General features: G+C 42.7%; 1 pseudogene across 1 annotated transcript; it reads left to right on the top strand.

Moving 5' to 3' along the window:
• Window positions 1–15553: 15553 nt before the first annotated feature.
• On the top strand, window positions 15554–71307 carry LOC311116276 (annotated as a pseudogene). Its single transcript has 20 exons — window positions 15554–15632; window positions 15781–15882; window positions 15955–16205; window positions 16325–16467; window positions 16605–16705; window positions 17109–17200; window positions 27364–27534; window positions 29800–29932; window positions 29974–30393; window positions 30843–30937; window positions 31213–31350; window positions 37535–37665; window positions 38606–38692; window positions 38850–38948; window positions 39058–39294; window positions 60785–61063; window positions 65127–65225; window positions 65312–65545; window positions 65666–65808; window positions 71250–71307. The product of its transcript is annotated as an uncharacterized misc_RNA (transcript).
• Window positions 71308–72089: the final 782 nt, after the last annotated feature.

The following is a 72089-nucleotide window of genomic DNA, read 5'->3' as shown; positions in this document are numbered from 1 at the left end:
CTGTATGATGAAGGGGCTGTCCTGGTAAACTGTTGGGAGGAGCTAGGATAACAAAAGGTGTTTTTGGTTCATAATTACTACTCCCTAATCTCTCTCTATCTCTCTCTCTCTCTTTCCTCCCTCCCTCCCTCCCTCCCTCCCAGGTTAATTGGCAACACCCAGTCGTCAGTGTTGTGTTTTGTCATCGACACCACAGGCAGTATGAGTGATGACATCACTGAGGCTAAGCGAGTCCTTCTCCATCATGGACAGTAAGAGAGGAACCCAGCAGGAACCTTCATCATACATCCTGGTCCCCTTCAACGACCCAGGTGGGTGTTAGCCTGGTCCCACATCTGTTAGTGCTGTCCCACTCCAACATTATTGTCACATCACATGCCAAGTGCCTGCCCTGAAACTGGGAGCAGAATGACTGTTTTAACACAAACTGATTTTATTTTTACTTGTGTGGAATAACAATTAATTTTCACGTTCGATCAAGTCTTACACAATTAGCTATTTGTGTGTGTGTGTGTGTGTGTGTGTGTGTGTGTGTGTGTGTGTGTGTGTGTGTGTGTGTGTGTGTGTGTGTGTGTGTGTGTGTGTTTGTTTGTGTGTGTGTGTTTGCAGGTTTTGGGCCTCTGATCATCACAATAAACACAGACATTTTCAAACAGAGCATCAACACCCTGACAGCATCAGGAGTAGGAGACGTACCAGAGCTGTGCCTGTCGGGACTACAGGTGTGTGTGTGTGTGTGTGTGTGTGTGTGTGCACGCGCGCGTGCATGCGCGTGTGCGTGCGTGCGTGTTTGTGTGTTTGTTTGTGTGTGTGTGTGTGTGCGCGTGTATGTACAGGTGATGTCATGAAAAGTTACTTTCACAGTGCCAATATGAAGGGTGTATTTGAACGGCTGCATTTGAAATGTGGTTGCCTGTTTTTGCAACTCTGCCAGAGCTGGTTAGTTAGCCAGTGGACTGAAAATGTTATTTCCCATAGAGTTCCAGTACTTGATCCCAGTGTGGTCTGACTCTCTGGTGTGTGTTTTGTAATTCCCAGATGGCCCTCATGGCGGCGCCACCCTCCTCTGAGATCTATGTGTTTAACGATGCTCCTGCTAAAGACACTGCACTAAAGAGCACATGCACATACAAACCAGTGGAGGCTGGTGGGAGGAGCAATAGGAGGACAGGCTTGTTGTAATGGATGGAATGGAATTAATGGAACGGTATCAAACACATCAAAAATATTGAAACCACGTTTCACTCCGTTCCATGAATTCCATTCCAGCCATTACAATGAACCAATCCTCCTATAGCTCATCCCACCAGCCTCCACTGACTGTAACCACCCTCATAGAGATCAGCAAGTCTGTGGTTACCAGGGCTTTCACTACTGTTTATATTTCTCTCTTTCATTTCTCTCTCTCTTCTCTTTCTATCTCTCTCTTTCTCTTTCTCTATTTGTCTCTTTCTATCTCTCTCTCTTTCTCTGTTTGTCTCTCTCTTTCTCTGTTTCTCTGTTTCTCTCTTTCTCTGTTTCTCTCTTTCTCTGACTCTCTCTCTCTCTTTCACTCTCATCTCTCTCTCTCTCTCTGACACTCTCCTCTCTCTCTATTCTGTCATCAACTTGTCTCTACCTTTCCTCTCCTCTCTCTACCTCTACTCTCCTCTCTCTACCTCTCCTCTCTCTACATCTCCTCTCCTCTCTCTACCTCTCCTCTCCTCTCTCTACCTCTCCTCCCTCCCCTCTCCTCTCCTTTCCTCATGTTGACTGATAACCTACGCTCCAGACGTCGTTGTCGTAGGCTTTCCCCTGTCAGGGCGGAGCCTCCAACCGGATGGCCAAATCAGACGCTCAGCTCTCGAGGTCCAAAGCCTCTGGAGGTCAACCATTCAATCAATGTTATTCATAAAGCAGTTGTCCCAAAGTGCTTAACAGCTTCTTGTAGAATTCCTAGAACATGCTGTGCTCCCTTCCTCCAGGTCAGGCCATTGAGGTCACCAAGGAGGATCTGCCCCGGGCCACCAGCATCATGGAGGACTTCTCCGCTGCAGCACAGGAATGGTACTGTCTTAACTTACATAGGCTATAGACCAATGTCCTCCAGCTCAGTGTTTAGCAAGTCACTCTTCCTCACTGGAAAAGCAATAGAACTGTACACCCTAACAATGACCTCAACGTTGTTGATAACTTATCTAATGTATTGTCTATTAACCCTCCTCCTCCTCCTCCTCCTCCTCCTCCTCCTTCTCCTCCAGGTGACTGTGTTGTTAACACCCTGCGCCAGGGCAATGGGACCCTAGACACTTCTATGGCGGTGGGCCTCAGGGCCGAGACCGTGACCCGGGTGTCCTACACCGCCACCTGTTGTTCAAAGAAGGCAGAGCTGGTGGTAGTGGACAGGGCAAGCAACGTGGGTGTGTGTCTGGGCTCAGTGAAGGGCTCTATGGGGGTGGTTGTGAGCTCTAGAGCACATGGCCCGGTTTCCCAAAAGCATGTTAAGGCTAAGTCCATCGTTACAACCATGGGATCCTATTGTTCTAAGATTAATTTAGCCTTAATATGCTTTCGGGAAACCGGGCCCAGGTCTCTGTCACCAACACTACAGCTGTACCTGTAGTTAGTACTACATCCACCCAGGTCTCTGTCACCAACACTAAAGCTGTACCTGTAGTTAGTACTACATCCACCCAGGTCTCTGTCACCAACACTACAGCTGTACCTGTAGTTAGTACTACATCCACCCAGGTCTCTGTCACCAACACTACATCTGTACCTGTAGTTAGTACTACATCCACCCAGGTCTCTGTCACCAACACTACATCTGTACCTGTAGTTAGTACTACATCCACCCAGGTCTCTGTCACCAACACTACAGCTGTACCTGTAGTTAGTACTACATCCACCCAGGTCTCTGTCACCAACACTACAGCTGTACCTGTAGTTAGTACTACATCCACCCAGGTCTCTGTCACCAACACCACAGCTGTACCTGTAGTTAGTACTACATCCACCCAGGTCTCTGTCACCAACACTACAGCTGTACCTGTAGTTAGTACTACATCCACCCAGGTCTCTGTCACCAACACTACAGCTGTACCTGTAGTTAGTACTACATCCACCCAGGTCTCTGTCACCAACACTACATCTGTACCTGTAGTTAGTACTACATCCACCCAGGTCTCTGTCACCAACACTACATCTGTACCTGTAGTTAGTACTACATCCACCCAGGTCTCTGTCACCAACACTACAGCTGTACCTGTAGTTAGTACTACATCCACCCAGGTCTCTGTCACCAACACTACATCTGTACCTGTAGTTAGTACTACGTCCACCCAGGTCTCTGTCACCAACACTACAGCTGTATCTGTAGTTAGTACTACATCCACCCAGGTCTCTGTCACCAACACTACAGCTGTACCTAGAGTTAGTATTACATCCACCCAGGTCTCTGTCACCAACACTACATCTGTACCTGTAGTTAGTACTATGTCCACCCAGGTCTTTGTCATCAACACTACATCTGTACCTGTAGTTAGTACTACATCCACCCAGGTCTCTGTCACCAACACTACAGATGTACCTGTAGTTAGTACTACATCCACCCAGGTCTCTGTCACCAACACTACAGCTGTACCTGTAGTTAGTACTACATCCACCCAGGTCTCTGTCACCAACACTACATCTGTACCTGTAGTTAGTACTACGTCCACCCAGGTCTCTGTCACCAACACTACATCTGTACCTGTAGTTAGTACTACGTCCACCCAGGTCTCTGTCACCAACACTACATCTGTACCTGTAGTTAGTACTACGTCCACCCACGACTCTGTCACCAACACTACATCTGTACCTGTAGTTAGTACTACATCCACCCAGGTCTCTGTCACCAACACTACAGCTGTACCTGTAGCTAGTATTACGTCCACCTTTGATTCTGTCCCTGAATCTAAGGTTTCTGTGTGATGCTTTCTCTCCTATGGAATAGAGTAGAGCTATAGAGTTGTATAATAGTTCATGTAGGTAGATGTCATGTGGAACAGTGGAATCATCCCCAGCCAGCTCTCTATGTCTCGCTGTGTCTCTCTCTCTGTGTCTCTCTCTCTGTGTCTCTGTCTCAGTCTCTCTCTCTCTGTGTCTCTCTCTCTCTCTCTCTCTCTCTCTCTCTCTCTCTCTCTCTCTCTCTCTCTGTCCCTCTTTCTGTCTCTCTCTCTGTCGCTCTCGCTCGCTCTCTCATTCTTTCTCTCTCTATTTAGTATTGGATGATTTTCAACTCTGATTCTCTGTGTGGTTTATAGGTATTGGATGGAAGGGGAGCCTAATAACTTGAATGTCAAGGTCGCTTGTGTTGAGATCTCACAGACAGCAACAGACTCATTGAAGAGTTAGAAGGATGCACCATGTGTTAAACATCACTGGGTCTGTGAGAAACCGATCACACACTAACTATTGGTTATCCCTGTGATAGGCTTAAGATGTTTTTTTCTCTCTCTCGCTCTCTCGCTCTCTCTCTCTCTCTCTCTCTCTCTCTCTCTCTCTCTCTCTCTCTCTCTCTCTCTCTCTCTCGTAGTTACTATGTTGATGGTTGGATACAGTGCTGAATGGTGAAGTGATGTTTCCACCTAGTGCAGGGTTCTTCAATTCCGGTCCTGGAGGGCCGAAACACTTCTGTTTTTTATTTCTACCTGGTTGTTAATTGCATTCACCTGGTGTACCAGGTCTGAATTAGCCCCTGATTAGAAGGAGAGGATGAAAAACAGAGGTGTTTCGGCCCTCCAGGACCGGAATTGAAGAACCCTGACCTAGTGGTTAAAGAGTCTCAGTGGTCTAAGGCACTCTATCGCAGTGCTAGCTGTGCCACTAGAGATCCTGGTTCGAATCCAGGCTCTGTCGTAGCCGGCCGCGACCGGGAGACCCATGGGGCGGCGTACAATTGGCCCAGCGTCGTCCAGGGTAGGGGAGGGAATCGCCGGCAGGGATGTAGTTCAGTTGGTAGAGCATGGCGTTTGCAACGCCAGGGTTGTGGGTTCAATTCCCACAGGGGGCCAGTGTAAAAAAAAAAAATAATAATAATGTATGTAAGCACTCACTAACTGTAAGTCGCTCTGGATAAGAGTGTCTGCTAAATGACTAAAATGTAAATGTAAGAGAGAGATTAACTCACCATCGAGGTGAAATAGTGGTATTACAGACTTGCCTATGGACTTTTTCTCAATTCATCCTTCCTCAATTCCTCCTCTCTCCTTGCTTCCTTCTCAAAACACATTGGATAATATGGTCCAAGAGGAGGGACCTTGGACATTCTCCTCTAATAGGGTTGAGAAGGAGGAGAGGAATCGATGAAAGACTAATTTAGATAGAGCCTTAGTGTCAGACAGAGCCATAGAGCAGGGTTTCCCAAACTCGGTCCTGGGACCCACCCTGTGTGCACGTTTAGTGTTTTGCCCTAGCACTACACAGCTGATTCAAATAATCAAACTGGATGATGAGTTGGTTATTTGAATCAGCAGTGTAGTGCTAGCGCAAAAACCAAAATGTGCATCCAATAGTGTATTTACCTCACTTTGTGCATTGGGAAGTTGTCATGCTGAAACAGGAAAGGGCCATCCCCAAACTGTTGCCACAAATTTGGACGTACAGAATCATTTACAATGTCATTGTATGTTGTAGCATTAAGATTTCCCTTCACTAGCCCGGACCAAAAAAAACTGCCCCAGACCCTTATTCCTCCTCCACCAAACTTTACAGTTGGCACTATGCATTGGGGCAGGTAGCATTCTCCTGGCATCCGCCAAACCCAGATTCATCCGTCGGACTGCCAGATGGTGAAGCATGATTCATCACTCCAGAGAATGTGTTTCCAATGATCCATAGTCCAATGGCGGCGAGCTTTCCACAACTCCAGCCTACGCTTAACATTGACCATAGAGATCTTAGGCTTGTGTGCGGCTGCTCGGCCATGGAAACCCATTTCATTAAGCTCCCGACAAACAGTTATTGTGCTGATGTTGCTTCTAGAGGCAGTTTGGAACTCGGTAGTGAGTGTTGCAACTGAGGACAGACGATTTTTACGCGCTATGCGATTCGGCACTCGGCGGTCCTGTGAGCTTGCATGGCCTACCACTTCACAACTGAGCCGTTGTTGCTCCTAGACGTTTCCACTTCACAATAACAGCACTTACAGTTGACCGGGGCAGCTCTAGCAGGGCAGAAATTTCACAAACTGACTTGTTGGAAAGGTGGCATCTTATGACGGTGCCACGTTAAAGGTCACTGAGCTCTTGAGTAAGGCCATTCGACTGTCAATGTTTGTCTATGGAGATTGCATGGCGGTGTGTTCGATTTTATACACCTGTCAGCAACGGGTGTGGCTGAAATATCAACATCCACTAATTTCAAATGGTGTCAACATACTTTTGTATATATAGTGTATGTTTAAAACAGATGTGCATGATGGGAAACAAACATGTTTCCATTTGAAGCTAAAGTGGGGGGAGTCACGTGGTGGCCAGTGATGTGTTGATTTGACAGTTTCTCATCTGTTAAAACGGTGTCACTTACGGTAAGGGACAGGAACAGACACAGGGCAGAGGTAACGATATCACAAGAACATGGGGAGACTTAACACAGACCTGTTAGACAGAAAACACAGTATGTTGTTGGAGATATCTGAGGCCATCGATGCTGAGCCAGATATGACCAAAAGGTTTGACAGAGGTGAGATGGAGGAGAGGATTGTGGATATCTACGTCAGTGCAGACACCCTGAGAGACGGTGAGACCAGCACCAAGAGAGAAGAGACAGCAGACACTGCTCCCAATAATGGACCAGGAGACCAGTCCTCAGGAAACAGCCACACAGTCTCTCTCACATGCACACACACACAGAAATGTCCATGCACACACACACATGCACGCACAAGACAAAACACGTGCTCGCGCACACATGCACACATTGTTGTTGCAGATTATAAGGCCTCAAAGAACTCAACTGCAGAGAGAGACCAGCTACAGACAAGATACATGTGGTTTAACATCACCATGACAACATAATGTAACACATAAAGCAGCCATCAGTGCACACAACTTCCTCCTTCATTCTCACACACGCCCCACTGTAGGTACTAGATTCAGTCTGCAGCGCAGAAGATCAGCGCTATAGTGGAATTGAAATTCAAAGGCAATGTTCCCACCTTTGCGGAGACTGCATTCACGGTAAACTCTGCATATGTCAGCTCTGTGACACTCTGGCTCTATGGACTTTGAATATTGAGCCAGGGTTGTTCATTTTCATGTGTTTGGGTGTATTTCATTTGGTGGTGTTGGGGATGGGTGAGTTTCATTTTGTTTGTGTTGTGGTGATTGGTCTATGACTCCCAATCGGAGGTAACGAGTGTCAGCTGTCGGCTCGTTATCTCTGATTGGGAGCCATATATATTCTGTGTGTTTTCTCCTTTGTTTTGTGGGTTATTGTTTCCGTGTTGCTGTTAGTCTGTATCAGTATTTGAACTTCACGTATCGTCATTTGTTGTTTTCTTCGTGGTTGCTTTAAATAATAAAGTCATCATGTTCACTCGCAACGCTGCGCATTGGTCCGCTCCTTTTGACGATCGTGACAGAATAACCCACCACAAAAGGACCAAGCAGCGTAACAAGCGTGTCCAGGAGCCGAGGGTCTGGACATGGGAAGAGTTATTGGACGGAAAGGACCCTTGGGCACAACTGGGAGAATATCGCCTCCCTCGTGAAGAGCTGGAGGCAGCCAAAGCCGAGAGGAGGTGGTACGAGGAGGCAGCGCGAAGGCAAGGCTGGAAGCCCGTGGAAGAGAGGCAACCCCAAGAAATGTTTGGGGGGGGGCACATGGCTTGGGCAGCTGGGCAGCAGGAGGCTGCCACAGGGAGAAAAGGAGAGAAGGCTAACGGAGTACGGGAGCCATTGGCGAGTGGAAGGAGGGAAGTTGTTGTGGCACGGCATGAGAGACTGAAGTGTGTTACCAGTCCGGTCCGGCCCGTTCCTGATCCGCAGTTAAGGCCATTGGTGTGTGTTCCCGGTATGGACCGGCCTGTTCCTACTCCACGCACCAGGTCCACGATGTGCGTCGCCAGCCGGCCAGAGTCTGCCGTCTGCCCTAGGGCGTCTGAACTGCCCGTCTGCCAAGCGCTGCATAAGCCGCCCGTCTGTACTGAGCCTGCAAAGCCGTCCGTCTGCCATGAGCCTTCAGAGCCGTCCGCCAGATCGGAGCCGCTAGAGCCTTCCGCCAGACAGGAGCCGCTAGAGCCTGCCGCCAGACAGAATCATACACCTGCTATGGAATCAGCAGGAGCCGACGCAGCCCATACTAGACTGGAAGCTCAGGTTCGGCACCAGAAAGAGCAGCTCCTGCAGATGGGAGCCGCCCTGCTGGAGGTGATGACTGCAATCCGAGGCTGGGGTCCGCCTCCACCGCCAGCCTCCCAGCCAGCACCATCAGCCAGCCATGAGCAGCCAGATCTGTCAACCAGCCATGAGCAGCCAGATCCGTCAGCCAGCCATGAGCAGCCAGATCCGTCAGCCAGCCATGAGCAGCCAGATCTGTCAACCAGCCATGAGCAGCCAGATCCGTCAGCCCGCCATGAGCAGCCAGATCCGTCAGCCAGCCATGAGCAGCCAGATCTGTCAACCAGCCATGAGCAGCCAGATCCGTCAGCCCGCCATGAGCAGCCAGATCCGTCAGCCAGCCAGGAGCAGCCAGATCCGTCAGCCAGCCATGAGCAGCCAGATCCGTCAGCCAGCCATGAGCAGCCAGATCCGTCAGCCAGCCATGAGCAGCCAGATCCGTCAGCCAGCCATGAGCAGCCAGATCCGTCAGCCAGCCATGAGCAGCCAGATCCGTCAGCCAGCCATGAGCAGCCAGATCCGTCAGCCAGCCATGAGCAGCCAGACCCGTCAGCCAGCCATGAGCAGCCAGACCCGTCAGCCAGCCATGAGCAGCCAGACCCGTCAGCCAGCCATGAGCAGCCAGATCCGTCAGCCAGCCATGAGCAGCCAGATCCGTCAGCCAGCCATGAGCAGCCAGATCCGTCAGCCCGCCATGAGCAGCTAGATCCGTCAGCCAGCCATGAGCAGCCAGATCCGTCAGCCAGCCATGAGCAGCCAGATCCGTCAGCCAGCCATGAGCAGCCAGATCCGTCAGCCAGCCATGAGCAGCCAGATCCGTCAGCCAGCCATGAGCAGCCAGATCCGTCAGCCAGCCATGAGCAGCCAGATCCGTCAGCCAGCCAGTATCCGCCAGAGCCGTCCAGCCAGGATCCGCCAGAGCCGTCCAGCCAGGATCCGCCAGAGCCGTCCCGCCAGGATCCGCCAGAGCCGTCCAGCCAGGATCCGCCAGAGCCGTCCAGCCAGGATCCGCCAGAGCCGTCCAGCCAGGATCCGCCAGAGCCGTCTAGCCAGGATCCGCCAGAGCCGTCCAGCCAGGATCCGCCAGAGCCGTTCAGCAAGGATCCGCCAGAGCCGTCCAGCCAGGATCCGCCAGAGCCGTCCAGCCAGGGTCCGCCAGAGCCGTCCAGCCAGGATCCGCCAGAGCCGTCCAGCCTGGATCCGCCAGAGCCGTCCCGCCAGGATCTGCCAGAGCCGTCCAGCCTGGATCCGCCAGAGCCATCCCGCCGGGATCCGCCAGAGCCGTCCAGCCGGGATCCGCCAGAGCCGTCCAGCCGGGATCCGCCAGAGCCGTCCAACCGGGATCCGCCAGAGCCGTCCAGCCGGGATCCGCCAGAGCCGTCCAGCCGGGATCCGCCAGAGCCGTCCAGCCGGGATCCGCCAGAGCCGTCCAGCCGGGATCCGACAGAGCCGACCAGCCGGGATCCGCCAGAGCCGTCCAGCCGGGATCCGCCAGAGCCGTCCAGCCGGGATCCGCCAGAGCCGTCCAGCCGGGATCCGCCAGAGCCGTCCAGCCGGGATCCGACAGAGCCGACCAGCCGGGATCCGCCATTCAGCCTGGTACTGCCCCTTAGTCCGGTGCTGCCCCTTAGTCAGGTACTGTCCCTTAGCCCGGTGCTGCCCCGTAGTCCGGTGCTGCCCCTTAGTCCGGTGCTGCCCCTTAGCCCGGTGCTGCCCCTTGTCCCGGTGCTGCCCCTTATCCCGGTGCTGCCCCTTATCCCGGTGCTGCCCCTTAGGCCGATGCTGCCCCTTAGTCCGGTGTTGCCCCTTAGTCCAGGTGGGGTTGGTTGGAGGGTGGTCATTGGGAGGAAGCTACCGAAGCAGGTTGTGACTGTGGTGGGGTGGGGATCACGACCGGGGCCAGAGCCGCCACCATGGACAGACGCCCACCCAGACCCTCCCCTAGTCCTGATGTTGGTGCGCCCGGAGTTCGCACCTTTAGGGGGGGGTACTGTGACACTCTGGCTCTATGGACTTTGAATATTGAGCCAGGGTTGTTCATTTTCATGTGTTTGGGTGTATTTCATTTGGTGGTGTTGGGGATGGGTGAGTTTCATTTTGTTTGTGTTGTGGTGATTGGTCTATGACTCCCAATCGGAGGTAACGAGTGTCAGCTGTCGGCTCGTTATCTCTGATTGGGAGCCATATATATTCTGTGTGTTTTCTCCTTTGTTTTGTGGGTTATTGTTTCCGTGTTGCTGTTAGTCTGTATCAGTATTTGAACTTCACGTATCGTCATTTGTTGTTTTCTTCGTGGTTGCTTTAAATAATAAAGTCATCATGTTCACTCGCAACGCTGCGCATTGGTCCGCTCCTTTTGACGATCGTGACAAGCTCAATTGAAAATTAACTTTACATTTCAATAGCGCTATAGCGCAGATCTTCTCCTCTACGGATTGAATCTAGGTCTCACTGTCAGAGTGAGCCACAGCAGAGGAAGAAGAAAATGAAGGTAATGACGGAGAGAGAGAACAAAAAGAGAAAAAAAGTACAGTTATGTTAAGATTTAGAGGACAGTATGTATGTAAACATATTGTAGTCTGTCAAATGTTTGTATTCATAGTTTTTTAGCAACGTGAAATGTAATTTGCCATGTAGTCTTATGATTAGTTTTTTTCTTCATTTTTTTCATGATCAATTAATAGCATCAATGTCTTTAATAAGAAGAAGAACAAATCCCCAGATGTAGTAATAAAGGAACAATGTCCTCTGAGGTCTACCAGCTTCCTGATTGAATGTGATTGGATACTTTAAACAGTGTTAGACAGAGACAGAAGGCAGAAAAGTACTGATAGGGCACACACACACACACACACACACACACTCACAGTTGACCCACATTAATAAACAAACAACACAGCATCAGCTTAGTTCATTTATTCAAATATGACTTGTGTTAGGGTTGACAAATCACTTACATTTCTAGGACAAAAACACAGACAAAATTATCAAAGATGAAGAGGACGTTACACCAAACTGTCTGGTCTACAGGCCAAGAGTGTGCAAAGCTGTCATCAAGGCAAAGGGTGGCTATTTGAAGAATTTAAAATGTTAAATATACTTTGATTTGTTTAACACTTTTTTGTTTACTACATGATTCCATATGTGTTATTTCATAGTTATGATGTCTTCACTATTATTCCACAATGTAGAAAATAGTACAAATAAAGAAAAACCAATGAGTGAGTAGGTGTTCTAAAAGTTTTGACCGGTAATGTATGTATTTCATTATCACACTATAGTTCTGTTCTCACAAAGCAAGGATCACAATTAAAATGAGACTTGACGCTGCATAGCTTGTGGGACCAGTAGTTTGTCATACTACTGGTCCCACAGAGAACTGAGTAACTACGTTAACTGGTGCCCTTGGCCTTGTGTAAGCCACTGAACATGGTGTACAATGTACACACCACAACCAGGCTGTGTCCCAAATGGAACCCTATCCTCTTTAAAGTGCACTACTTTTGACCAGGGCACATAAGGCTTTGGTCCAAATGACTGCACTATATAATAAATAGGGTGCCATTTGGGATGCATTCTAGGAGCTTCTCTTTTCTCTCTTTCAGCCCGCTCCAATGAAGAGTTAGAGGACAAGCATGGCTGGAGGGAGTTAACACCATGTTCCTCACACCAGTACTAAGCTATGGAATTGTTTTAAGAAGGTCGTACCGATAATCATTTTGCTTTTTGATTTCAAATTTTAAAGGAAGATTGTTCTGAAGTGTCTGTCCTATATCTGAGAGATATAAGAAAGATCAGGAAACATTTGTTATTTATTTTTTACATGTTCAGTGCATTCGGAAAGTATTCAGACCCCTTCACTTTTTCTATATTTTGTTAAGTTACAGCCTTATTCTAAAATTGATTACATTATATATTTGTTTCATCAATCTACACACAATACCCCATAATGACAAAGCAAAAACAGGTTTTTAGATATCTTTGCAAATGTATTAAAAATAAATAAAAAACAGAAATACCTTATTTACATAAGTAGTAAGACCCTTTGCTATGAGACTTGAAATTGAGCTCAGGTGCATCCTGTTTCCATTGATCATCCTTGAGATGTATCTACAACTTGATAGGAGTCCACCTGTGGTAAACTCATTTGATTGGACATGATTTGGAAAGGCACACACCTGTCTATATAAGGTCCCACAGTTGAGAGTGCATGTCAGAGCAAAGACCAAGCCGTGATGTCGAAGGAATTGTCCGTAGAGCTCCGAGACAGGATTGTGTCGAGGCACAGATCTGGGGAAGTGTACCAAAACATTCTACAGCATTGAAGGTCCCGAAGAACACAGTGGCCTCCATCATTCTTAAATGGAAGAATTTTGAAACCACCAAGACTCTTCCTAGAGCTAGCAGCCCAAACAAATTGAGCAATCGTGGGAGAAGGGCCTTGGTCAGGGAGGTGACCATGAATCCGATGGTCACGCTGACAGAGCTCCAGAGTTCCTCTGTGGAGATGGGTTCAACTTCCAGAAGGACAACCATCTCTGCAGCACTCCACCAATCAGGCCTTTATGGTAGAGTGGCCAGACGGAAGCTACTCCTCAGTTAAAGGCATATGACAGCGCACTTTGAGTTTGCCAAAGGGCACCTAAAGGACTCTCAGACCATGAGAAACAAGATTATCTGGTCTGATGAAACCAAGATTGAACTATTTGGCCTGAATGCCAAGCGTCACGTCTGAAGGAAACCAGGCACCGCTCATCATCTGGCCAATACCATCCCTACGGTGAAGCATTGTGGTGGAAGCATCATGCTGTGGGGATATTTTTCAGCGGCAGGGACTGGGAGACTAGTCAGGATCGAGGGAAAGAGGAACGGAGCAAAGTACAGAGAGATCTTTGATGAAAACCTGCTCCATAGCGCTCAGGACCTTAGACTGGGGCAAAGGTTCACATTCCAACAGGACAATGACCCTAAGCACACAGCCAAGACAACGCAGGAGTGGCTTCAGGACAATGTCCTTGAGTGGCCCATCCAGAGCCCGGACCTGAACCCGATCGAACATCAATGGAGAGACCTGAAAATAGCTGTGCAGCGACGCTTCCCAACCAACCTGACAGAGCTTGAGAGGATCTGCAGAGAAGAATGGTAGAAACTCCACAAATACAGGTGTGCCAAGCTTGTAGTGTCATACCCAAGAAGACATGAGGTTGTAATAACTGCCAAAGGTGCTTCAACAAAGTACTGAGTAAAGGGTCTGAATACTTATGTAAATGTAATATTTCAGTTTTTGCTTTGTCATAATGGGGTATTGTGTGTAGATTGATGAGGAAAAACCATTTAATCAATTTTAGAATTAGGCTGTAACTTAACAAAATGTGTAAAAATTCAAGGGGTCTGAATACTTTCCGAATGCAATAGCCATTGTCAATGTTAATATTTATAGTTCACTATGTAGCATTGCATGCAGGCTGTACATCAATATATCTGTCTCTTTATCTATCTCTCTCATTCTCTTTATCAGGTAGGCTAGTAGTGTGGTTGATGGTTGGATACAGTACTGAATGGTTAAGTGATGATGGTTAGTAGTTATCATGTTGATGGTCATGCTGAATGGTTAAGTGATGATGGCTAGTAGTTTTCATGTTGATGGTCATGCTGAATGGTTAAGTGATGATGTCTAGTAGTTATCATGTTGATGGTCATGCTGAATGGTTAAGTGATGATGGCTAGTAGTTTTCATGTTGATGGTCATGCTGAATGGTTAAGTGATGATGTCTAGTAGTTATCATGTTGATGGTCATGCTGAATGGTTAAGTGATGATGTCTAGTAGTTATCATGTTGATGGTCATGCTGAATGGTTAAGTGATGATGGCTAGTAGTTATCATGTTGATGGTCATGCTGAATGGTTAAGTGGTGATGTCTAGTAGTTATAATGTTGATGGTCATGCTGAATGTTTAAGTGGTGATGTCTAGTAGTTATAATGTTGATGGTCATGCTGAATGGTTAAGTGATGATGTCTAGTAGTTCTAATGTTGATGGTCATGCTGAATGTTTAAGTGGTGATGTCTAGTAGTTATAGTGTTGATGGTCATGCTGAATGGTTAAGTGATGATGTCTAGTAGTTCTAATGTTGATGGTCATGCTGAATGGTTAAGTGGTGATGTCTAGTAGTTATAATGTTGATGGTCATGCTGAATGGTTAAATGATGATGTCTAGTAGTTATAATGTTGATGGTCATGCTGAATGGTTAAGTGATGATGGCTAGTAGTTATAATGTTGCTAAATTAAGATTTAGAGGAGAGTATGTACACGTAACATAAAATTTTATTTCTTTAAATAAACATGTTAAACATGTTTTCATATTAAATTATTAACATATATCGCTTTTTTACTTACAAGAATAACAAAGGGACATATTAATAAAACAGCAACAATGTCATGTAATGAGGTCTACCAGCCTGAATGTGATTAGATACTGATAACAGTGTGACCTGCAGTTGGACACAGACAGAGGGCAGAACAGTACTGAGAGGACACTCACACTGCACGCCACACGCAGGCACACACACACACACACACACACACACACACACACACACACACACACACATACACATGTAAAGTTCCCCATTTTAATGTCCGATAAAGATGCAGAATATATTTCCCCCACCACCTCTGAATAACTCCTCACACTGATGTCACACACAGACAGCATACATAGAAAAAAAGGTCCCTATATGGCCATCGATGGCCGGTCACAGAGTACAAGCCATAACGTGACCTCCTTATGAAGGCTGGGATGTCAAAGCCTCAGTAATGCTCTAAGATCTATGTGCAAATTCAGAGGGTCCAATTTTGTATCTGCTAAAATAGATGATCAATTATATCTTGAATTGTTTAAAACGGATGGGAAACAACCATGTTTAGATTAGAAACTAAGGCTGGTGCAAGTCACGTGGTGGCCAGTGTTGTGTTCATTTGACAGTTTCCCCATTCACTGTGGTTGACTGATAAAGAGTTTCACAACCATAAGTCACACAGACGCAGGACAGTCCAGGGAGAAGACAGGTACAGATATACATTAGAGTTGAGGTTAGAAGTAGAAGTTACTGTATTTGACCACAAGTGTGTTAAGATGTCAGAGGGAGTCTATGAAAACTCAGACAGATTTGAAGACGGAGAACCTAATGCAATGAATAACACGGACATTAATGACCAATTATATGGCAACTTAAGAGCCTTCAAGCCCAGTCCAAGAGATGTTGCTTCAGGTAAGATTGCACACACACACACACACAAATTACACACACACATTACAGGTGAGATTATCCTGTAGTACTATAGCTTTATTTGTCCCAATCCTGGATGATGCGGTAAAACATATTGCCAAAGTTCTTACTTGAATAATTTGTGATTCAGTTCATGTTCAGTGGTGGAAGAGACCCTCTGGAGTTGCTGCAGTGTGTCTGGGGCTGCTGTGTGTTCTCCTACTGGCTGGGATCATAGGCCTGTCTGTCTACTGTAAGTTTAGAATGTTGTCAATGAGACTTAAGTAGACGACTTAATCATACTTAATCATCAATGGTGTGGTAGTTACATGTTTGATTAACTTTTCCCTTTTACTGATGGAGTCATTGGTCATCATGACTCTGAGAGAACTGAGAGAATCCAGCTACAGGCCAGTTACAGCCTTCTGACTGCAGAGAGAGAACAGCTACAGACCAGTTACAGCCTTCTGACTGCAGAGAGAGACCAGCTACAGACCAGTTACAACACCCTGACTCAAGAGAGAGACCAGCTACAGACTGAGAGAGAGATTCTTAACAGGAGGCTTACCAATCTCAGTGAGTACACCTACAGTAATACATTATCATTAATCCCACACACTTTATAGTGTGCCTGTATTCTTTCATTAAGTGTTTAGTGTGATAAATTGAAGGAAATTCATGTTTTCATCTTGTAGAACAAACCTGTCCTGAAGGCTGGCAGAAGTTTGAATCCAGTTGGTACTTCCTGTCTACTGAGACTAAAGCCTGGAAGGAGAGCAGAGAGGACTGTCTGGTGAGAGGAGCAGACCTGGTGATCATAAACAGTGAAAAGGAACAGGTGAGAGAGAGAGAGAGAGAGAGAGAGAGAGAGAGAGAGAGAGAGAGAGAGAGAGAGAGAGGATATGAGTGTGCAGGGGGTAGATATGATCAAACGTATTCAGTAGGTATATATATATTTATCTTTCTCAACAACAGACATTTCTTATCAACCTCAAGAAGAGAGTCTGGATTGGACTGACTGACTCTGCTAATGAGGGGACCTGGAGATGGGTGGATGGCACCCAACTGACCACAGGGTGAGAGATGATACCTAATCTGTCAATAAGGCTCCAATTTTCAGTTCATTCAACCTTTTTCGATACAGGTTATTGTAATTGTTGATAGCAGTCAACAATGTTGAATTTAAGCTGAAACATTTCTGTATATTATTTAGGATTGTGATGTTCTAACTGTGATGTCTGACTGTTTTTAACCCTGAGGGACTGATATTAACCATGATATCTGATGGAATTTAACCCTGTAGGTACTGGTATTAACCTTGATATCTGACTGTTTTTAACCCTGTAGGTCCTCGTGTTAACCATGATATTTGATGGTTTTTAACCATGTAGGTGAAGGTATTAACCATGATATCTGACTGTTTTTAACCCTGTAGGTACTGGTTTTAACCATGATATCTGACTGTTTTTAACCCTTTAGGTACTGGTATCAACAACAGCCTGATAATGGTGGTGGCCATGCACAATATGGTGAGGAGGACTGTGCTCTCATAGAAAAAGGTCGGAGTCCTCGTGAGGCATGGAATGACTTGTCATGTGGCAGCAAACTCAACTGGATTTGTGAGAAAGTGGTTTAACATCACAATGACAACATACTGTAACACATACAGTAGCCTACACTGCACACAACTTCCTCTCTCTCTCTCTCTGTCTCTCTCTGTCTCTCTCTGTCTCGCTCTCTCTCTCTCTCTCTCTCTCTCTCTCTCTCTCTCTCTCTCTCTCTCTCTCTCTCTCTCTCTCTCTCTCTCTCTCTCTCGCTGTCTCAAACCTAAAAACACACTTATTGTTGTATTTGTTTGTAGTATCATATTAATAAAAGTCCTTCTTATTTCCTGTTTGTAGCTTCCTGTGTACCAGTATATTTCACACATCATCAGATACAACATGAAGTTAGTACATTTGACTGTAAAGGAGTGTTGTAGACTGCATCACCAATTAATTAGTGTAGTAGAGATATCAAAGGGTATCAAAGGATGTTTCTTAATCATCTTTGATAGTCAGTCTTTGGTGTCAAGTTACATATAAGCACAATATTAAATGCTCATATTTGACTGTTCTTCCCCTATATGGGTCCCAAAAGAGGGAGGTGAAGTGGTTCAACCAGCTGTCACTCAAAAACTACTCAACCAATCAGGTTCATCAAGTGAGAGGAGAGCCCTGGTTAAGTCTACCCACCCTCAATATCCACTTGGAGCAGTTTGTAGTGTCACATGTATTGTACGGACATTATAATGACCCATGTTTGTAGTCCTGGACCTCCTGAACATGTTGGTGTATATTTGGGAGTAAACAGAGGGTCCAAATCAGCAGAAAGGTGAAAGGAAGGAGGAGTTCTGGAAACTCCCTGAATTCTCTTGGGGCTGTTACATATGATATTTAATATATGTTAACAGCTAGACTTTGTTCTCCACTTCCCCTCTATTATCTATATCTTCCTGGTATGATAGTTTCCTGTCCATCATCACAAATAGCAAGTGCCAGACAGAATTAACTGGACAGCTCTCATAGAGAGACAGTGGTAGACTATGGAGATGTCTGGGGCCACTGGTTATGTCAATTAAGCTGTTAGGGCAAGACAGTGTCTTTTAGGGGATCAGTTTCATAATGGTTCTCTGTGTTGTTTACCTGTAGATACGGGTATGATGTACAGCCTGATAGCCAGGGCCTTCTGGGGAGGAGGACTGTGCTGAGATGAACACAAATAGACTGGATCCTCTGGAGGTGTGGAATGACTTGACATGTGAAGACTATAGTCACTAGATTGAGAAAAACGTTTTTAACATCGCCATGACAACATACTGTAACACATACAGCAGCCTACAGTGCACATAACTTCCTCCTTCACTCTCTCTCTCTCTCTCTCTCTCTCTCTCTCTCTCTCTCTCTCTCTCTCTCTCTCTCTCTCTCTCTCTCTCTCTCTCATCTCTCTCTCTCTCTCTCTCTCTCTCTCTCTCTCTCTCTCTCTCTCTCTCTCTCTCTCTCTCTCTCTCTCTCTCTCTCAAAATGGTGTAATATCTTACCATCTTGGAGTCCACACCCACAGTCCAAGCCTGAATGAAATACATCACAGTAAAGGTTAGGATCTTGTGTCTTGGCATTTTGTCAACATATGTTGGTCCAATGTCAACTTGTAACGGAGATGAATTGTCTTTTAAGATACAGAATCAGCATTGAAATGTTCAGCTTTCAGGGGGCCTTGTTATACCAGCGCTCTTGTGGTTATTTTCACAGTCCCTCCTCTCTTGCTGAGAACAGGCACCTACAGATACAAGTACCCCTCAAACCACAAAAACCATAGCACAGTACACACGCACGCACACACACGCACACACACACACACACACACACACAGGTAGCCCCTTAGCACAGTACACACACACACACACACACACACACACACACACACACACACACACACACACACACACACACACACACACACACACACACACACACACACACACACACACACACACACACACACGTAGCCTAGTGTTTAAGAGCATTGGGCTGTAATCGAAAGGTTGCTGGTTTGACTCCCGAGCCGGTAAAGGTGGAAAATCTGCCGTTTCTCTGCTTGAGAAAGGCAGTTAAACCCCAACAACCACTGCTCCCTGATGTCGATTAAGGCAGCCCCCTGCACCTCTCTGATTCAGAAGAGTTGGGTTAAATGTGGACAGCCCCCTGCACCTCTCTGATTCAGAAGTTTGGTTAAATGTGGACAGCCCCCTGCACCTCTCTGATTCAGAAGGGTTGGATTAAATGTGGACAGCCCCCTGCACCTCTCTGATTCAGAAGGGTTGGATTAAATGTGGACAGCCCCCTGCACCTCTCTGATTCAGAAGAGTTGGGTTAAATGTGGACAGCCCCCTGCATCTCTCTGATTCAGAAGAGTTTGGTTAAATGTGGACAGCCCCCTGCATCTCTCTGATTCAGAAGGGTTGGGTTAAATGTGGACAGCCCCCTGCACCTCTCTGATTCAGAAGAGTTTGGTTAAATGTGGACAGCCCACTGCATCTCTCTGATTCAGAAGGGTTGGATTAAATGTGGACAGCCCCCTGCACCTCTCTGATTCAGAAGAGTTGGGTTAAATGTGGAAGACACATTTTGGTTGAATGCATTCAGTTGTGCAACTGACTAGGTATCCCCCTTTCCCTTCACATACACAACCACATACAGTGTGATGCCTAGTTGGGACAAAATCCTGCAGTACCTGATGCGCTCCAGAAACAGGGTTGATTACCTCTGGCCTAGTCTCTGCCAATCATTCCTTTAGCTGGTTGAGTTAAACACTGCCCTCTTCTGCCCAGAATGCACCATGTCAAGACTCAAGGCCTCCAGGTACATTAGTGAATGTGTTCGCTATTCTGTTGTCTCTCATGCCAATGTCCAGGTTATGATTTAGGCAGTATTCTAATACTGCTGGTTATGGTTGTTACCTTTACTTTGTTATGACTGAGATATGAGAGGACTGGTAGGTTGATAGTGTTCAATTCCTTTCTTATGACTGAGATGTGAGAGACCTGGTAGGTTGACAGGGTTCCATTCCTTTCTTATGACTGAGATGTGAGAGACCTGGTAGGTTGACAGGGTTCCATTCCTTTGTTATGACTGAGATGTGAGAGGCCTGGTAGGTTAATAGAGTTCCATCATATTGCGTTCAAATGGTGAGGTCTTTCAGATATGTGGTGGTTAAAAATTATAGGAGACAAGGAAAGGAGACAAGGAAGGAGACATGGAAAGGAAGAAATCAGATTGAGACTATGACCATATTGTTTGGTAATATATACAGTTGAAGTCGGAAGTTTACATACACTTAGGTTGGAGTCATTAAATCTCGTTTTTCAACCACTCCACAAATTTCTTGTTAACAAACTATAGTTTTGGCAAGTCGGTTAGGATACCTACTTTGTGCGTGACACAAGTAATTTTCCCAACAATTGTTAACAGACAGATTATTTCACTTATAATTCACTGTATCACAATTCCAGTGGGTCAGAAGTTTACATACACTAAGTTGACTGTGCCTTTAAACAGCTTGGGAAATTCCAGAAAATGATGTCATGGCTTTAGAAGCTTCTGAGTCAATTGCTTCCAGTTCTCTGCTGCAAATGACTGGAACGAACTGCAAAAATCTCTGAAGCTGGAGACACTTACCTTCCTCACTAACTTTAAGCATCAGTTGTCAGAGCAGCTTACCGATCACTGCACCTGTACACAGCCCATCTGTAATTAGCCCACCCAACTACCTCATCCCCACATTGTTATTTACATTGTTATTTATTTTGCTCATTTGCACCCCAGTATCTCTATTTGCACATCATCTTCTGCACATCTATCACTCCAGTGTTAATACTAAATTGTAATTATTTTGCACTATGGCCTATTTATTGCCTTACCTCCATAACGTACTACATTTGCACACACTGTATATAGATTTTCTATTGTGTTATTGACTGTACGTTTTGTTTATTCCATATGTAACTCTGTGTTGTTGTTGTTTTTACCGCACTGCTTTGCTTTATCTTGGCCAGGTCGCAGTTGTAAATGAGAACTTGTTCTCAACTGGCTTACCTGGTTAAATAAAGGTGAAATAAAAATAAAGAACTAAAATTGGAGGTGTACCTGTGGATGTATTTCAAGGCCTACCTTGAAACTCAGTGCCTATTTGCTTGACATCATGGGAAAATCAAAAGAAATCAGCCAAGACCTCAGAAAAAAATGTGTAGACCTCCACAAGTCTGGTTCATCCTTGGGAGCAATTTCCAAACGCCTGAAGGTACCACGTTCATCTGTACAAATAATGGTACGCAAGTATAAACACCATGGGAGCACGCAGCAGTAATACCGCTCAAGAAGGAGACACATTCTGTCTCCTAGAGATGAACGTACTTTGGTGCGAAAAGTGCAAATCAATCCCAGAACAACAACAGACATTTTGAAGATGCTGGAGGAAACAGGTACAAAAGTATCTATATCCACAGTAATACGAGTCCTATATCGAAATAACCTGAAAGGCAGCTCAGCAAGGAAGAAGCCACTGCTCCAAAACTGCCATAAAAAGCCAGACTACGGTTTGCAACTGCAAATGGGGACAAAGATTGTACTTTTTGGAGAAATGTCCTCTGCTCTGATAAAACTGTTTGGCCATAATGACCATCGTTATGTTTGGAGGAAAAAGGGGTAGGCTTGCAAGCCGAAGAACACCATCCCAAACGTGAAGCACGGGGGTGGCAGCATCATGCTGTAGGGGTGCTTTGCTGCAGCAGGGACGGGTGCACTTCACAAAATAGATGGCATCATGAGGAAGGAAAATTATGTGGATATAGTGAAGCAACATCTCAAGACATCAGTCAGGAAGTTAAAGCTTGGTCGCAAATGGGCCTTCCAAATGGACAATGACCCCAAGCATACTTCCAAAGTTGTGGCAAAATGGCTTAAGGACAACAAATCAAGGTATTGGAGTGGCCATCACAAAGCCCTGACCTCAATCCTGTAGAAAATGTGTGGGCATAACTGAAAAAGCATGTGCGAGCAAGGATGCCTACAAACCTGACTCAGTTACACCAGCTCTGTCAGGAGGAATGGGCCAAAATTCACCCAACTTATTGTGGGAAGCTTGTGGAAGGCTACCCGAAACGTTTGACCCAAGTTAAACAATTTAAAGGCAATGCTACCAAATACTAATTGAGTGTATGTAAACTTCTGACCCACTGGAAATGTGATGAAAGAAATAATAGCTGAAATAAATCATTCTCTCTACTATTATCTGACATTTCACTTTCTTCAAATAAAGTGGGGATCCTAACTGACCTAAGACAGGGAATTTTTACTAGGATTAAATGTCAGGAATTGTGAAAAACAGAGTTTAAATGTATTTGACTAAGGTGTATGTAAACGTCCGACTTCAAGTGTATATGGTGGAGTTCAGCCACTATTTTGGTAGCACCTAATCCATCAGTTCTATATATTTATACAACGGGTGGGTCCAATCCTGAATGTTGATTGGTTAAAATTCCAGCCGGTGTCTATTCCACAAGTTACCACCGGCTAAATCTATGACGTTAAAATGACTCTTTACTCTGTTCCGTCTGACTGCTCTATCCACTGTCTCATCAGCCCAGGCAGGGAAGTTATAAACTTAAGATATCTATGATCATTTCCATGTCTTAGAGATACTGGGTTTTATAGTAGTGTCAAAGCAACAGTTAGTGTCAAAGTAACATAAATAGACAGTACGTTATGACAGTTCACTGCCACCCTGTGGCCTCTGTTGTCTCTGCTAGTCAACACGATGGCTGCTGAACGCTTCCTTCATTACCAAGTCCCGCCCCCTCTGTCCTCCAACCCCACTCATGACATTGGCAACGTTCCAGGCTGACTACATTGACGTCGCCTGCCAGATCGCACAACGCCTGGATTGGTGTTTAACATATCAGTTAACCAAATCATGTGGTATAGTAATCTAAAGCCCATTGGTTGCTGTGTGCAGCCTGACTGCAATATAGTCTGCCTTGAACGAGACCGTTCTCTCCTTGTTGTGGTTGATAGACTTTGTGCAGTGCTGAGCTCTGAACTCACAGACACAGGAAACTACTAACCCTGCTACTTCTCTCCCTCCAATCTCACTCTGACAGCCACATCTCTCTCTGGTTAGCCAGCCTACTTGTTACTCTTTGGCCTCAAGTTTATGTCAAAGCCATGACTAAGTGTTACTTCTCTGTAAAACTATGTCTAATGATTCATTTGAATGTTATCAGTAAAATAATGGTGAATATTAACACTATATTGATGGGGTGGAGGGAATCAGTAACATAATGGTGAATATTAACACTATATTGATGGGGTGGAGGGAAACAGTAACATAATGGTGAATATAAACACTATATTGATGGGGTGGAGGATATCAGTAACATAATGGTGAATATAAACACTATATTGATGGGGTGGAGGGAATCAGTAACATAATGGTGAATATTAACACTATATTGATGGGGTGGAGGGAATCAGTAACATAATGGTGAATATAAACACTATATTGATGGGGTGGAGGGAATCAGTAACATAATGGTGAATATTAACACTATATTGATGGGGTGGAGGGAATCAGTAACATAATGGTGAATATTAACACTATATTGATGGGGTGGAGGGAATCAGTAACATAATGGTGAATATAAACACAATATTGATGGGGTGGAGGGAGGGAATCAATAACATAATGGTGAATATTAACACTATATTGATGGGGTGGAGGGAATCAGTAACATAATGGTGAATATTAACAGTATATTGATGGGGTGGAGGGAGGGAATCAGTTACATAATGGTGAATATTAACACTATATTGATGGGGTGGAGGGAATCAGTAACATAATGGTGAATATAAACACGATATTGATGGGGTGGAGGGAATCAGTAACATAATGGTGAATATAAACACAATATTGATGGGGTGGAGGGAGGGAATCAGTAACATAATGGTGAATATTAACACTATATTGATTTGGTGGAGGGAATCAGTAACATAATGGTGAATATTAACACTATATTGATGGGGTGGAGGGAATCAGTAACATAATGGTGAATATAAACACAATATTGATGGGGTGGAGGGAATCAGTAACATAATGGTGAATATTAACACTATATTGATGGGGTGGAGGGAATCAGTAACATAATGGTGAATATTAACACTATATTGATGGGGTGGAGGGAGGGAATCAGTAACATAATGGTGAATATTAACACTATATTGATGGGGTGGAGGGAATCAGTAACATAATGGTGAATATTAACACTATATTGATGGGGTGGAGGGAATCAGTAACATAATGGTGAATATTAACACTATATTGATGGGGTGGAGGGAGGGAATCAGTAACATAATGGTGAATATTAACACTATATTGATGGGGTGGAGGGAATCAGTAACATAATGGTGAATATAAACACTATATTGATGGGGTGGAGGGAATCAGTAACATAATGGTGAATATTAACACTATATTGATGGGGTGGAGGTTATCAGTAACATAATGGTGAATATTAACACTATATTGATGGGGTGGAGGGAATCAGTAACATAATGGTGAATATTAACACTATATTGATGGGGTGGATGAAGGGAATCAGTAACATAATGGTGAATATAAACACAATATTGATGGGGTGGAGGGAATCAGTAACATAATGGTGAATATAAACACAATATTGATGGGGTGGAGGGAGGGAATCAGTAACATAATGGTGAATATTAACACTATATTGATGGGGTGGAGGGAATCAGTAACATAATGGTGAATATTAACACTATATTGATGGGGTGGAGGGAATCAGTAACATAATGGTGAATATAAACACAATATTGATGGGGTGGAGGGAATCAGTAACATAATGGTGAATATTAACACTATATTGATGGGGTGGAGGGAATCAGTAACATAATGGTGAATATTAACACTATATTGATGGGGTGGAAGGAATCAGTAACATAATGGTGAATATTAACACTATATTGATGGGGTGGAGGGAGGGAATCAGTAACATAATGGTGAATATTAACACTATATTGATGGGGTGGAGGGAATCAGTAACATAATGGTGAATATAAACACTATATTGATGGGGTGGAGGGAATCAGTAACATAATGGTGAATATTAACACTATATTGATGGGGTGGAGGTTATCAGTAACATAATGGTGAATATTAACACTATATTGATGGGGTGGATTGAATCAGTAACATAATGGTGAATATTAACACTATATTGATGGGGTGGAGGGAGGGAATCAGTAACATAATGGTGAATATTAACACGATATTGATGGGGTGGAGGGAATCAGTAACATAATGGTGAATATTAACACAATATTGATGGGGTGGAGGGAATCAGTAACATAATGGTGAATATTAACACTATATTGATGGGGGGAGGGAATCAGTAACATAATGGTGAATATAAACACTATATTGATGGGGTGGAGGTTATTAGGACTTGTGTTAGCAAACTGTCTGATAAAACCTACTTATACCTGGTCAGAGATCTGACTTTACAAGCAGACATGACCACAAACCATGTTCCCACACTGAAGCACCAGATAATATCTGCACAAAGTCATGTAGATCTTCATGTCTGCACACGTACACACACAAGTACACACACAAACACACACACACACACACGCATGAGAATGTACACAGCTCTACCTTGGTTCCCCACAGGCCCATTTTCAACTAAAAGTGATGCTGTGAAAAGAGTTAACGTTCCCCCTTTCTGTCTTTCTGACTCTCCTCAACCTCAAGTCAACCACTGCTCCTCCCCTCGACCCCAAGTCAACCACCGCTCCTCCCCTCGACCCCAAGTCAACCACTGCACCATGAGGCCCTCTTGAAGGTGTGACACAGTCATCATCAGGCTGAGTTTGATGCAAACAACAACACAAACAACCTGACAAAGATAAATGTCATTCAGTTTCCCAGATGTAACTATGCAGGTGTCATCATTACTGTATAATATATTCATTGTATTTTCCATCTCTTAGATATATTGTGTTTTATAGTAGTGTCAAAGCAACAGTTAGTGTCAAAGTAACCAATGGATAGACAGTAGGTTTTCTGAGAGTTCACTGCCACCCTATGACATCTCTTCTCTTTGCTAGTAAAAATGATGGCTGATGAAAGCTTCCTTCATTACCAAGTCCCACCCCCTCTCTTCTCCAACACCACTCATGATGTTGGCCACGTTCCAGGTTGACTTCATTGAAGTCGCCTGCCAGATCTCACAACTCCTGGATTGGTGTTTAACATATCAGTTAATCACATCATGTGGTATACTAATCTGATGCCCATTTGTTGCTGCATGCAACTCAACTGTAATATAGTTGGCCTGGAACAAGACAGCTCTCTCCTCGTTGTGGTTGACAGATTGAGCGGTACTGAGCTCTGACCTTACAGACACAGGAAACGACTAATCATGCTATACTATGCCCTCCCTCCCTCCCTCCCTCCCTCCATCCCTCTCTCCCTCCCTCCATCCCTCTCTCCCTCCCTCCCTCTATATGTCCTAGCTGCATGTAAGGAATGACAGTGTTGATCAGATTAGCCACATAGCTTTTAGCTTCCTATTTGAGGTGTTAGTTTCTAGGGGTGGGGCTGCTGCTGCTTACCTTTTTAAACCAATCAGAGAACAACCTGATAATTAGTGGAGCTCATTTTAATGAGATGGAATCTTTTCTTCTGTAGGTTTCTATCAAATTTACACATAGTGGATAAAGAGGACAGGGGGTGTAATATTGCTCAATGCTTTTCTTTTTTGGTTTTAACACAAGTTCCATTGCACATGACAACAATCCAGAACATACCATCAGCGGTGTCATGCCCATAGGGGGAACAGGGGCTCGTGCCCCCTCAGATTTGTCCTCTAAAATATATATATATAAATATATACAGTATATGGTCAACGGTGGCCAGTCAAACTCTGGGGAGACAATTCCCCTAGGTACAGATCTAGGATCAGCTTTCCCTCCCCCAATCCTAACCTTAACCATGTGTGGTGGAAATGCAAAACTGACCCAAGATCAGTGTCTAGGGGCAACTTCCCCCTACAACCCAGGTCACAGAGTTCAAGCCATTATGTGGCCTCCGTTTGACGGCTGTATATGCGAATTAACAGGATCTATATTTGACCACAAGTGTGTTAAGATGTCAGAGGGCGTCTATGAAAACTCAGATGGATTTGAAGACGACGAGCCTAATGCAATGAAGAACACAGACATTGATTGCCAATTGTATGCCAACGTAAAAGACTTCAAGCCCAGTCCAAGAGATGGAGTTGTTGCTTCAGGTAAGATTACACACACACACACACACACACACACACACACACACACACACACACACACACACACACACACACACACACACACACACAAACACATGCACACACACACACACACACACACAAATAAATTACACACACAATACATTCAACAGGTGAGTTTACCCTGTAGTATTATAATGTTACAGTGTATTTGGAAAGTATTCAGACCCATTTTGTTACGTTACAGCCTTATTCGAAAATTTATGAAATAATTTTTTCCCCTTATCAATCTACACACAATACCCCATAATGACAAATCAAAAACAGGTTTTTAGAAATGTTTGCAAATGTATTAAAAAACAAAAAACAGAAATACCTTATTTACATAAGTATTCAGACGCTTTGCTATTAGTCTCGAAATTGAGCTCAGGTGAATCCTGTTTCCATTGATCATCCGTGAGATGTTTCTACAACTTGATTGGAGCCCATTGGTAAATTCAATTGATTGGACATGATTTGGAAAGGTACAAACCTGTCTATATAAGGTCCCACAGTTCAAATCAAATCAAATCAAATCAAATTTTATTGGCCACATGCGCCGAATACAACAGGTGCAGACATTACAGTGAAATGCTTACTTACAGCCCTTAACCAACAGTGCATTTATTTTTAACAAAAAAGTAAAATAAAACCAAAAAAAAGTGTTGAGAAAAAAAGAGCAGAAGTCAAATAAAATAACAGTAGGGAGGCTATATATACAGGGGGGTACAGGAGGGTACCGGTGCAGAGTCAATGTGCGGGGGCACCGGCTAGTTGAGGTAGTTGAAGTAATATGTACATGTGGGTAGAGTTAAAGTGACTATGCGTAAATAATTAACAGAGTAGCAGCAGCGTAAAAGGATGGGGTGGGGGGGGGCAGTGCAAATAGTCTGGGTAGCCATGATTAGCTGTTCAGGAGTCTTATGGCTTGGGGGTAGAAGCTGTTGAGAAGTATTTTGTACCTAGACTTGGCACTCCGGTACCGCTTGCCGTGCGGTAGCAGAGAAAACAGTCTATGACTAGGGTGGCTGGAGTCTTTGACAATTTTGAGGGCCTTCCTCTGACACTGCCTGGTATAGAGGTCCTGGATGGCAGGAAGCTTGGCCCCAGTGTTAAGCTTGGCCCCAGTGATTTTAACAGTGTGCATGTCAGAGCAAAGACCAAGCCATGAGGTCGAAGGAATTGTCCGTAGAGCTCCGAGACAGAATTGTGTCTTGGCACAAATCTGGGGAAGGGTACCAAAAAGTGTCTGCAGCATTGAAGGTCCCCAAGAACACAGTGGCCATCATCATTCTTAAATGGAAGAAGTTTGGAACCACCAAGACTCTTCCTAGAACTGGCCGCCCGGCCAAACTGAGCAATCGGGGGAGAAGGGCCTTGGTCAGGGAGGTGACCAAGAACCTGATGGTCTGACAGAGCTCCAGAGTTCCTATGTGGAGATGGGAGAATGACAACCATCTCTGCAACACTCCACCAATCAGGCCATTATGGTAGAGTGGCCAGACAGAAGCCAATCCTCAGTAAAAAGCACATAACAGCCCACTTGGAGTTTGCCAAAAGGCACCTAAAGGACTTTCAGACCATGAGAAACAAGATTCTCTGTTCTGATGAAACCAAGATTGAACTCTTTGGCCTGAATGCCAAGCGTCACGTCTGAAGGAAACCTGGCACCATCCCTACGTTGAAGCATGGTGGTGGCAGCATCATGCTGTGGGGATGTTTTACAGCGGCAGGGACTGGGAGACCAGTCAGGATCGAGGGAAAGATGAACAGAGCAAAGTACAGAGAGATCCTTGATGAAAACCTGCTCCAGAGCGCTCAGGACCACAGACTGGGGCAAAGGTTCACCTTCCAACAGCACAACGACCCTAAGCACACAGCAAAGACAACGCACAAGTGGCTTCGGGACAAGTCTCTGAATGTCCTTGAGTGGCCGAGCGAGAGCTCGGACTTGAACCCGATTTAACATCTCTGGGTAAAACGTCTGAATAATTCTGTAAATATGGTATTTCTGTTTTATTTTTTATTTTAAAAAACCTGTTTTTGCTTTGTCAATATGGGGTATTGTGTGTAGATTGATTAGGAAATAAACAACAATTTAATCCATTTTAGAAAAAGTCTGTAATGTAACAAAATGTGGAAAAAGTGAAGGGGTCTGAATACTTTCCGAATGCACTGTATTAGTTCCAATCCTGGATGATACAGTAAAACACATTACCAAACATTTTCCTTGAATAATTTGTGATTCAGTTCATGTTCAGTGGTGGAAGAGACCCTCTGGAGTTGCTGCAGTGTGTCTGGGGCTGCTGTGTGTTCTCCTACTGGCTGGGATCATAGGCCTGTCTGTATACTGTAAATTTAGTATGTTGTCACTGAGCCTTAAGTAGCCTACTTATTCATACTTAATCATTAATGGTGTGGTAGTTACATGTTTGATTAACTTTTCCCTTTTACTGATGGAGTCATTGGTCATCACGACTCAACAGAGAGAGACCAGCTACAGACCAGTTACAACAACCTGACTGAAGAGAGAGACCAGCTAAAGACCAGTTACAACAACCTGACTAAAGAGAGAGACCAGCTACAGAACAGGATTATGTTCTATGGTGAGTGCAGTTCATTCATTTCATTTAGTACATAGAAGAGGTATTGTATGTTTGTAGATTTTTTAATGTCTGCTGTTCTGTTGTGTTTATCTCAGAGAAACCTTGTCTAGGTGGATGGTGGAAGTTTGGCACCAGCTGTTATTATCTCTCCTCCACGATGAACACAGCTGGGGGCGGTCAGCGGCAGTGCAGAACAATGGGTGGAGAGTTGGTTGTTATAACCAGCAGAGAAGAACAGGTAATAGATAATACATTAGTAATACTCTAATACTACTGTTTTTTTTATTATCATCTACTTCTCTGATTAGTATTCAACATGTGTGACCTACTGTATCACCAATGTTCACGTCAATTTATAAAATACATTTCCCGTCAGAAAATAAATTTTGCTTGAGATTATATCTATACCAATACTATAATATATTATACTACTACTATTATACTACTACTATTATACTACTACTATTATACTACTACTATTATACTATGACTATTATACTACTACTATTATACTACTACTATTATGCTACTACTATTATACTACTACTATTATACTACTACTATTATACTACTACTATTAAACTACTACTATTATACTACTACTATTATGTATGTGATAGAAAATGTCAAAGTATTCTCTGGAGATTAAATAATGATCATTGTTTTTCTGCCAAAATGATATTATAGATATTTATCAATGGATTTAAGAAGAATGTCTGGATTGGTGCATTTAAAAAAGACGGAACTTGGCAGTGGGTTGACAACTAATCATTTGCAACTACGTGAGTGAACATGTTCTGAAATACTTTTGCATGCTGTTTTTTCTGTTGTCATGATTACTTTTACGCTCCGATAATCTCATCCCCAGCCAGCTCTCTATGTCTCGCTGTGTGTCTCTCTCCGTGTCTCTCTCTCTCTCTCTCTCTCTCTCTCCCTTTGTCTCTCTGTCCCTCTCTCTGTCTCTCTCTCTGTCGCTCGCTCTCACTCGCTCTCTCATTCATTCTCTCTCTACTTAGTATTGGATGATTTTCAACTCTGATTCTCTTGTGGTTTATAGGTATTGGATGGAAGGGGAGCCTAATAACTTGAATGACAAGGTGGCTTGTGTTGAGATCTCACAGACAGCAACAGACCCATTGAAGAGTTGGAAGGATGCACCATGTGTTAAATATCACTGGGTCTGTGAGAAACCGATCACACAATAAGTATTGGTTATCCCTGTGATAGGATTAAGATGTTGTTTTCTCTCTCTCGCTCTCGCTCTCTCTCTCTCTCTCTCTCGCAGTTACTATGTTGATGGTTGGATACAGTGCTGAATGGTGAAGTGATGTTTTCACCTAGTGGTTAAAGTGAGAGATTAAACTCACCATAGAGGTGAAATAGTGGTTTTACAGACTTGCCTATGGGCTTTTTCTCAATTCATCCTTCCTCAATTCCTCCTCACATCTTCTCTCCTTGCTTCCTTCTCAAAAAGCATTGGATAATATGGTCCAAGAGGAGGGACCTTGGACATTCTGCTCTAATAGGGTTGAGAAGGAGGAGAGGAATCGATGAAAGACTAATTTAGATAGAGCCTTAGTGTCAGAGAGAATCTCATTGTATGTTGTAGCGTTAAGATTTCCCTTCACTAGCCCGGACCAAAAAAAACAGCCCCAGACCCTTATTCCTCCTCCACCAAACTTTACAGTTGGCACTATGCATTGGGGCAGGTAGCATTCTCCTGGCATCCGCCAAACCCAGATTCATCCGTCGGACTGCCAGATGGTGAAGCATGTTTCATCACTCCAGAGAATGCGTTTCCAATGCTCCATAGTCCAATGGCGGCGAGCTTTACACCACTCCAGCCTACGCTTAACATTGACCATAGAGATCTTAGGCTTGTGTGCGGCTGCTCGGCCATGAAAACCCTGTTCATGAAGCTCCCGACAAACAGTTATTGTGCTGACGTTGCTTCTAGAGGCAGTTTGGAACTCGTTAGTGAGTGTTGCAACTGAGGACAGACAATTGTTACGCGCTATGCGATTCGACACTCGGCGGTCCTGTGAGCTTGCGTGGCCTACCACTTCACGGCTGAGCCGTTGTTGCTCCTAGACGTTTCCACTTCACAATAACAGCACTTACAGTTGACCGGGGCAGCTCTAGCAGTGCAGAAATTTCACAAACTGACTTGTTGGAAAGGTGGCATCCTATGACAGTGCCACGTTAAAAGTCACTGAGCTCTTGAGTAAGGCCATTCTACTGCCAATGTTTGTCTATGGAGATTGCATGGCTGTGTGCTCGATTTTATACACCTTTCAGCAACGGGTGTGGCTGAAATATGAAAATCCACTAATTTGAAGGGGTGTCCACATACTTTTGTATATATAGTGTATGTTTAAAACAATGTGCACGGTGGGAAACAAACATGTTTCCATTTGAAGCTAAAGTGGGGGGAGTCACGTGGTGGCCAGTGATGTGTTGATTTGACAGTTTCTCATCTGTTAAAACGGTGTCACTTACAACAAGGGACAGGAACAGACACAGGGCAGAGGTAACGATATCACAAGAACCTGGGTAGACTTAACACAGACCTGTTAGACAGAAAACACATTACGTTGTTGGAGAAATCTGAGGCCATCGATGTTGAGCCAGATATGACCAAAAGGTTTGACAGAGGTGAGATGGAGGAGAGGATTGTGGATATCTACGTCGGTGCAGACACCCTGAGAGACGGTGAGACCAGCACCAAGAGAGAAGAGACAGCAGACACTGCTCCTAATAATGGACCAGGAGACCAGTACTCAGGAAACAGCCACACAGTCTCTCTCACATGCACACACACACAGAAATGTCCATGCACACACACGCACGCACAAGACAAAACACGTGCGCGCGCATACATGCACACATTGGCCTCAAAGAACTCAACTGCAGAGAGAGACCAGCTACAGACAAGATACATGTGGTTTAACATCACCGTGACAACATAATGTAACACATAAAGCAGCCATCAGTGCACACAACTTCCTCCTTCATTCTCACACACGCCCACACTGTAGGTACTAGATTCAGTCTGCAGCGCAGAAGATCAGCGCTATAGTGGAATTGAAATTCAAAGGCAATGTTCCCACCTTTGCGGAGACTGCATTCACGGTAAACTCTGCATATGTCAGCTTAGTTGAAAATTAACTTTACATTTCAATAGCGCTACAGCGCAGATCTTCTCCTCTACGGATTTAATCTAGGTCTCAGTGTCAGATTGAGCCACAGCAAAGGAAGAAGAAAACTAAGGTAATGATGGCGAGAGAGAACATAAAGAGAAAACTATTATAGTTATGTTAAGATTTAGAGGACAGTATGTATGGAAACATGTTGTAGTCTGTCAAATGCTTGTATTCATTGTTTCTTGGCAACATGACATGTAATTTGCCATGTATATAATATTATGTATTATTACTTATTAGCATTAATTAGTTTAAGAAGAAGAAGAACAAATGCCCAGATGTAGTAATAAAGGAACAATGTCCTCTGAGTCTACCAGCTTCCTGATTGAATGTGATTGGATACTTTAAACAGTGTTAGACAGAGACAGAAGGCAGAAAAGCACTGAGAGGGCACACATGAACACACACACACACACACACACACACACACACACACACACACACACACACACACACACACACACACTCAACCCAAATTAATAAACAAACAACACAGCATCAGAAAAGAGGAAGAAATGAAGCACGGAATAGAATGTTTAAAGATGAACAGGACGTTACAACAAACTGTCTGTCTACAAGCCTTCATCACAAATGACACCCTGTTTCCCTTTGTAGTTTACTATATAGAGAATAGGATGCCATTTTGGATGCAACCCAAGTCTCCTTCCTATTGGTGGATGGAGCCTTGAAGCATCCTGCCACCATCTGTGGGCCACAGACAGAGAACAGAGAGGGACCGGGTGGAGCCACATCAGATCAACTATTTATTCATATCGCCAAGATTTGCATTATTCATTCTTTACTGAATGGTTAAACATATTTCTACATGGTGTTTTTTTTCTGGACTACATTTTGTAATAGCTTTCCACTGGGCAAAAACTGGTTGAATCAACATTGTTTCCATGTGATTTCAAACCCAAAGAATCACTGTGATGATGTTGAATCAACTTTTGGATTTGCTAAAAGTAATCAACGTAAGGGTATTTCATATGTTTTCACCCAACTCAACCAAATGTAAATCAAAAACAGACGTTGAACTGACGTCTGTTAATAGGCCAAGAGTGTGCAAAGCTGTCATCAAGGCAAAAGGTGGCTATTTGAAGAATCTCAAATATTAAATATAGTTTGTTTTGTTTAACACTTCTTTGGTTACTGCAAGATTCCATATGTGTTATTTCATAGTTTTGATGTCTTCACGACTATTCTGTAATGTAAAAAATAGTAAAAATAAAGAAAAAGCCTTAAATGAGAAGGTGTTCTAAAACTTTTGGCTGGTAGTATATATATATTTATCTTTCTTAACAACAGACATTTCTGTTCAACCTCCAGAAGAGAGTCTGGATTGGTCTGACTGACTCTGTTCAGGAGGGGACCTGGAAATGGGTGGACGGCAGACCACTGTCCACAGGGTGAGAGATGATAACTAATCTGTGTATAAGACTCCATTCAAAATGTTTCTATACATGTTATTGTTATTGATGATAGCAGTAAACAAAGTTAACTTTAAGATGAAACATTCCTGTATATTATTTAAGATTGTAATGTTCTGTGATTTCTGACTGTTGTTAACCCTGTCATACTGGTATTAACCTTGATATCGAAATGTTGTTAACCCTGTAGGTATTGGTATTAACCAGGATATCTGACGGTTTTAACCCTGTAGGTACTGGTATTAACCATGATATCTGACGGTATTTAACCCTGTAGGTACTGGTATTAACCAGGATATCTGATGGTTTTTAACCCTGTAGGTACTGGTATTAACCATGATATCTGATGGTATTTAACCCTGTAGGTGCTGGTATTAACCATGATATCTGACTGTTTTTAACCCTGTAGGTACTGGTATTAACCATGATATCTGACGGTATTTAACACTGTAGGTACAGGTATTAACCAGGATATCTGATGGTTTTTAACCCTGTAGGTACTGGTATTAACCATGATATCTGATGGTATTTAACCCTGTAGGTGCTGGTATTAACCATGATATCTGACTGTTTTTAACCCTGTAGGTACTGGTATTAACCATGATATATGACGGTATTTAACCCTGTAGGTACTGGTATTAACCAGGATATCTGATGGTTTTTAACCCTGTAGGTACTGGTATTAACCATGATATCTGACGGTATTTAACCCTGTAGGTACTTGTATTAAATGACATCTGACTGTTTTTAACCCTGTAGGTCTTTGTATTAACCATGATATCTGACTGTATTTAACCCTGTAGGTCCTGGTATTAACCATGATATCTGACGGTTTTTAACCCTGTAGGTACTGGTATTAACCATGATATCTGACTGTTTTTAACCCTGTAGGTCCTGGTATTAACCATGATATCTGACGGTTTTTAACCCTGTAGGTACTGGTATTAACCATGACATCTGACTGTTTTTAACCCTGTAGGTCCTGGTATTAACCATGATATCTGACTGTATTTAACCCTGTAGGTCCTGGTATTAACCATGATATCTGACTGCTTTTAATCCTGTAGGTCCTGGTATTAACCATGATGTCTAACGGTTTTTAACCCTGTAGGTACTGGTATTAACCATGATATCTGACTGTTTTTAACCCTGTAGGTACTGGTATGACAAACAGCCTGATAATACAGGTCCTACTGGGGATGACAACTGTGCTGAGATATACAAAGATCAGCATCTTCTAAAGGCATGGAATGACATGTCATTTGACAGCAAACTCAACTGGATTTGTGAGAAAGTGGTTTAACATCACCATGACAACATACTGTAACACGTACAGTAGCCTACAGTGCACACAACTTCTCTCTCTCTGTGTCTCTCTCTCTCTCTCTCTCTCTCTCTCTCTCTCTCTCTCTCTCTCTCTCTCTCTCTCTCTCTCTCTCTCTCTCTCTCTCTCTCTCTCTCTCTCTCAAACCTACAAACCACTTATTGTTGTTTATTTGTTTGTAGTATCATATTAATACAAGTCCTACTTATTTCCTGCTTGTATCTTCCTGTGTACCAGTAGTTATGTTTCACACATCATCAGATACAACATGACGTTAATAAATTTGACTTTTTGCACACTCTACATGCAGTGCATTTCATCAATTACAATTCAAATACATTATTCTTACTTGCTACATATATTTACATGCTCCCATTTAGGTCTGGTGCAAACATTCTCAACCCTACCAAACCACCATTACATACACTGTATATGAGTGTAGTAGAGATATCAAAGGGTATCAAAGGATGTTACTTAATCATTTTTGACAGTCAGTCTTTGTTGTCAAGTTACATATAAGCACAATATCATCATATTTGATTGTTGTTCCCCTATATGGGTCCCAAAAGAAGGAAGTGAAGTGGTTCAACCAGCTGTCACTCAAAAACTCCTCCACCAATCAGGTTCATCAAGAGAGAGGAGAGTAAACTATCTGGGGAGTAAACAGAGGGTCCAAATCAGTAGAAAGGTGAAAGGAAGGGGGAGTTCTGGAAACTCTCTGAATTATCTTGGGGCTGTTACATATTATATTTAATATATGTTAACAGCTAGACTTTGTTCTCCACTTCCCCTCTATTATCTATATCTTCCTGGTATGATAGTGTCCTGTCCATCATCACAAATAGCAAGTCTCATTCCCTGGGCAGGAGGACTGTGTTGAGATATGCTCTTGACAAGATTACCATGTTTAGACATGGAATGATTTATATTGTGCCGCAGAAAATGGTTTTACAATAAGCACTCTAACAATCTCTCACACGCACACATGCACATAAGTACGTACACAAGTATGCAAACTTGTTCTATTTTTTGTATTAGCATAGCCACAATTACCTGTGTCATTATGTTGATACTTCCCTAGAGTTAACACCTACAGCAGTCACACAGACAGAGACACACAGATGACTCATAGACAGAGATATCACTAGAAGCAGAGACTTAACGTATAGAGGGCTTGCAGTTGACGTACAACGCCTCCTGGCGGCCATGTTGGAAGACCACCACATTAATTCTAGAAGCAGAGACTTAATGTATAGTAGACCTACATAGAAAGAAAGACCCAGGCATTGTTAAAGATGTCAAAGGTCATCTATGTTGAGCCAGATATGAACAACAAGGTCAAGTTGGAGATGGAGGAGGGGATTGTGGATATCTGTAGGTGCTGGTGTTAACCATGATATCTGACTGTTTTTAACCTTGTAGGTACTGGTATGACCAACAGCCTGATAATGCAGGTCCTACTGGGGAGGAGGACTGTGCTGAGATACACAAAGATCAGAGTCCTCTGGAGGCCTGGAATGACATGTCATGTGACAGCAAACTCAACTGGATTTGTGATATAGAAATTAAAATATGTACAGGTTAAAAGTAATGACTAAATGTTCCACCCTTAAATATAGTTGTGAAATGTTCTTGTTTTAAGTATGATTAGTACTTTCTTAGTAGTGACTAATTATTACACTCCGAAACTGTGTGAGATGTGTTAGAATCTACTACCTGGTAATGTGTGAGTGTAGGACCAGTAAAGACTATGACATTGTGTTACTATTTAGCAATGTGAGTAGGAGTTAGACCGGATGGCGAAGAAGAAGGAGAACTGTTAAACATGGTGCAGAATATTGTGAGAACGGCGATAACTGAGGAATGCAAGGAGTAGACTATGATAAGAAAATGTGTGTTTATGTGTGTATGTATGTGTGTATGTGTGTGTATGTATGTGTGTGTGTGTGTGTGTATGTGTGTGTGTGTGTGAACTGATGGTCAGGAGAGCAGTTTTAAAGTGGAAAACTACAGCCCGTCTACAGAGGGGTGTGATTTTCGTATGACGTGTGCGTCTAAAAATATTGTACGACCATTTTGTGGCAGAATTCTCAATGAATAAAGGCCTGACTATGCAGACCGGGACTCTGTCCGTTTCTTGATCCAAAAGCATTACAACCTTTTGGGAGACGCACAGAGACACTGAAAATGTTAGTTAAATAATTCTCTCTCTATCAAACCCACATACACACATGCATGCACACAAACGTAGTATTTATTTTTAGTATCATGTGAATGTAAGTCCTACTTATTTCCTGTTTGTAGTTTCCTGTGTACCAGTAGTTATGTTTCACACATCATCAGAGTCAAACTGAATTTAGTTAATTGGTGAAAGGCCAGAGCAGAAACAGGCACAGAGACAGACACAGGGGTAACGTTAGGACCAGAAACTGAGAATAGACTGAAAACACAAACAGTTGTTGGAGATGTCTGAGGCCATCTATGCTGAGACAGATATGACCAATAAGGTCAAGTTTGACAGAGGTGAGATGGAGGAGAGGATTGTGGATATCTACATCAGTGCAGACACCCTGAGAGACGGTGAGACCAGCACCAAGAGAGAAGAGACAGCAGACACTGCTCCTAATAATGGACCAGGAGACCAGCACTCAGGTAACACACACACACACAGACACACACACACACACACACACACACACACACATAAAACATAATATTTTCTTGTATGTATCCACAGAGCCTGGTAGCTCAGGGAAGAGACCCTTCCTAGTTGCTGCAGTGTGTCTGGGGCTGCTGTGTGTTCTACTGGCTGGGATCATAGGCCTGTCTGTCTACTGTGAGTTTGTGTCAAAGTTCATAGCTTATCACCTACTTGTAAGAAGTGCTGGTTACTAGGCCTATTTACCTGGTGTTTTACCTAGTAACTATGTGTTTATACTTTGTAGATAACAGAGCCATCAAAGATTCTGAGGATAAAAGGAAAAACTTGATCCAGCTACAGACCAGATACAACAACCTGACTAAAGAGAGAGACCAGCTACAGACCAGATAAAACAACCTGACTAAAGAGAGAGACCAGCTACAGACCAGCTACAACAACCTGACTGAAGAGAGAGACCAGCTACAGACCAGCTACAACAACTTGACTGCTGAGAGAGAAAGCCTTCAGAATTTGCTTTGTGGTCAGTGAGCTGGTTTTCATACCTTTCTTCATTGTAAAGTCAATTTGTTCATTGAGATCTAGTCCAGTAAATCATGGAAAATAAAATGTGATGTTTATTGTATTGTTTTGTATCATATTGTATCAGTGTTGTGTTGTGTCATCAAACAGAGAAAACCTGTTGTTTTGATGGATGGAAGAAGTTTGACTGCAGTTGTTACTTCCTCTCTACTGAGGAGAAAACCTGGGAGGAGAGTAGACAGGACTGTCTGAAGAGAGGAGCAGACCTGGTGATAATAAACAGCAAAGAAGAACAGGTGTGTGTGTGTGAGAGAGAGAGAGCGAAAGAGTGAGGGGGGGGGGGGGGGGGGGTGACACATTTGTGGTTGTTTTGACTCTGTACTCCAGCACTTTGGATTTGAAATGATACAATGACTATGAGGTTAAAGTGCAGGCTGTCAGAAGTAATTTTAGCGTTTTTTCATCCATATCAAGTGAACCTTTTAGAAATGACAGCACTTTTAGCACATAGTCCCCCATTTTAGGGGACCAAAAGTATTGGGACAAATTCACTTATATGTGTATTAAAGTTACAGACTCACAAATATCATACCCTCAAGACATCCTAACCTCTCACCATTACAGTAACAGGAGAGGTTAGCGTGTCTTGGGGGTATGATATTTGTGCATCTTTAACTTTCTCTCTCATCATTTTTCACAAATCATTCAGCACTATCTGTAATCATGGTAGCATCCACATTAAGTACAAGTGTTTAGATACATATTCTATTATTATTTACAATAAAAGTGACTGCAAAATGACACTATACATTATTACCATTCATTTCTATTGGGCACAAAATAATCTGAAACACAACCAAAACAAACAGCAAATGCTTTCAACAAGTTTGTAGAGTCACAAGCTTGATGTGGTCATTGCGTGTTATAAATATGGGACCAAATACTAAACTTTGACTACTTTAATACACATATAATTGAATTTGTCCCAATACTGTTGGTCCACTAAAATGGGGGGACTATGTAAAAAAAGGGCTGTCATTTCTAAACTGTTCACTCGATGTGGATGAAAATACTCTATAATGAAAGCTGTCAGCCTGCACTTTAACCTCATAGTCATTATCATGTCAAATCCAACGTGCTGGAGTACAGAGACAAAACAACCAAAAATGTGTCAATACCTTTGGAGCTCCATGTATATATATATATATCTTTCTCAACAACAGGAGTTTATCTGCAATCTCAAGAAGAGAGTCTGGATTGGTCTGACTGACAGAGAGACAGAGGGGACCTGGAAATGGGTGGATGGAACAACACTGACCACAGAGTAAGAGATTATAACTACTGTGACAATGAGGCTCCAATGTTCAGTTCATTCAACCTTTATATATACAGATTACTGTTATCGATGGCAGCAGTCAACAAAGTTGAATTTAAGCTTAAACATTTCTGTATATTATTTAGGATTGTGATGTTCGAACTGTGATGTCTGACTGTTTTTTAACCCTGTAGGTACTGGTATTAACCATGATATCTGATGGTATTTAACCCTGTATGTACTGGTATTAACCATGATATCTGACTGTATTTAACCCTGTAGGTACTGTTATTAACCATGATATCTGACTGTTTTTAACCCTGTAGGTACTGTTATTAACCATGATATCTGACTGTATTTAACCCTCTAGGTACTGGTATTAACCATGATATCTGACTGTTTTTAACCCTGTAGGTATTGGTATCAACCATGATATCTGATGGTATTTAACCCTGTAGGTATTGGTATTGTCGTGTATTAGGATTATGTCTTTGTTAATGGTTTTAAGTGGAACTGAAAGAAAGATGTTTATCTTAGTTCAAAAGTAGCATTTGTGGGGTGACGCCCCAGGGGAGACCGGTGATTGGACCGCAGAGGGAGCAACCCATATTTTCACATTGTTTATAAGTATATGCTGGGGGCATAGGGGGTTAGAGCAGCCATTAGAATTCGAGGACACTGCTCTCCAGACCCTGCAAGTCTGTAACTCATGCTGAAAGCTTGTGATATGAATAAACATGATCAAAGGTTCAGTATGAGCGGACTCCTTTGTTTATCAGCAATAATTGCCAGCATTTACTCGATACGACAGTATTAACCATGATATCTGACTGTATGGGCGGCGCACACTTGGTCCAGCGTCGTCCAAGGTAGGGGAGGGTTTGGCCGGCAGCGATGTGGGTTCGTTTCCCACGGGGGTCCAGTATGAAAAAAAAACATAAAATAAAAACATGTATGCATTCACTAACTGTAAGTCGCTCTGGATAAGAGTGTCTGCTAAATCACTAAAATGTAAATGTATTTAACACTGTAGGTACGGGTATTATCCATGATATCTGTTTTTATCCCTGTAGGGACTGGAATGACAAACAGCCTGATAATGCAGGTCCTACTGGGGATGAGGACTGTGTTGAGATACACAAATATTGGCGTCCTCTAAAGGCATGGAATGACATTTCATGTGACAGCAAACTCAACTGGATTAGTGAGAAAAGGGTTTAACATCACCATGACAACATACAGTAGCCTACAGTGCACACAACTTTCTCTCTCTCTCTCTCTCTCTCTCTCTCTCTCTCTCTCTCTCTCTCTCTCTCTCTCTCTCTCTCTCTCTCTCTCTCTCTCTCTCTCTAACCTACAAAAACACTTATTGTTATATTTGTTTGTAGTAGCATATTAATAAAAGTCCTACTTATTTCCTGTTTGTAGCTTCCTGTGTACCAGTGGTTATGTTTCACACATCATTAGATACAACATGGCGTTAGCACATTTGACTTTTTGCACACTCTACATGCAGTGCATTTAATCAATTACAATTCAAATACATTATTATTACTTGCTACATATATTTACATGCTCCCATTTAGGTCTGGTGCAAACATTCTCAACCCTACCAAACCACCATTACATACACTGTATATGAGTATAGTAGAGATATCAAAGGGTATCAAAGGATGTTACTTAATCATCTATGACAGTCAGTCTTTGTTGTTAAGTTACATATAAGCACAATATCATATGCTCATATTTGACTGTTGTTCCCCTATATGGGTCCCAAAAGAGGGAAGTGAAGTGGTTCAACCAGCTGTCACTCAAAAACTCCTCAACCAATCAGGTTCATCAAGAGAGAGGAGAGCCCTGGTGGGTTCTGTTGTCATCTCATCCTCACTGGTTAAGCCTACCCACTCTCAATATCCTCTTGGAGCAGTTTGTAGTGTCACATCTATTGTATGGACATTATAATGACCCATGTTTGTAGTCCTGGATCTCCTGAACATGTTGGTGTATATTTGGGAGTAAACAGAGGGTCCAAATCAGCAGAAAGGTGAAAGGAAGGAGGAGTTCTGGAAACTCCCTGAATTATCTTGGGGCTGTTACATATGATATGTAATATACACTGCTCAAAAAAATAAAGGGAACACTTAAACAACACAATGTAACTCCAAGTCAATCACACTTCTGTGAAATCAAACTGTCCACTTAGGAAGCAACACTGATTGACAATACATTTCACATGCTGTTGTGCAAATGGAATAGACAACAGGTGGAAATTATAGGCAATTAGCAAGACACCCCCAATAAAGAAGTGGTTCTGCAGATGGTGACCACATACCACTTCTCAGTTCCTATGCTTCCTGGCTGATGTTTTGGTCACTTTTGAATGCTGGCGGTGCTTTCACTCTAGTGGTAGCATGAGACGGAGTCTACAACCCACACAAGTGGCTCAGGTAGTGGAGCTCATCCAGGATGGCACATCAATGCGAGCTGTGGCAAGAAGGTTTGCTGTGTCTGTCAGCGTAGTGTCCAGAGCATGGAGGCGCTACCAGGAGACAGGCCAGTACATCAGGAGATGTGGAGGAGGCTGTAGGAGGGCAACAACCCAATAGCAGGACCGCTACCTCCGCCTTTGTGCAAGGAGGAGCAGGAGGAGCACTGACAGAGCCCTGCAAAATGACCTCCAGCAGGCCACAAATGTGCATGTGTCTGCTCAAACGGTCATAAACAGACTCCATGAGGGTGGTATGAGGGCCCGACGTCCACAGGTGGGGGTTGTGCTTACAGCCCAACACCGTGCAGGATGTTTGGCATTTGCCAGAGAACACCAAGATTGGCAAATTCGCCACTGGCGCCCTGTGCTCTTCACAGATGAATGCAGGTTCACACTGAGCACATGTGACAGACGTGACAGAGTCTGGAGACGCAGTGGAGAACGTTCTGCTGCCTGCAACATCCTCCAGCATGACCGGTTTGGCGGTGGGTCAGTCATGGTGTGGGGTGGCATTTCTTTGGGGGGCCGCACAGCCCTCCATGTGCTCACCAGAGGTAGCCTGACTGCCATTAGGTACCGAGATGAGATCCTCAGACCCCTTGTGAGACCATATGCTGGTGCGGTTGGCCCTGGGTTCCTCCTAATGCAAGACAATGCTAGACCTCATGTGGCTGGAGTGTGTCAGCAGTTCCTGCAAGATGAAGACATTGATGCTATGGACTGGCCCGCCCGTTCCCCAGACCTGAATCCAATTGAGCACATCTGGGACATCATGTCTCGCTCCATCCACCAACGCCACGTTGCACCACAGACTGTCCAGGAGTTGGCGGATGCTTTAGTCCAGGTCTGGGAGGAGTTCCCTCAGGAGACCATCCGCCACCTCATCAGGAGCATGCCCAGGCGTTGTAGGGAGGTCATACAGGCACGTGGAGGCCACACACACTACTGAGCCTCATTTTGACTTGTTTTAAGGACATTACATCAAAGTTGGATCAGCCTGTAGTGTGGTTTTCCACTTTAACTTTGAGGGTGACTCCAAATCCAGACCTCCATGGGTTGATACATTTGATTTCCATTGATAATTTTTGTGTGATTTTGTTGTCAGCACAATCAACTATGTAAAGAAAAAAGTATTTAATAAGATTATTTCATTCATTCAGATCTAGGATGTGTTGTTTAAGTGTTCCCTTTGTTTTTTTGAGCAGTGTATATTAACAGCTAGACTTTGTTCTCCACTTCCCCTCTATTATCTATATCTTCCTGGTATGATAGTGTCCTGTCCATCATCACAAATAGCAAGTCTCATTCCCTGGGCAGGAGGACTGTGTTGAGATATACTCTGGACAAGATGACCATGTAGAGACATGGAATGATTTATATTGTGCAGCAGAAAATGGTTTAACAATAAGCACTGTAACAATCTCTCACACACACACATGCACACAACTACGTACACAAGTATGCAAACTTGTTCTATTTTTTTGTATTAGCATAGCCACAACTACCTGTGTCATTTTGTTGATACTTCCCTAGAGTTAACACCTACAGCAGTCACACAGACAGAGACACACAGATGACTCAGAGACAGAGATATCACTAGAAGCAGTGACTTAACAAATAAAGGGCTTGCAGTTGACGTATGACGCCTCCTGGCGGCCATGTTGGAAGACCACCACATTAATTCTAGAAGCAGAGGCTTAATGTATAGTAGACCTACATTGAAAGAAAGTCCCAGTCATTGTTAAAGATGACAAAGGTCATCTATGCTGAGCCAGATATGAACAAGAAGGTCAAGTTTGACAGAGGTGAGATGGAGGAGAGGATTGTGGATATCTACGTCAGTGCAGATACCCTGAGAGACGGTGAGACCAGCACCAAGAGAGAAGAGACAGCAGACACTGCTCCTAATAATGGACCAGGAGACCAGTACTTAGGTAACACACACACACACACACACACACACACACACACACACAACCGTATTAGAGGAGAAAGTCCAAGGTCTCTCCCTTAGGAAATTATTCTCCAATGTGTTTTGAGAAGGAGGGGGGGGGGGGGGGGAGAGGATGCGAGGAGGAATTGAGGAAGGATGAATTGAGAAAGAGTCCATAGGCAAGTCTGTAATACTACTATTTCCACTCTATGGTAAGTTCATTTCTCACTTTAACCACTAGGTGGAATCATCGCTTAACCATTCAGCACTGTATCCAACTAACAACATGAGAGAGAGAGTGAGAGAGAGTGAGTGAGATAGAGAGAGAGAGAGAGAGAGGTCACTGTCGGCAGACCTGGCTCTCAGTAGAAGACAGGCTATGTGCACACTGCCCACAAAATGAGGTGGAAACAGCTGCACTTCCTAACCTTCTGCCAAAATGTATGACCATATTAGAGACACATATTGCCACAAGAAAAGGGCAACCAGTGAAGAACAAACACCCTTGTAAATACAACATTTAACTACTTGCACATCGTTATAACACTGTACATAGTCAAAGATTTCATAAATGTTGGATCAGTCTCAGTGTTCAGGTATTCTGCTACTGTGTACTGACTGTGTGGGGCCAAATAGCATTCTGGTTTGCTCAGTTTTTCTGTACATTCTTTCCAATGTGTCAAGCAATCATCTTTTTGTTTTCTCATGATTTGGTTGGGTCTAATTGTGTTGCTGTCCTGGGGCTCTGTGGGGTATGTTTGTGTTTGTGGACAGAGCCCCAGGACCAGCTTTCTTAGGGGGCTCTTCTGCAGGTTCATCTCTCTGTATGTGATGGCTTTGTTATGGAAGGTTTGGGAATCGCTTCCTTTTAGGTGGTTGTAGAATTTAACGTCTCTTTTCTGGATTTTGATCATCAGCGGGTATCGGCCTAATTCTGCTCTGCACGCATTATTTGGTGTTTTACGTTGTACAGGAGGATATTTTTGGCAGAATTCTGCATACAGAGTCCTCATTTAGTGTTTGTCCCATTTTGTGAATTCTTGGTTGGTGAGTGGACCCCAGACCTCACAACCATAAAGGGCAATGGGTTCTATAACTGATTCAAGTATTTTTAGCCAAATCCTAATGGTATGTCGAATTCTATGTTCCTTTTGATGGCATAGAATGCCCTTCTTGCCTTGTCTCTTAGATTGTTCACAGCTTGTGGAAGTTACCTGTGGCGCTGATGTTTAGGCAGAGGTATGTATAGTTTTTTGTGTGCTCTAGGGCAACGTGTCTAGATGGAATTTGTATTCGTGGTCCTGGCAACTGGACCTTTTTTGGAACACCATTATTTTTGTCTTACTGAGATTTACTGTCAGTGCCCAGGTCTGACAGAATCTGTGCAGAAGATCTACAGTTGAAGTCGGAAGATTACATACACTTAGGTTGGAGTCATTAATACTTGTTTTTCAACCACTCCACAAATGTGTTGTTAACAAACTATAGTTTTGGCAAGTCGGTTAGGACATCTACTTTGTGCATGACACAAGTTATTTTTCCAACAATTGTTTACAGACAGATTATTTCACTTATAATTCACTGTATCACAATTCCAGTGAGTCAGAAGTTTACATACACTAAGTTGACTGTGCCTTTAAACAGCTTGGAAAATTCCAGAAAATGATGTCATGGCTTTAGAAGCTTCTGATAGGCTAATTGACATCATTTGAGTCAACTGGAGGTGTACCTGTGGATGTATTTCAAGGCCTACCTTCAAACTCAGTGCCTCTTTGCTTGACATCATGGGAAAATCAAAAGAAATCAGCCAAGACCTCAGAAATAAAACTTGTAGACCTCCGCAAGTCTGGTTCATCCTTGAGAGCAATTTACAAATGCCTGAAGGTCCCACGTTAATCTGTACAAACAATACTACACAGTATAAACACCATGGGACCACGCAGCCATCATACCACTCAGGAAGGAGACACTTCTGTCCCCTAGAGAAGAACGTATTTTGGTGCGAAAGTGAAAATCAATCCAGAACAACAGCAAAAGACCTTGTGAAGATGCTGGAGGAAACAGGTACAAAAGTATCTATATCCACAGTAAAATGAGTCCTATATCGACATAACCTGAAAGGCCGCTGAGCAAGGAAGAAGCCACTGCTCCAAAACCGCCATAAAAAAGCCAGACTACGGTTGCAACTGCACATGGGGACAAAGATCGTACTTTTTTGAAAATTTTCCTCTGGTCTGATGAAACAAAAATAGAACTGTTTGGCCATAATGACCATTGTTATGTTTGGAGGAAAAAGGGGAACGCTTGCAAGCCGAAGAACACCATCCCAACCGTGAAGCACGGGGGTGGCAGCATCATGCTGTGGGGGTGCTTTGCTGCAGGAGGGACTGGTGCACTTCACAAAATAGATGGCATCGTGAGAAGGAAAATTATGTGGATATATTGAAGCAACATCTCAAGACATCAGTCAGGAAGTTAAAGCTTGATCGCAAATGGGTCCTTCCAAATGGACATGACCCTAAGCATACTTCCAAAGTTGTGGCAACATGGCTTAAGGACAACAAAGTCAAGGTATTGGAGTGGCCATCACAAAGCAATGACCTCAATCCTATAGAACATTTGTGGGCAGAACTGAAAAGTGTGTGCGAGCAAGGAGGCATATAAACCTGACTCAGTTACACCACCTCTGTCAGGAGGAATGGGCCAAAATTCACCCAATTTATTGTGGGAAGCTTGTGGAAGGCTAACTGAAATGTTTGACCCAAGTTAATTCGTTGATATATATGTTGAAGAGGGTTCTCTCTCTCTCTCTCTCTCTCTCTCTCTCTCTCTCTCTCTCTCTCTCTCTCTCTCTCTCTCTCTCTCTCTCTCTCTCTCTCTCTCTCTCTCTCTCTCTCTCTCTCTCTCTCTCTCTCTCTCTCTCTCTCTCCTGTTTATAATCACCAGGTATGCTCCTCTCTCTACAACACCCTGACTAATGAGAGAGACCAGCTACAGACCAGTTACAACACCCTGTTGACAGGATGTTTCAAGTCTACTTCGTATTGGTGGATAGAGCCTTGAAACATCCTGTCAGCTGCTGTGGGCCACAGACAGAGAACAGAGAGGGAGCGGGTGGAGACACATCAGATCAACTACTAATACTATTTCTACTACTCAGTACAGTTAGAATACAGTAGATAATACCATTAGGAGTCAGTTAGAAAGGTAATCATACAGTAGATATTAGCATTAGGAGTCAGTTAGAAAGGTAATCATACAGTAGATATTACCATTAGGAGTCAGTTAGAAAGGTAATCATACATTAGATATTACCATTAGGAGTCAGTTAGAAAGGTAATCATACAGTAGATATTACCATTAGGAGTCAGTTAGAAAGGTAATCATACAGTAGATATTACCATTAGGAGTCAGTTAGAAAGGTAATCATACAGTTGATATTACAATTAGGAGTCAGTTAGAAAGGTAATCATACAGTAGATATTACCATTAGGAGTCAGTTAAAAGGTAATCATACAGTAGATATTACCATTAGGAGTCAGTTAGAAAGGTAATCATACAGTAGATATTACCATTAGGAGTCAGTTAGAAAGGTAATCATACAGTAGATATTACCATTAGGAGTCAGTTAGAAAGGTAATCATACAGTAGATATTACCATTAGGAGTCAGTTAGAAAGGTAATCATACATTAGATATTACCATTAGGAGTCAGTTAGAAAGGTAATCATACATTAGATATTACCATTAGGAGTCAGTTAGAAAGGTAATCATACAGTAGATATTACCATTAGGAGTCAGTTAGAAAGGTAATCATACAGTAGATATTACCATTAGGAGTCAGTTAGAAAGGTAATCATACAGTAGATATTACCATTAGGAGTCAGTTAGAAAGGTAATCATACAGTAGATATTACCATAAGGAGTCAGTTAGAAAGGTAATCATACATTAGATATTACCATTAGGAGCCAGTTAGAAAGGTAATCATACAGTAGATATTACCATTAGGAGTCAGTTAGAAAGGTAATCACAGGTTATTGAATTAAATGAGATTATTGAAAAAAATGACAAGATAGCAATGAGGAGAGTGAAGATTGAGACCCATCGCTCAGGTAACAACTAAAAAAGCTCTATCACACACACACACACACACACACACACACACACACAAACAAACACACACACACACGAACACACAGACTTACACAAACACATGACTAAAAACGATGAAAAATGCTAACTTATAGCAAGTCCCACTGGAATCGTTTTTGAATGATTTTGCCTTCAATTATGCAAATAGATGTATAATTTAAATGTATTCATAGGTATTAAAGAGGCAATCTGCTGTTCAACCAAAACAAAGTGGCCACCCCGCCACCGGTTTGGTAAAAGGCTGAGGAATGGGGCTGGAGAAATATATGCAAGAACTGATCATCCATAAGATCAACATTATAGTTTCAAAAATGTTTTGAGGCTCTACATTTTTGTTTACAATATCATTGTTTACAAACAATTAATGCAAAATCATATATTTTGGGTTCTGATGGGGTACAACTGTTGAACTAAACTCATGAGGCATTTATAAGTTATCATCTTTAAGAATGGATTGGTAGACTTTATATCATAAAACAGCTGTGAGAAACGCTCCTGTTGTGGCTGATTATGTCACACCCCCACGCTCTTATACGTGTGTTTGTGCGTGCACGTGCGTGTGATTGCATGTGGGTGTTTGTGTGTGTTTATGTGAGTGGGTGTGTGTGTGTGTTTATGTGAGTGGGTGTGTGTGTGTGTGTTTATGTGTGTGAGTGGGTGTGTGTGTGTTCTCACATCAGTGTGTATCTCCTCAGGACCTGAGGATTCAGGGAGAAGACTCTACAGGATGGGTGCTGTGAGCTTTGGGATGCTGTGTGTTCTACAAGTCACTCTCAACATCTCCCTGAGACTAGTCTGTGAGTGTATTGTTATCTAATCATTACACTATATCAGACTTTCACAACAAGGTCCTAAATTCAGATGAATGTTGTTATCTGTGTAACTAACATCCTCCTCTGTTAGACATTAAGGAACTTGCAAAGCACATCCAAGATAATCTGTCCACTTTTAGCAGACTGTCTAGCAATGTTACCTCTAATATTTTGGGGCACTGAGCACATTTGAGGTATAGTGAGTGGAAACTTCCGCCGTGCGTTTACAGTGAACACTGAGGCTGTACCCTTACAGTTTTAGACAGGAGCCAACAGGCTATTGTGGCTATTTGAGCATTATGTAGGCCTACCAACAAAACCAATGGAGCAAATCCCATAACATTTTCACATTGAAAAAGCATTTGATTTCTATGATATAGCCTACAGTAGCCTATAGGTGGTGTTCAATGCAGGCCTACATTGCATGAGACTTTAAAAAACGTTTTTACGTTATGAAGAGCTTGACATTAATTCATGATTTTTTACTTGGTCTGTAACACCATGGGTTAAATACATTACTATAAATTGCATTGTATTGTGTTGTATTATGCAAGACACTACTTTACAAAATACATGTAATTATTATTACCATACAGAGAATTACACAATATAGGCTACCCCTCTGCCATTTGGCTTATTTGCATATTCAACCCTGTCTCAAAATACAACACTGCCCCTTTAATTAAGACATAAGCGTTTTACCTGACTGGATTTTCAAAGACAGCTTGAAATGTAGCCTACATGTTTTGTGCTCTTGTAGGAAGCAGTAACTCCCCATTGCTGACCTATACTTATGTATACTGTTGGTGAAACCATACAGGAGAGGAAGTACAGAACCAACGACGCTAGACGGAGAGGAATATGTTTAAGCAAAAGGCAGTTTATTAAACAACAGAGATAGCTGGTACTGCTCAAGCTACATGCATGGACCCATTCAGTTGCCTCTTATCGAGACAGTTGAAAGGGATCAAAAACAGAGTTTTCAGCATTACTTTATACAATGCAACACAAAGGAAGGGGTCCTTCTTCTAGTCCCTTGATTGGTTCCCGAAGCGTAGGAGGCGGGTCTGCTCTGTCCAGAGTAGAAGCCCCATTTTGTGCACGGCAGAGTCCTCTGCCCTAGGCACCGACCAGTAGAAAGATGTGCAGTTTGTGTGTGTGCGTAACTCGTGAGGCATGAGGATGAGTGTGCGTATGCATGGAGATGTGTGTGTGAATGTGTGTATGTTCTCAAAGGAAAGTCTCGTGGGGAGCAACCAGATTGTGGCCTGTGGCGTGGGTGTTGTCCTTGAGAAGATATTGGCTCTGTCCATTGTTCTTGCATAGGAACAGCATTGATTGAAAACAAGCTCCTAACATTAAAATGGGTCATGCACAAGATTTTAGTCAGACCAAGCTATAACATTATATATTTACTACGACAAATCCCTCTCTTCACGTCTCCCCAGAGACGTGACCAAGTAACAGTAAAGAAGGAAAACTTAAGACGTGACACAAGCTAACAGTGTAATTGGCAAAATAGGGAAAACTTTATCAGAAGATAAAGTTTTGATTCCCCCTCTTCACGTCTCACAAGAGACGTGACATAATGCTTAAATGCTGCAATTTGGCAAAATAAGGAAAACTTTATCAGAAGATAAAGTTTTAATTCCCCCTCTTCACGTCTCACAAGAGACGTGACAAAAAGCTTAGATGCTATTCATCATCCAGATATCCTTGGTCAGCATCGTCAATAGCAAGCAAAGGAAACATCTGACCGTTATCTGCAGGATTTGGATCAATAGCGGTGGTTATAATCCTGGTTGTCAGCGTCCGTATGCATGGAATGCAACAGCATCCACAAAGCACTAGAATTGCAGCAAAATTGAGATGGATACAAGTATAGAAGAAACAAGCGTTTTATATTTACCAAACGCATCCATCCAAGAGTCCCACATTGAAGTGTCCACCCCTGAGTGGCTCTTCATCTTACCATTAAGAGTTCGTAACCCTTCCAGGGCAATTATCAAACTGCCATCTGTGGCTGTATTGTTGGGAATAAAGGTACAACATTGTTCACCAAACATAGCACATACTCCTCCTTTTTCAGCCAGGAGCATGTCGACAGCAATACGATTTTGGAAAGCCATGAGAGAGGTTGCAGCCAACTGGCCATGCACCGCCTCAAAACCTTGTTGTGTCCAATTGCCTAATTTTTAACATTAATGTATGCAGTTAATTCTATCGACGTTTTTATTAATAGTACAACAGTCAGCACCCAAAAGGACGAGCCCCCAAAAACTGTACTCCATGTACCCATGTTCAAGGACAGTTTCACAGACAACAAAGAGAGAGTGTTCTTATCAGCCTGTTATGTGAAACAATCCATATCAGTACAGTGCTCCTCATTAATGCATTCCTTCCAAGCTATTCATCACATACAGATCCAAAAAATAAAACCCAACAATTTTATGGTGTCACTCTAAACAGAGTATAATCACCCTTAAGAATAACAGGATATGGAAATTAAATCACAACATTTAATGTTAATAGAAAATAAAAATAATAATTTTAACCCTCTATTCCTCCCCTACACCTAACATGTACTGAGTTGGCTACCAGCCACCCAGGAATCCTTTACCTTCACATCAGGAAGAATAAACAATCACAGTGGTTAGTAAAAACGTAAGGTAATAAATGAGCAAGAACTGAAAATAAATGCGTGTATGTATTTTACTAGGCAAAACATGGATCATCCAGCTTGGTCTCAGAGTCAGTAGCAGAGTCACCTGCATCATCCTGGGCCGGTAACAACAGCATCATACCTGACGCCTGCACCACTCCTACCACTGACCTCCTGAGACAGGGGACGATGCAAGCAGCACAACACATTAACAGCAAAAACACAATTACTAGGGTCAGAAATCCAGTAACCACCATAGAAGAGTACTCACCAAACCAGTCACTCAGCCAGGAAATAAGGCAACATCCACAAAGAACAAGTATACCCATAGAGGCCATAACTTCACCCAGAATAGTCACAACAATAGTTTTCCATTTACCAAATATGTTATCAAACCAACCGTTTATGGAGCTATCAATACCAGAGTTCTCAACCAGTTCGTTCGCCAGCGTGGTGATGGTCACTCAAGTGCTTTGGTCACAGGCCCGTCCGGTGCTATATTGTTGGAGATGAAAGTACAACACATATATCCAAACAGAACACAAACCCCGTCCCGCTCAGCCAAAAGCATATCTAAAGCTATTCTATTCTGCCATGTCATTAAGCTAGTTGCCGCTGTCTGCTCAGCTAATCCCTTTATTGCATCACGAGTGTGGTTTATAAATATTTTGCTGGTTATATTAAATATAATTTATCCAATCTACATTTTTATTAATTGTTGACCACCAGAAAATACTTGATTCAAACCCAGCTGCGATCTGATTGTGGATCCCATCAATATATATCCTTTCATCAAAGGATCCCGGGAGGAGGTCCTACTTTCTATGTGACAACTCACCAGTCTCTGACACGTTTGATTGTTTGCGTATGTAGGTGAGTTCACAATCAGTTATCACCACACATCCATCAGATGTCAGCACGGGTCTGGTTTTTTGGCTCCTAAAATCCTCTGGCTGCAACAAAGAGGAGAGATTAGACTAGAAAAACAATTTAGAATCCCCTGTGACTTCAAACTGAGGCAACCCAGGTCGGGATGACTTTGTTATCGGGGGAAACAGATAGTGCAAGTTACCATAAGACTCTTTCACCACATTCCCAGGTGGCTTGCATGGAGGAAAAACCTGACAGAGAGTTAAAGCCTGTCAAGGGGAACGGAGTAGTTGTTAACCCTGGTTTGGCTGTCCCACAGGCAAAACAGTCTTCTTTAGACATAGTTGTTGCTGTATACTGAATCCATTCCAACCACAGGTTAAGATTTCTATACCCCGTTTCCACCTGTACTACTTCCTCCAGGTCTATAGTTTTGCACTATCTTTATCACAGCCCCGGTCTCACTACCTCCCTCAGAGAGGTTTACTCTAGAATTTCCCCTTTCCCTACGTCTAGCTGTCTCCTATGCCTTTTCAACTTGTGTTAGGTTAACTACCACTTCTGGCTGAAACAGGAGGGTCCGTGTGTGTTAGGAATATGGCCCCCACAATCAGACAGCTACCTACCGTCGGGAGACCTGTGAATCCCCACCCTTGCCCTGAGAACATGTCAGATGCCAGAGGCCAACCCATTGCTTTACCTTCTATCGAACTCACACAGGGATGATCAGACAGGGTAAGGGAATCTTCGTTAAGGAGGCAACCCCCGGACCATAGTGGTGATCGGATCTTTCTCCTAACTCTGTGTTTGTTCGTCAGGTGTAGCTGGTTTTGTACAGTGTGTGACATGCACCCAGATGGATCTCTCAGCTATTCTGCTGGCAAAGGCAGTACTTGGTAGGGCCCTTCCCGCCAGGCCTGATTCAGTCTCCTGGTTAGATAGAGTGGGTCACCTTCTCCTTTAGTTCACCTGTGGGGCACAAAACCTCTGACATACAGGTGTGGTTAATAAACTATCATACATGTTTTTTTTTTAAAGTATTTTGTCCTCTCCTTCGTATATATTTAATATTTAATCCAACCATCCCCCTCTTTGACACATGATTTGGCCATGTGTCAATATTACCACCTACCTAAACAATCACTTTAGTTAATATTGGTATTTCATTATCCAATTGCCATTCCTCCACTCTCTCTTCTGTTATTTATGGTTCAAATCAAATATATTATTACCAAATTATAATCTTCTTCACAATTTTCACAGTACTATAAATTACCCTCAACTTAGTAAAATAAACTATCTTAAAGTCTTCCTCTCATGCCTTTAGAATGTACTAGTGTGGATGATTAATTAACACCAGAATGTTAAAACAGAGTTCAGAGGCCATTGAAATCATTTAACGAACTGTTTAATCCCATAGTATACTAAACAATTACCATTATTCTAAATATTTCATAAATGTTAGTTATCCCAAGTGTTCATTAAGTCCTCATGACATTCATTCTCATAAGAAATCATATATACCCCAAACTCAGCCAAAACCTAAAAAATCCATAAAATTCACTGTGTGCACCTTTAAGACCTATAACCCTTGACCTGCTGAAAACCCCCCAAAATTGAAACAAGGCTTTATAAACATCATACTAGGTGTGTTGTTTTTTATTTGAAAACCCAATTTGAAAAACAACCACAAATAGCCAGGCCTTAATTTGGTAGCTCACTTTTATGACCTAAATACGGCCTAACTTCACTACTGCTCCCCTAGCCCTTGGCAACATTCCAACGAGATGAGCTAATCTCTTTCTCCTGGTTATCCCCAGTCTTAACCCATCAATAATTGTTTGTATCAATCTAATTCCTCATAACTAATCTATAAAACCACTCAAAATTCCTCGAGTATACAATTATTATTTAATTGATTACCCTAACTCTGCTACATGTACCAAACATTTATATTTTCCCGCTAAACCATTTCAGTTCGCTATTCAATTTATTTAACTGTTCTCTCTGATTATACCCTAATTAATAAAACAAATACTTGCTATCGTTGATTAGCATACATTTAATAATGTTCCTACCATCTGAACTGTACTGTCTCTCACCCTCCCCTTGCTCCTTCGGGGAGAGCGCATGGTAACCTTATAACATATTTTCATAGACTTTTCTAGAATACTTCTATTTAAGCTATCTAATTCAACCTTTCACATCCACATAGTAATCTAGGTATATAGCCCCAGTGCGAAAGCTTTGTCTACTGTCCCTACCTGTGTTCGAACCAGGGACATCGCCAGTCACTCCACACCATCTACGATTCTCACAAAGTAAATACTTTCACGTCGCACATCCAGCCACGTCATCACCCCCGTCTAGCCAGCCCTTCCGTCTCAAACACCCTAGTAGCCTAAATAAAACACACTCTAACAGCGTTCTGCATTTTCCTCTATCATCGGGTTTAAGAACTAACGTAACAACATTAACTATTCTCTATTGCTGTAGTAACGTCTTGTTTGGTTCAGTTTATTTATTACGGAGTGTCCATAATACTATAATAATACATAATCGAATTCCCCTCATGCATACAGATTTCACCTTATGCCATTGAAATGCCAAATAAACCATAATAGTTCAATGGAGCCCCCTATTGGCTCTCCCCTACCTATACATTACTTCTACAACCACTTTAGTTATGGTCCGATTACAAATTAAACCTTATCACATGATCAAACAACGCCACAACCTTAAACTCATATGGGGCGGCAGGCAGCTTAGTGATCAGTAGCGCCGCGCCAAGAACCGAGAGGTCGCCGGTTCCAATCCCCGAGCCGACCAGGCGAAAAATCTGCCGATGTGCCCTCGAGCAAGGCACTCAACCCCAATCGCTCCTGCAAGTCGCTCTGGACAAGAGCTGCCAAATCACCAAAAATGCAAATGTAAATATTCTCTACTTTCTCACCCATCTCATCCCTCGTCAGAAACCCACAGGCACCTCTCAAATAATCACCCCGTGGTGTTCCCAGCCAACTCCAGTCTTTCCTCGCTCCAAAAGCCACACTTTCGCTCTCTCCAGCCCCTCCCCTCGCAACTCTCTCTTTCTCTCTCACTGCTCATTTCTCCTTTACACACCTTATGTATCTGTTTTAAGCATGGATTCGAGTTTATCTGCGTCCAGACGTCCCTCAAAACCATACCTCTCCCTCCACCTGGTTATATAATGGAGATTTGAAGCTATCCCTGGATTCCATTTTAATTACATCAAGCATTTCTCGTCCCCAGTAAATTCTGGGACCTCTTGTGAGGATTTGCCCCCCCCCATGGTTGGTACTGTTAAAAATCCCTTAGCCACCTCTTCTATATTACAAGTCAATTTAACAAGTAATTCAAAATAGCTTCACACAACAACACCTCATAAGGAGTGCCCAGCAGGAGTCCAATACCTATCAGAAAACATACATACAAACATTCAGACACTCCCAATCTCTCCCAGGGGGAAAAAGTTATTCTTCACCCTGAGTGAGATTGTTGTTCCCATAAGGGTTTCTTCATTGTGTTGTCAGGATTGGTTCTCGCTGCTCAAATCAGCCCTGACTTCTGTCAGTGATCTAGAAGGAGTGGGGGCTGGTGTGCAATGAGTTAGATGGTGTCAGTGTGCGCCTAATTTACCTCTGACCTGGACTGAGTGTGAAGTAACCTCCTTCACTTCGTACGGTCCAGTCCACCTGGGTTCCAGCCACTTTCTCTTGTGGACTTTAACCCTCACCCAGCCTCCCACGTTTACCTTCAGTGTCAGCGTACTTCCCGACAGCTCCCCCTCTTGGGCCTTCTGCGCCTGAGAAGAGAGTGCTGCAGAAAATTCCGTCAATTTCTTCACATAATCAGTCATTTCTATCTGTTGTACATCAAGGGCGGGCATATGACCTCCCTCCCTTGGTGGACCAGGCATTACTCTCCCTGTCATTCGTTGTTCTATGTATTCATTGAATTTGGGTATGGTTATGTTTGGTCCTGCCATCTTGCTTTCTCTATCTTGGATGTATTATCGGTATCAAATACAGACTTATCTCATGTATGACACCCTCGCATATAAAGAGGCTAATTTATATAATTTGTAATGCAATTATTATCATAAGAATCAGAATTCCAGTCACATATACCAATGCAGTAATCTCTGCACACAGCACACACCACGCTTTAGTTATCTCACGCTTGTTCTAGAATCATGCACAACTTCAATATCAGTCTCCCCAGTCCCCGGTTCCTGAAACCCTAGGTCAAATTCACTCAAATCCACAGATTGGTGTTCAGTCTCATAAGTCTCACTATAACTTCCCATCATCCATTACACGTTTAAGATATAACACAGACACGTTAAAATATAAAACACAGCAAATTCCACATAGATCTATACTATGATTCCACTATGCCTTCACATAGATTTAAATTCCACATAGATCTATACTATGATTCCACTATGCCTTCACATAGATTTAAATTCCACATAGATCTATACTATGATTTCCACTATGCCTTCACATAGATTAATTAATATAAATCACAGTACGAGATATCTCATGTATGCCTTAATTCATTTAGGATGGAAATTATTTAACAAGTATTCATACTCACGCTCAGTACTACTGATCATAATTTGGTATTGGTCTATAATACAATATGCAAGATTTCGTTTTAACAGGCTCTGCATACCTTTTTAGAAGAGCGCGCTCTGATCAGGTTCCTGAGCCAAGACGAATAGTTGATTTCTCCTGGATTTCAGGTCACTCTTCCGTCTGTTTTTAGATCGATGATTTGCCTTTTCCTCTCGCACCAACTTTTAGATCGAATTAAAAACAATCCTCTGCTACCATTTTTGTTGGTGAAACCATACAGGAGAGGAAGTACAGAACCAACGACGCTAGACGGAGAGGAATATGTTTAAGCAAAAGGCAGTTTATTAAACAACAGAGATAGCTGGTACTGCTCAAGCTACATGCATGGACCCATTCAGTTGCCTCTTATCGAGACAGTTGAAAGGGATCAAAAACAGAGTTTTCAGCATTACTTTATACAATGCAACACAAAGGAAGGGGTCCTTCTTATAGTCCCTTGATTGGTTCCCGAAGCGTAGGAGGCGGGTCTGCTCTGTCCAGAGTAGAAGCCCCATTTTGTGCACGGCAGAGTCCTCTGCCCTAGGCACCGACCAGTAGAAAGATGTGCAGTTTGTGTGTGTGCGTAACTCGTGAGGCATGAGGATGAGTGTGCGTATGCATGGAGATGTGTGTGTGAATGTGTGTATGTTCTCAAAGGAAAGTCTCGTGGGGAGCAACCAGATTGTGGCCTGTGGCGTGGGTGTTGTCCTTGAGAAGATATTGGCTCTGTCCATTGTTCTTGCATAGGAACAGCATTGATTGAAAACAAGCTCCTAACATTAAAATGGGTCATGCACAAGATTTTAGTCAGACCAAGCTATAACATTATATATTTACTACGACAATACCTGGGCTAATAACTCGCTAACTAGCAAAGAATATCAACAACTGTGCACACGCGCGGCTCTGTGTTCTAATCTGAACTGATCTGAAAAACATATTCTCTCGTCGATAATTGAAAGACCGCTCTTGGGCAACTCCCGCCAATAGAATTATACTCCGTTGCGCTCTGGCTCTGCCTAAAACACAATCACAGACTCAATCTTGAAAAGTTAGATTTGTTTTGGTTTGTTGAATTGAAAAGGGGCTGATATAATATTGATTGTATTGCAGAAAAAACGTTGATCTATATAGTTCAAACTAATGGGGTGAACTCAGTGAAGTTCAATCTCTTGAATCTCAGCACGGCATGGTAATTATTCTGCGCGGCAGTCCTCAAGGAAGTGTGTGGCCGCGCACTCGCGCAGTTTATAGGGAACATTGCTGTCTAGACTGTCTGTTTTAAAGGACAAAACCTAAAACTGACCTTACCTTAACCCTAACTTTCACCTAATTTTAACCAACTCAGAAACTGAACAGATTAAAAATTTATAAAATAAGTTTAAATTAAAGCCTTTTTCTTTAAAGATGTCCTGTTGTAGCTGTAGTGACCTTATATCCATGGATGAAAAGTGTCCTGTGTGTTTAGGACAGATGCAGTGCATAAGGCCTACATAGAATGTGAATAATGACATTAGTCATTAGTGGCGCAGTGGTCTAAGGCACTGCATCGCAGTGCTAGCTGTGTCACTAGAGATCCTGGTTCGAATCCGGGCTCTGTCATAGCCGGCCGCGACCGGGAGACCCATGGGGTGGCGCACAATTGGCCCAGCGTTGTCCAGGGTAGGGGAGGGAAAGGCCGGCAGGGATGTAGCTCAGTTGGTAGAGCATGGTGTTTGCAACGCCAGGGTTGTGGGTTCGATTCCCACGGGGGGTATACAAAAATAAATAATGTAAGTCGCTCTGGATAAGAGCGTCTGCTAAATGACTAAAATGTAAATGTAAAAAATTAAGGGTACGTCTCAAATGGAACCCTATCTCACACACAAACACACACACACAAATACACACGCACACACACCATTTTATGTGTGAGCATATGAATAAATTCCTTCTTATCAGCATCCTGTGTGTTGAGAGTTATATTTCACACACCATTAGACATAACATGAGGTCAGTACATTACTCACAACATGAGGTCAGTACATTAGACACAACATGAGGTCAGTACATTAGACACAACATGAGGTCAGTACATTAGACACAACATGAGGTCAATACATTAGACACAACATGAGGTCAGTACATTAGACACAACATGAGGTCAGTACATTAGACACAACATGAGTTCAGTACATTAGTCACAACATGAGGTCAATACATTAGACACAACATGAGGTCAATACATTAGACACAACATGAGGTCAATACAGTAGACACAACATGAGGTCAGTACATTAGACACAACATGAGGTCAGTACATTAGACACAACATGAGGTCAGTACATTAGACACAACATGAGGTCAGTACATTAGACACAACATGAGTTCAGTACATTAGACACAACATGAGGTCAATACATTAGACACAACATGAGGTCAATACATTACACACAACATGAGGTCAGTACAGTAGACTCCTGATAAGTAAGTCCGTAGTACTCAGGAATCAGATATAAAGATGAACAGGAGAAGAAAATGTCCCAACCTCAACCACGAATGTTACTCTTTCATCATCTTCCTGTTTTAACATTTCCCTTTTATTCTGGGTGTAACATCATAAACAGTTATTCACAGACTCAGAGCAGGGACAGATAGAGACACAGACACAGGGTCAACGACAAGACCAGAACCTGAATATAGACAGAAAACACAGTAAGTTGTTGGAGATGTCTGAGGCCATCTATGCTGAGCCAGATATGACCAAGAAGGTCAAGTTTGACAGAGGTGAGATGGAGGAGAGGATTGTGGATATCTACATCAGTGCAAACACCCTGAGAGACGGTGAGACCAGCACCAAGAGAGAAGAGACAGCAGACACTGCTCCTAATAATGGACCAGGAGACCAGTACTTAGGTAAGAAACACACACCACACACACACACACACACACACACACACACACACAACCCTATTAGAGGAGAAAGTCCAAGGTCCCTCCCTTAGGATATTATTGTCCAATGTGTTTTGAGAAGGGGGTGGGGGGAGGAAGGATGAATTGAGAAAGAGTCCATATGCAAGTCTGTAATACCACTATTTCACCTCTATGGTGAGTTCATCTCTCACTTTAACCACTAGGTGAAACCATCACTTAACCATTCAGGACCTTATCCAACCATTAACATAATAACTATGAGAAAAGAAGAGAGAGATAGAGGGAAAGAGCGAGAGGGAGAGGGACAGAGAGAGAGAGAGAGAGATAGAGGGAGAGAGCGAGAGAGAGAGGGACAGAGAGAGAGCGAGAGGGAGAGGGACAGAGAGAGAGAGAGAGAGAACGTTTGTTACTGTGGGTTATTGTTACACCACTTTCTCACAGATCCAGTTATGATTTTTGTAACATTTGTCATCATTCCATGGCTTTACAGAGTAATCTTGTCCATAGTATATCTCACCACAGTCCTCCTGCCCAAAGACCTTACCACCATTATCAGGCTGTCCTGCCCCCCAGTACCTAAACACAGAGAACCAGACAGTCAGACACTGTGGTACAAACATCCTTATAGACATATGTTTTTTTCAGCTGTAAAGACACTCTCTAAGATGAGCATACCATTATCAACACTTGTATTATTTTTTTTTTTACTCTTTCCATGACATTTTCAAATAGTAATTGGCTTCTAAGATGCTTCTATAGAGTCTAAACATATATTTTTATGAACATGTTTGGAAGCTCTCTTTCTCTCTCGTTGTTTATCTGGTAGTCTAGTAATTATTATATTATAATAATAATAATATGCCATTTAGCAGACGCTTTTATCCAAAGCGACTTACAGTCATGCGTGCATACATTTTTTTTGTGTATGGGTGGTCCCGGGGATCGAACCCACTACCTTGGCGTTACAAGCGCCGTGCTCTACCAGCTGAGCTACAGAGGTGGTTGGATGGTTGGATACAGTGAGAAAGAGGAGAGGAGATAGGAGGAGAGGAGATAGGAGGAGAGGAGATGGGAGGAGAGGAGATAGGAGGAGAGGAGATGGGAGGAGAGGAGATGGGAGGAGATAGGAGGAGAGGAGATAGGAGGAGAGGAGATAGGAGGAGAGGAGATGGGAGGAGGGGAGATAAGAGGAGAGGAGATAGGAGGAGAGGAGATAGGAGGAGAGGAGATGGGAGGAGATGAGATAAGATGAGAGGAGATAGGAGGAGAGGAGATAAGATGAGAGGAGATAGGAGGAGAGGAGATAGGAGAGGAGATAGGAGGAGAGGAGATGGGATGGGTGGAGAAGAGATAAGATGAGAGGAGATAGGAGGAGAGGAGATAAGATGAGAGGAGATAGGAGGAGAGGAGATAGGAGAGGAGATAGGAGGAGAGGAGATCGGAGATGAGATAGGAGGAGAGGAGATAGGAGGAGAGGAGATGGGAGGAGAGGAGATAAGATGAGAGGAGATAGGAGGAGAGGAGATCGGAGAGGAATCTAGGAAAGACTAATTGAGATAGAGCCTTAGTGTCAGAGAGACATAGAGGAGGAAGAAGAACATTAAGAGAATGAGGAAGAGAGAAAAAATAAGACAAATAATAGTTGTGTTTAGATTTAGAGGAGAGGATGTAGACATACTGTACTCTGGAAAATGACTCTTCATTATTTTATTACAAACATGTCATGTGATTTGCCATAGGTTGAGGCTATGTAAAACATTAATTTAAAAAAACGATGCTAATGAAAGCCGTGACTCACAACCTTCACTGTACAAGGGACAACGTGTAGTTGACCAATGGTAACACACTGCACCAAGCACCAGTGGACCTGGCTGCTACATACCCACTCACTCATGCATGGTGTCTATCTACTGTTGTGTCTCTTCCTGGAGGTTGCTGTCTGCTCAAACCACTGGTTAAGGTGTGAAGTCCTCCCTAAATATATAATAATAATATAATATGCCATTTAGCAGACGCTTTTATCCAAAGCGACTTACAGTCATGCGTGCATACATTTTTTTGTGTATGGGTGTTCCCGGGGATCGAACCCACTACCTTGGCGTTACAAGCGCCGTGCTCCACCAGCTGAGCTACAGAGGACCACAATTTGGTATGAATCAACACAAAGGTGTCTAGAGGGCAGGGAGTTCTAATGTAAAGACACATTTTCTATGAAATCATGTGACTTGGACTAAACACTCAAAGAGATGGTTGAATAACAGGATCCTGCTCCTACAATTGAAAATGTTCAAAAAAAGGGCTCATGGAGATTGTTTCATGTCTCTCCATTTCCCAAAAAAAATTTGTTGGGGGGAGACTGAGAAGACAGGTTTCCTGTCACAGGAAATCAACACAATAGAGAATATAACACTGTACGTTCTCAGACACAGAATGTTAAATTAAAGCAGATGTTTAAGAGGATATACCACAGAATATACTGTCCGTTGTATTGTGTGCCGCTCCTTAAAGTACCAAAGTATATTTTAAGGGGGCAATTAGAATTAGCCTTTATATGGAGCAGTCTGAGGAGATTCATGCTAATGTTGACAGGAAGAGCTGTGGACAGGATACAGTGAACAGGAGCATAGATAAACAACCTGAATCTCAGAATACTAGTAAGTACACTGTTGTCATAGAGACACACACATCGAAGAGTAAACCAATAGTTATTATTCTTCCAATTGCCACACAAACAATTTAGCTTATGTTAATGTGATGATATTGGCTTATGCCCAATGCCCCAAGGCTTCAAAAGCCAACTGAGTAAAATAAACTGTAACGAACTACATCTCCTAAATGAAAATACTACATCTCCTAAATGAAAGGTCGTTCCTTTAAGATTAGAGGTTAAATGTTCTGAAATGTTCGAGGCTCTGTAGGATGTATACTAACTGCAGAAACATTCATTTTCATGTTCATAAAGTCCTATGTAACTCGCCACTGTGTATTTCCAACCTGGTCTCAAAGTATTTCGTTTTATTCTGTACGTAAAGCAAGACACTCCATTTAGTATGATATGTTACCTTTCATATGTTACCTTTTATATGTCAATGTGTGGATGCCCATCATCCATTTGGTATGATATGTTACAAATTACAATTTGTATGATATGTTACGAATTTGCTAAACTTACAATATGTTATGAATTTGCTAAACGTGTGATATGTTATGAATTCTACTAACATTAGCTATCTGGCTAACATTAGCAAGGCTAGGGGTTAACTGTAACTGGCCACTATATTTCCTGTTGCAGTGAGAAGCTGTATCTTAAACAACCACAAGTCCCCCTCAACAAAAAGAGAGATGGGGGTGAAAAACCACCACTTTAAATGTGCAGCTATTTTTCCACCTTTTAGAGATCATGCAAAATAGATTCTTCATACTTTGAGATCATATGGGCGAATCCTATCTTCCACTTAAGTCAAATTTAGACTTAGTCATTCATTTATATCAATGGGAGACTAAGTGAATTTTGAATTAAAGGGATACTTCAGGATTGTAGCAATGATGCACTTTATCTACTTCCCCACAGTCAGATGAGCTTGTGGATACCATTTGTATGACTCTGTATCCAGTATGAAGGAAGTTAGAGGTGGTTTTGTGAGCCATTGCTAACTAGAGTTGACTGGAGGTTTATGGCATGGAGGTCATTGCGCTAATTCTAGTTTCAATCAGGTTTGACATAACAGACTGTAAAAACACCAGCTCCTATTGATTTACATTTTGGAAATCTGTTCCCAAGTATTCCCAAGTATAATAGAGAGACACACACTAACGTAAACAAGGTTTGAAATTATTACTTTTTAGTCCAATTTTATATCTATTTGAACTTGCGGTCAATTTGCAGCCCTGGTAATTATTTGCAATTATTGTTCCGGCCCCCCTGACCATTCGCTCAAGACAAAAATCTGCCCGCGGCTGAATCTAGTTGATGATCCCTGCGCTATATGGTCCATGTTCGATTGTGTCTCATTGATGATGCTATGTACAGTACCTTTGTCCACAGAGCCTGATAGCTCAGGGAAGAGATCCTCCAGAGTTGCTGCAGTGTGTCTGGGGCTGCTGTGTGTTCTACTGGCTGGGATCATAGGCCTGTATGTCCACTGTAAGTCTGAAGTTATAATTCCTACAATTCACCAGTAGTTCTGTGATTATCTCGTTTAATGATAAACTTTGTTGTTGTTGTGACAGATGATGGGGTCTCTAAGAGCTTCTTAGCATATAAGACCAACTCATCTGCAGAGAGAGACCAGCTACTGACCAGCTACAACAACCTGACTAATGAGAGAGACCAGCTACTGACCAGTTACAACAACCTGACTGAAGAGAGAGACCAGCTACAGACCAGCTACAACACCCTGACTAATGAGAGAGACCAGCTACAGACTGAGTTAGAGATTCTTAACAGGATGCTTACCAATCTCAGTGAGTACACCTACAGTAATACATTATCATTAATCACACACACTTTATAGTTGTGTTTGTATTCTTTCATTAAGTGTTTAGTGTGATAAGTTGAAGGAAATTAATTTTTTCATCTTGTAGAACAAACCTGTCCTGAAGGCTGGCAGAAGTTTGAATCCAGTTGGTACTTCCTGTCTACCGAGACTAACACCTGGAAGGAGAGCAGAGAGGACTGTCTGAAGAGAAGAGCAGACCTGGTGATCATAAACAGTGATGAGGAACAGGTGAGAGAGAGAGAGAGAGAGAGAGCGAGAGAGGCGAGAGAGCGAGAGAGAGAGAGAGAGAGAAGAGAGAGAGAGAGAGAGAGAGAGAGAGAGAGAGAGAGAGGAGGAGAGAGAGAGAGAGAGAGAGAGAGAGAGAGAGAGAGAGAGAGAGAGAGAGAGAGAGAGAGAGAGAGAATATGGGTGTACAGGGGTAGATATAATCAAGCATGTAAATATATACAGTACCAGTCAAAAGTTTGGACACACAGGCTGGCAGAAGTTTGAATCCAGTTGGTACTTCCTGTCTACCGAGACTAACACCTGGAAGGAGAGCAGAGAAGACTGTCTGGAGAGAGGAGCAGACCTGGTGATCATAAACAGTGAAAAGGAACAGGTGAAAGAGAGAGAGAGAGAGCGAGGAGAGCGAGCGAGAGAGAGAGAGAGAGAGAGAGAGAGAGAGAGAGAGAGAGAGAGAGAGAGAGGGAGAGAGAGAGAGAGAGAGAGAGAGAGAGAGAGAGAGAGAGAGAGAGAGAGAGAGAGAGAGAGAGAGAGAGAGAGAGAGAGAGAGAGAGAGAGAGAGAGAGTCAAAGTTTGGACACATCTACTCATTCCAGGGTTTTTCTTTATTGTTTTCCTATTTTCTACATTGTAATATAATAGTGAAGACATCAAAACTATGAATAACACAATCATGAGGTAACCAAAAAAGTGTTAAGAAATCAAAATATATTTTATATTTGAGATTCTTCAAATAGCCACCAATTGCCTTGATGACAGCTTTGCACACTCTTGGCATCCTCTCAGTCAGCTTCACCTGGAATGCTTTTCTAACAGTCTTGAAGGAATTCCCACATATGCTGAGAACTTGTTGGCTGCTTTTCCTTCACTCTGCGGTCCAACTTATCCCAAACCATCTCAATTGGGTTGAGGTCTGGGGATTTTGGAGGCCAGGTCATCTTATGCAGCATTCCATCACTCTCTTTCTTGGTAAAATAGCCCTTACACAGCCAGGAGGTGTGTTGGGTCATTGTCCTGTTGATAAACAAATGATTGTCCCTTTACCCAAACCAGATGTGATGGCGTATCGCTGCAGAATGCTGTGGTAGCCATGCTGGTTAAGTGTGCCTTGAATTCTAAATAAATCACAGACAGTGTCACCAGCAAAGCAGCCCCCACACCATAACACCTCCTCCTCCATGCTTTACGGTGGGAACAACACATGCTGAGATCATCCGTTCACCCACACAATGTCTCTCAAAGACACGGCGGTTGGAACCAAACATTTCCATATTGGACTCCAGACCAAAGGACAAATTTCCACCGGTCTAATGTCCATTGCTCGTGTTTCTTGGCCCAAGCAAGTCTCTTCTTCTTATTGGTGTCCTTTAGTAGTGGTTTCTTTGCAGCAATTCGACCATGAAGGCCTGATTCACAGTCCCCTCTGAACAGCTGATGTTGAGATGTGTCTGTGACTTGAATCTGTGAAGCATTTATTTGGGCTGCAATTTCTGAGGCTGGTAACTCTAATGAACTTATACTCTGCAGAAGAGGTAAATCTGGGTCTTCCTTTCCTGTGGCGGTCCTCATGAGAGCCAGTTTCATAGTGCTTGATGGTTTTTGCAATTGCACTTGAAGAAACTTTCAATGTTCTTGAAATGTTCCGTATTGACTGACCTTCATGTCTTAAAGTAATGATGGACTGTAGTTTCTCTTTGCTTATTTGAGCTGTTCTTGCCATAATATTGGCTTGGTCTTTAACCAAATAGGGCTATCTTCTGTATACCCACCCAACATTGTCACAACACAACTGACTACCTCAAAAGCCTTAAGAAGGAAAGAAATTCCACAAATTAACTTTTAACAAGGCACAACCGTTAATAGAAATGCATTCCAGGTGACTACCTCATGAAGCTGGTTGAGAGAATGCCAAGAGTGTGCAAAGCTGTCATCAAGGCAATGGGTGACTATTTGAAGAATCTCAAATATAAAATATATTTTGATTTGTTTAACACTTTTTGGTTACTACATGATTCCATATCTGCTATTTCATATGTCTGATGTCTTCACTATTATTCTAAAATGTAAAAAAAATTGTACAAATGAAGAAAAAGCCTTGAATGAGTAGGTGTTCTAAACTTTTGGCTGGTAGTGTATATATATTTATCTTTCTTAACAACAGACATTTCTGTACAACCTCAAGAAGAGAGTCTGGATTGGTCTGACTGACTCTGTAAAGGAGGGGACCTGGAAATGGGTGGACGGCAGACCACTGTCCACAGGGTGAGAGATGATAACTAATCTGTCAATAAGACTCCATTCAACATTTTTCTATACAGGTTACTGTCATTGATGATAGCAGTCAACAAAGTTAACTTTACGATGAAAAATGCCTGTATATTATTTAGGATGGTGATGTTCTAGCCATGATATCTAACTGTTTTTAACCCTGTAGGTACTGGTATTAACCACAATATCTTCTAACTGTGATGTCTGACTGTTGTTTACCCTGTAGGTACTGGTATTAACCATGATATCTGATTGTTTTTAACCCTGTAGGTACAGGTATTAACCATGATATCTGACGGAATTTAACCCTGTAGGTACTGGCATTAACCATGATATCTGACTGTTTTTAACCATGTAGGTACTGGTATTAACTATTATATCTGACTGTTTTTAACCCTGTAGGTACTGGTATTAACTATTATATCTGACTGTTTTTAACCCTGTAGGTACTGGTATTAACCTTGAATTCTGACTGTTTTTAACCCTGTAGGTACTGGTATTAACCTTGATATCTGATGGTATTTAACCCTGTAGGTACTGGTATTAACCATTATATCTGAATGTTTTTAACCATGTAGGTACTGGTATTAACCTTGAAATCTGACTGTTTTTACCCTGTAGGTACTGGTATTAACCATGATATCTGACTGTTTTTAACCCTATAGGTACTGGTATTAACCATGATATCTGATGGTATTTAACACTGTAGGTACTGGTATTATCCATGATATCTGACTGTTTTTATCCCTGTAGGGACTGGAATGACAAACAGCCTGATAATTTTGGTCCTACTGGGGAGGACTGTGCTGAGATACACACAGATCAGAGTCCTCTAAAGGCATGGAATGACGTGTCATGTGACAGCAAACTCAACTGGATTTGTGAGAAAGTGGTTTAACATCACCATGACAACATACTGTAACACGTACAGTAGGCTACAGTGCACACAACTTCCTCTCTCTCTCTCTCTCTCTCTCTCTCTCTCTCTCTCTCTCTCTCTCTCTCTCTCTCTCTCTCTCCCTTCTCTCTCTCTAACCTACAAACACACTTATTGATATATTTGTTTGTAGTAGCATAATATTAAAAAGTCCTACTTATTTCCTGTTTGTAGCTTCCTGTGTACCAGTAGTTATGTTTCACACATCATCAGATACAACATGACGTTAATATATTTGACTTTTTGCACACTCTACATGCAGTGCATTTCATCAATTACAATTCAAATACATTCTTCTTACTTGCTACATATTTACATGCTCCCATTTAGGTCTGGTGCAAACATTCTCAACCCTACCAAACCACCATTACATACACTGTATATGAGTGTAGTAGAGATATCAAAGGGTATCAAAGGATGTTACTTAATCATTTTTGACAGTCAGTCTTTGTTGTCAAGTTACATATAAGCCCAATATCAAATGCTCATATTTGACTGTTGTTCCCCTATATGGGTCCCAAAAGAGGGAAGTGAAGTGTTTAAACCAGCTGTCACTCAAAAACTCCTCAACCAATAAGTTTCATCAAGAGAGAGGAGAGCCCTGGTGGTTTCTGTTGTCATCTCATCCTCACTGGTTAAGCCTACCAACCCTCAATATCCACTTGGAGCAGGTTATAGTGTCAAATCTATTGTATGGACATAATAATGACCCATGTTTGTAGTCCTGGATCTCCTGAACATGTTGGTGTATATTTGGGAGTAAACAGAGGGTCCAAATCAGCAGAAAGGTGAAAGGAAGGAGGAGTTCTGGAAACTACCTGAATTATCTTGGGGCTGTTACATATGATATTTAATATATGTTAACAGCTAGACTTTGTTCTCCACTTCCCCTCTATTATCTATGTCTTCCTGGTATGATAGTGTCCTGTCCATCACCACAAATAGCAAGTCCCATTCCCTGGGCAGGAGGACTGTGTTGAGATATACTCTGGACAAGATGACCATGTAGAGACATGGAATGATTTATATTGTGCCACAGAAAATGGTTTAACAATAACCACTGTAACAATCTCTCACATGCACCCATTCACACAAGTACGTACACAAGTATGCAAACTTGTTCTATTTTTTGTATTAGCATAGCCATAACTACCCGTGTCATTTTGTTGATACTTCCCTAGAGTTAACACCTACAGCAGTCACATTGACAGAGACACACAGATGACTCAGAGACAGAGATATCACTAGAAGCAGAGACTTAACGTATAGAGGGCTTGCAGTTGACGTACGCCGCCTCCTGGCGGCCATGTTGGAAGACCACCACATTAATTATAGAAGCATAGACTTAATGTATAGTAGACCTACATAGAAAGAAAGACCCAGGCATTGTTAAAGATGTCAAAGGTAATCTATGCTGAGCCAGATATGAACAACAAGGTCAAGTTTGAAAGAGGTGAGATGGAGGAGAGGATTATGGATATCTACATCAGTGCAGACACCCTGAGAGACGATGAGACCAGCACCAAGAGAGAAGAGACAGCAGACACTGCTCCTAATAATGGACCAGGAGACCAGCACTCAGGTAACACACACACACACACAGCATGTCTCTTAGCCTGATAGCTCAAAGAAGAGACCCTTCCTACAGATGTAGGATCTCATTTTGATCACTCTTTTGATGCTGAGAATTTTCCTGAATAGCAGGAAATGCAAACTTTTAGTGTATTCAAGGTTTAAAAAGGTTCATAAAGGTTGTAATTTCCACATTGAAATGTAAGACTTGATTTGCCCTAAAGAAGAAGGAAAAAACTCCATTAATTATAATTATCATAATAATTATCATTTCCTGTTGCTGCAGGACTATTTTCAAGTTATAGCAAACCTGCTCAAATTAAGATCCTACATCTGTATATTTTGCAGTGTGTATGAGGCTGCTCTGTGTTCGATCATAGGCCTTTCTGTCAACTGTGAATTTGTGTCATATGTTCATTGCTTGTCAACTAGTTGTAAGAAGTGCTGGTTGCTAGGCCTATTTACCTATTTATGTAAATAAGGTATTTTCATATGAAAATGTAATTAACTAACAAATAATGATCATTGTTGATGACCCACTCTTGATGATGGTATCTACATCTTACAGAGTGTGGCTTTAAAGCTGAAAAAACATAGGACTATGTCTATAATTGAGGAGGATGTTTGTACCACAGTGTCTGACTGTCTGGTTCTCTGTGTTGTTTAGGTACTGGGGGCAGGACAGCCTGATAATGGTGGTCAGATCTCTGGGCAGGAGGACTGTGGTGAGATATACTATGGACAAGATTACTCTGTAAAGACATGGAATGGTGACAATTCTTTCAAAAAATAATTGTTTAACAGTTGCCTACTGTAACAATGTTCTTTCTCTCTCTAGTAGTTATTATGTTGATGGTTGGATACAGTACTGAATGGTGAAGTGATGTTTCCACCTAGTGGTTAAAGAGAGAGATTAACTCACCATAGAGGTGAAATAGTGGTATTACAGACTTGCCAACAGGCTTTTTCTCAATTCATCTTCCTTGGTTCTTTCTCACGTCCTCTCTCCTCCCTTCCTTCTCAAAACACATTGGAGAATACAATCCTAGGAGAGGGACCTTGGACCTTCTCCTCTAATAGGGTTGAGAAGGAAGATAGGAGGAATGGAGATAGAAGGAGAGGAGAGGAAAATGAGAGGAGATAGGAGGAGAGGAGATATGAAGAGAGGAGATAGGAGGGGAGGAGAGGAGATATGAAGAGAAAAGATATGAGGAGAGGAGATAGGAGAGAGGAGATAGGAGGAGAGGAGATATGAGGAGAGGAGATAGGAGGAGAGGAGATAGGAGGAGAGGAGATATGAGGAGAGGAGATATGAGGAGAGGAGATAGGAGGAGAGGAGATAGGAGGAGAGGAGAGGAGATAGAAGGAGAGGAGATGTGTGTGCTTACGTGTGAGTGTTTGTGATTTGTAGGTGTGTTGTGGTATGTGTGTGCAGGTGCGTGCTTGCTTGAATATGTGAGTGTATGCATGCATGTGCATGCGTGCTTGTTGTATATGTGTGTGTGTG

Source organism: Coregonus lavaretus, assembly GCF_964263955.1.
Source record: "Coregonus lavaretus genome assembly, contig: HAP1_SCAFFOLD_2460, whole genome shotgun sequence".
Taxonomy (NCBI): domain Eukaryota; kingdom Metazoa; phylum Chordata; class Actinopteri; order Salmoniformes; family Salmonidae; genus Coregonus; species Coregonus lavaretus.
This window is presented reverse-complemented; position numbering and strand designations above follow the sequence as displayed.